Source organism: Theropithecus gelada, chromosome 6, assembly GCF_003255815.1.
Source record: "Theropithecus gelada isolate Dixy chromosome 6, Tgel_1.0, whole genome shotgun sequence".
Classification (NCBI taxonomy): Eukaryota; Metazoa; Chordata; class Mammalia; order Primates; family Cercopithecidae; genus Theropithecus; species Theropithecus gelada.
Genome location: NC_037673.1, coordinates 51,682,498 through 51,754,586, shown reverse-complemented (window position 1 = coordinate 51,754,586; position 72,089 = coordinate 51,682,498). Strand labels below are relative to the sequence as shown.

At 40.9% G+C, this 72,089-nt stretch overlaps 1 pseudogene; it reads right to left on the bottom strand.

Moving 5' to 3' along the window:
- Nucleotides 1-22,280: 22,280 nt before the first annotated feature.
- On the bottom strand, nucleotides 22,281-23,799 carry LOC112626646 (annotated as a pseudogene).
- Nucleotides 23,800-72,089: the final 48,290 nt, after the last annotated feature.

Here is a 72,089-nt window from a genome sequence, read left to right as displayed (position 1 = left end):
TCCTGCCTGGTTCCTAGAGTGGATAGGACAGGGAACTGGAGGCCTGGGGCTGCCGTGACTGTGGCTTTGAGAGGAAAGGTGTGAGTTGCAGGCCAGCGAGATCTGAGAGGGCAGTGATTGCCACGTGGGGACAGATCGGGTGGTGATGAGCGAGGAGCCAGTGATCCAAGTGGTCAGTGTAGGGTGATAGGAAGCATTGCAGTCAGATGGACGTGGCTTCAATCAGGGTGCTGTCCTGTATTCTCAGAATTTGGGGAAGTTACTTCTCTGAGTCTTGATTTTTACCTCTGTAAAATGGAGATGATGATACAGAGAGGCTTAAATAAAATACTATGTAAGACTGCCTAGCAACCTGAGAACCACTCATTAAATACTCATTTCCATCCTTTCCTACTCATTACCCTCCTTTCCTCCCCATCTGTGCAATTACCTTGGGTAAGTGCCAGTGGATTAGAAATTCATTTAGGGAAAAGAATGTGGATAATGGAGATTTATTGAATAAAGATTTCCATAGCATATATTTTAGCATATATGCTGTTCTTCATCCATGGCGCCGATGGCATGACAAATATTGAATACCAAAGTCTTATTCAAATCTGCTTTGGTGTACTTGGAAGAATATTTTCTTGAGTAGCCAGATGCATTATATGAATTTAGGTTTTTTCTTAGCTCCTTGGGTGATTCAGGCTATTGCCTTGAACAATCTTGGCAAGTTTCATCAAGGTGGGAAGCCACCTTTGTCTAGTGAAAAAATACTGTCTAGATAGAAATATCTTTAGCATACACCCCCAGTGTATCTCTGTAAATCATCTATCAGTGCTACCAAAACTAGACCACTCAGCACTAGACTCAATCAATGGTTCAATAGTTCAATAATTTCTCATTGTTTGACTACTTTATTGTCAAATCTCCTTAGCATATTATTGCCTTACCTTGTAACAAGGCTGGTGGAGAACTTGTCCAGGAAGAGAATCACCAGCACCGCTTGTTCCTTTGCATTACTAGTCCTTACATTATTTGTATATAGCTTTAGCTAGTGGTTTGTTTGGAGGAATTTTGTAAGTTCCTGATCGTATTTGTCAAGACTTGTTTAGTTACAGTGAGATGACGCAATTAGTAGACCCAGTTTTCCAGGCAAACCTGCCCGTGGTGTGTACTGAATGTAGGCAGAGAGAGAGGGCATCGCAGTCAAGCTTTCTGCATTGTAGAACCTCCACCCATCCCTTAGGAGACTTGTGCACTGAGCAGATGAAACTCACACTCAACAGGTGAGGCTGTCTCATGCCAGTTGAGACAGGATGTCAATCAGTCCGTAAATTAAAGATGAAAAAAATTTTCAGTTCTTACTTGTTTTTAGATATAGCAACCCCAGAAGTCCTAACATTTTCTTTCAGTTCCAAAGTAAATAACTTGGCATCTCACTTTACCATTTCTTCTCCAAAGCTGTGGTGCCCAAACCCAAATGTTTTCAGGAGCCAGTGAGTCATAGTGAGCCAAGCAGCCTCTAGTGTGGCAGGAGGTGACACAGAGTGGTGGGTACCCTGTGGTTGAAGCATCCACACCCCATACATAGTTGCTATGTTGTGGGAACTAATGAGTCCCAAGGTGCCCTGACCATCTGATTTTTCTAGAGAAGCCAAAAAGTCCAGGTTTTACTTTAACATCTCCTGGTTTTAACTTTTTTCTTTTTAAATAGGGCTGTACAGGACATACAAGTCACCATAAAACCCTCACGGCCTTTGCTCCAGAGGCCCTTATGCTACTGCCTTATTGACCTCTGTATTCCCAGGACATAGTCCAGTAACCTACAAATAATAGATGCTCATTAAATACGAGTGACTGAAGGATAGAATGCCCCTGGGGAGTGTGATAGGCAGAAAACCAGCTCCCCAAATATGTTCATGTCCTAATCTCTGAATATGTGAATATATTGATTTATATGGCAAAAGGGACTTTGAAGATATGATTATATTTGTGAAATGAGGAGATGATCCTGGGTTATTTGAATGGGACCTGAATATCACAGAGGTCTTTTAAGAGGGAGACAGGACAGTCAGAGTTGGAGGAGGAGATGGAAAGCTGAGGTTGGAGAGGTGTGATTGCTGGCTGGGACCACAAGCCAAGGGCAGCAGGTAGCCTCTAGAAGCTGGAAAAGGAAGAAAATAGATTCTCCCCTAGAGCCTCTAGAAGGAAGACAGCCCTGCACACACCTCGATTTTAGCTCAATGGGACCTCTTTTAGATTCCAACCTCCAGAACTTGTAAGATAATAAATTTATGTTGGTTTAAGCCACTCAATTTGTGGCAATTTGTTATAGCAGCAACAGGAAACGTATACAGGGAGTTTGTGTCTTAGTAAAAGAGATAATTCAACGGCCGTATAATCTTACAGAGGCATGAGATGGCGATGCCATCAGAGAGGAATAAGGGGCTGGAAGAGCCACCAATGTTAGGCCAGGGGCTTTAGGGAAGGTTCTGTCCCTGTGGGGAGCAAGCCTGGCTACAGCACTGACTCCCATGCCTGTGACTGGGGCCTGGCAAACTCCCACGCTAGCTGGGCAACGAACACAGGAACACATAATTGCCACACATGGGCATACAGGATAGGACATAGGTTTTGCGACACCTAAGAGAGAGTTGTCAGCTCAACTGGGGTAGACTGGGCACCAGGACTGCCTCACTGCAGAATTCCAGCGGGTGCTACTTACATCAGAGACTCCGGGAATAGCTTCTTCTCACAATCTGAATGGCCATGCATAGTGGACATGGGGTCCTGAGGAATGCCCTGTTGAGAGGAAGTAAGGGCAGGGTACCTGCTGTTTTTCTTTTTGTTACTTAAGATCTCAGTACAAAATAGTTTCAGGAAAGCTAATATTTAGAGAATGAATGAATAGATGAGAGACTGGTGGGTTGTGTTCTGCAAAGCAAGAAGTCTAGGGCTATAGATTGCTTTGGCTGTACCTGGAAACCCAAGATTTGCATCTTCACTGTGGGCCTGGGCCTAGCACACTCTCCTCTGCCTTCCTCCAAAAGTGTCAGCAGAGGGATGTGGCACCAGAGCTTTCCCCTCACTCCAGCCCTCTGAATATCTGATCACCTGCCTGTCCTGTAGCCATGGAGCAAATATCTTAGTGGGCCTGAGTTTTGTGGCAGAGACTTTTAGAATTTTGCCTGTTGGGGTTTGCTTTCAGTGAATAAAGGAGATTGAGCTTCCCAGGGCATGTTGGATGTTTGTGCTGAGTTCTTTTCCTTCCTTCCTTCCTTCCTTCCTTCCTTCCTTCCTTCCTTCCTTCCTTCCTTCCTTCCTTCCTTCCTTCCTTTCTTTCNCTTCCTTCCTTCCTTCCTTCCTTCCTTCCTTCCTTCCTTCCTTCCTTTCTTTCTTTCCTCTCTCTCTCTCCTTCCTTCCTTCTTTCTTTTTGACAAGAGAAAAACAGGTTCATTTTGCCACCAGTACATTAGCACACTAACAAGTATAGGACTTAATATTCCAAAGGAATATACCCATGCTAGTGGGAGTCATTTACATTTAAATGTATATACCTATGTATCCATACCTCAGTCAAGATACAGAACATTTCCATCACCCTAGAAAGTTCTTTCCTTGCCTTTTTTTTTTTCTCAATTTTTGTTGTTGTTGTTGTTGTTGTTCTGCGACAGGGTCTCACTCTGTCACCCAGGCTGGAGTGCAGTGGCGTGATCTTGGCTCACTGCTGCACCCTCAACCTCCTGGCCTCAAGTGATCTTCCAGTGCTCAAGTGATCATCCCAGTTCTCCCCTCAAGGAGCTGGGACTATAGGCATGTGCCACCATGGCTGGCTAATTTTTTGTATTTTTTTGTACAGACTGGATTTTACCATGCACAGGCTGGTCTCAAACTCCTGAGCTCAAGCGATCTGCCTGCCTCGGCATCCCAAAGTACTGGGATTACAGGCCTGAGCCACCATGCCCAGCTCCTCCTTGCCTTTTCCAGTTAATCTTCTTCCCTCTAGAACAGCAACCACTGTCCTGATTATCTATCCCCATATAATCATATTAATTTTAATTTTTTAAATTATGAATTTCATCACTACCATGCTGGTCATAACTGCTATAAATCAATAGAAGCTGTTAATGTATTTTCATTGTTCAAATTTCATCTACTTCTCTGGATCCCAGATTAATTGATTTTTTTAAAGGTTACATCTGCTTGTTAATCTGCAGGTCTAGCTCATAGCCTCTTTGACAAATAGAAGGTATACTAACACAAATGTCATACATGATTAGGTAATATAAGTAACCTGGTCTTTCAGAATACTATTGAATGATATTAAGCTACTTAAAAATTAATTCCCAGAATCCCAACCCTTATATTTCCATGGCGAGTAACATGCATTATCTCAGGGGAGAGTGGCATTTTCAGTTTAGAGATGAGAAAATGATTCAACAACTAACTGACTTATACAAAATTCCCCTTACCATAATCAGTGGTGCCAGTACTAGATTTTTATTATTTTGCTCATTCCACTATCCTAAGCTGCATGTACGCAAGGAAAGAGGCAACTTGTATTCCAGAAATTCAAATTCCTTATCTCTTCTCTGAAAATTCATAGGTTACCCATTCTTTCCATCGTCAGCATAGTGTTGAGCACTGTGAAACCCTGTGATATTGCAGTGTCCGGAGCCTTCTTGCTTCTCACTCCAGCTAAACAAGAAAACACCAAATTGTCAGATTTGGATGGCTTTACTTCATTGTACTTCTCTTTGAAGTCTCTTGGGTTCATCTGTAGAACTTCACCTACCTCATCCAATGGTATATTGATAGACCTCGGGATTTTTCCATACTCCAGAATTTCCCATGTCTCTCTAACATCAATTAATGTAATATTTTTAGAATTCAATAGGTTTTTTAAGTTCCTTATAAGTGATGTCTTTATAAATAGCAGTATAAAAATTGTGGCAATTTCCATTTATTAACCTCAGACCTCAGAGTGCAGCCTCCAGAGTCCAGAGGACAGCCCTGTGCATGGTCCCAAGCAGCAGCCAGGACACCACCATGCCCTGCTAATTTTTTATATTTTTGGTAGAGATGGGGTTTCACCATGTTGGCCAGGCTGGTCTTGAACTCCTGACCTCAGGTGATCTGCCTGCCTTGGCCTCCCAAAGTGCTGGTATTACAGGCATGAGCCATCACGTCCTGCTGAGATTCTTAAGGATAAATTTGTAATGCAAAGTGTGGTGTTTGTTTCCAAGTGAAGTCACTAATCTCAGATGACACAACATAAGTAAGAGTTGCTTTATTAGTGCAAGACCTCCTCTTAAGACCTCATCTTAGGACTTTGTGTAATGCAAATAATTTATCACAGAAGTTTTTTTTTAATTTTAATTTTGAAAATAAGTTATAATTATATCTGCAGAATATATTTGGAAGAATAGCAGTACATAAAGAGGCACAATTAAAAAATTAGTGAAAATATAATATGAAAAGGTAATTCTAATTTTCCGTAAAAGGAGATCTAAAATCTTTTTTGAAATACTTTCTAATCAGTTTCCATCCTACGCTAGTTTTGAACTCGCATAGCTATGAGACTGATTGATCTTTCTAAAACCCCAAACTGATCTGTCTCTCTTCAACTGAAAGTAATTTAATGCTTGCCTATTGTTTTCAGAATAAGGTTCAACCTCCTTAACATGTTCATAAGGCCCTCCCTGTCCATGGGGATCCAGTTGGTGAGTCATTCACTTGCTCCCCAGAAGTTCATTGAGAATTTCTTGTCACATATGCATCAACAAAACAATACAGAATGAAACCAAAGCTTCTCCTCCCAGGTTCCCTGTCTCCACTTAGTAAGTGGATACTAAGCCCAAAACCTAGAAATCAATCTGAATTGTCCCTTTGTCCTCTCCCTTCTCCCTACCCTGACAGTCCTATCTAAATATTTCTTGAACCCACCCTTTCTCCTCCCTTTCCCTAGACCCAGCTACTTGCTGAGAGTCTGCGTTTCAGCCAATCATCTCCTAAACTGCAATCTGATCATGCATTTCCCTATTTGTTCCCTATCTAGCGCTCTTTGCAGATGTAGTCTGACTTTTTAAACTTACTTTCCAAGACCATCATTTATTTAGTGAGTACTGTTTGCCAGACACTTGTTCTAGGCACTGAGAATTAGGCAGTGATCAAGACTAACAAAAGCTTCTGGCCTCAGAATCTTACATTTTATTTGGGGTGGTGTGGTCTTGGGGCTGGATAATAACCAAGAAAGCAAATACAGAAGGTAATTAGAGATTATGATAAGGGCCTTGAAAGGAGTAGCCAGCCACTGACCTGTGTGCATTTGCATGTATGTGTGTGAGGGCACTTTAAACAGAGTGGCCAGAGAAGGCCTTTCAGAAGGACAAGGTGGGGTTTGTTCTCTGATGTTTGCCCCGTGACCCCTCACATCCCTCAGCCTCCACCCTGGCTGTCCTCTCCTCACATTGCCCTCAGCCAGACTGGACCTTCAGGTGCTTGTGTTCACCTCTCTCCCTTCTCTCCTGTCTTCCTGTCTACTCCATCACTCAGGTCTTTCCAGAAGCCATTGCCTGAAACCCCCTGACTCCACACCTCCCTTGATTAGGCCCTGTGCTTTTGTTGTGTGTTTCTCAATTAATAAGCAACTGTAATAACTTGATTAGCAGTCTCTCATGCTCACCATTGAATCCTCAGTACTAAATAAGATGCTTGGTATCACTTGTGGACAGAATAACCCATGCATAGGATCAGCCACTTCAATCTGCCCCTTTCCAAGTGAAGCCACTAATCTCACTTTATAGATTAGGGATAGAGAGAGACACTTTATAGTTGGATTGCTCCCTCCCTCATATCGCAGGTGACCCAGGAGGTACTTCTGATGGACCAACTTTCTAATATCACTTGGGTGCACACTCTTCTTTCCAAGTGGCTTTCTTCTCTGGTAGGCTACAGGCCTCTTTGTTTTATTGATTCTGCATCTTCAACTCCTGGCAATACCTGGCACATAGTAGGCACTCTATAAATAGTAAGCCAAACAACAAAAGCACAAAACCAAAATAAAACAAAAAACCAGAGAGATGTAGTTTGGAAGAAGGAATGGGAATCACTTCTAAGGAGGATATAATGAATAAAATAATCACCCTCCTGGGAGAAATTGCAGAGCAAACTAAATGTTTTATATATTTTACCAGTGGAAGACTCTGGCTCCCACTTAGCCATTTCATCATTTCTTTAAGCACGCAAAACCAGGAGGTTATCTGATTATTGCTCAACTTTGTTTCGCTAATGCTGAAACCACACTTTTTCTTCGCTGAAGGTAGGGATCACGTTTCTTTTACCAGGGGCCAATTTCACTCATGTTTCTATTTGCTCTTTATTATTATTTTGAGACACTTATTAGGGGCTGCAAAAGATAGGATCTACTTAGAGGTATGTGAGGACATGAATCGGCTTCAGGCTGTCAAACCAGGTTTTAACCTAGTTCCTTGCTTTTCTCCAGAGGCAATGGAAATTTCTGGCCACCAGCTGGGACTAGGATTGATTTAGTGCCAGGGAGGTGAAACGTGGGAAAATATAGGGATATTGTTTATTAATGTTACTTAGTCATTCTCAGTGGTAGCTTTTATAATTTAGAAAACATTTCCTGGTTTTGAAAACTTAACAATACAGCCTCTGAGTCTGTCAGAAATTGAGGTGGGGGCATTCAGTAATGGGGAGGCCTGGAGGATAAACTCAGCTAGCCAGTGGGTATGTAACTGCCATCTGTCAACTTTAATGACCTAGCTCTACATTCTAGTTCTATTAAGTTTAATTATTAATGCATATTTTAATGAGAGAAAAGGGTGCTTATGCATATTTGGGAGAGTCTGTAGGGATCATATTCATCTCTGTATTAACGTCCTGTCTTCATAAAAACACTGGATTGATAGTGGGGAAAGCTTGGTTTGTGTCCTAGCTCTGTTTCTAACCAACTGATGACTTTATGCAAGTCCCTAAGCTTTTCTAAGTCTGAGTTTACTCAACTATAGAGTAAGGGATCTACTAGGTCAGTATAGTTTGGTTCAATAAATGCTTGTTTACTGCTTGCCTGTTTTAGGTCAGTTTCCTTAGTGAGAAAGCCTGAGTGAGGGACTGTGGTGCTAGTAAATCACTGAATGATTTTTTCCCAGTAGAGAATGTAAGGAAGTGAGGGAAGCAGGATAAGGCAGGAGAAGATGCCAAGCGAAGATGTGGTTTCAGCTGATGTAACCTCAGCCTGATCCCAGAAGGGAATCTGGAATATGAATGGCAATGCAGAGTTCTACATATTTTATAGCTCAGTTCCAATCAATCTTTGGCTGTGGATTGCTCTCCAGGGTAGGGGATGTGATTTCACTGGAGTTTTTGGATAAGACAGTTCAGCAACTGAAGGATGGGTGCACCAGCCTGTTAAAAGGGATCGAAATGGGACACCAACAGAAACTATGACACTACCTGTGTGCCAGGCACTGTGCTAGGTACTGAAGAGATGAGATATAAAAGGTATGGTCCCTGATCTTAGAAAACTTACAGAATAGTGCAGGAGAGAGATGCATAAATAAGAAATTTCAATGCAACTTGGTAGGTTCTAGGATAAAGACATGCACAGAGGAGCAAAGAGGGGAGTAGATATTGCAGGCTAGATTCCCCAAAAATTTGCTTGGAGCTTGACTACTCTGATGATTAATTCCTGGGTCTGAGTCTCAGCTTATTTGCCCTCCTGCTGTAGGAGATGAGAAGGACTTTGCTAAAAGGAAGGTCTTCTGGCTTTCATACTTAGTTTGTAATTGTCAACTAATCTTTCCCAGCTTTTCCTTATCTTTTCCAAAGCTTCATTCAAGCTTGGCAATAGGCACCCAATTCCATTGTCTTCATACTTACTCTGTATTTGCCTTGTTTTGAATACCTCAGTATTTCAGAGCCAGGCCTAATATATTCCTTTCTGCTCTTACACCAAGACAGCTCACCACCAGTGAAGTCTGCAGTCATTGCCAGGGCTCTCTGTGGTTCACCTACCACCAGTGACAGCGTCGTAATTACCATTTGAGTAGTGGTGGTCCAGCTCCAAATCTTATCTTAGCATCTGCTTTTTCAGACCACTTCCAGTACCAGTTGTCACAAGTTGGGCTTCTGGGGAGGCAGAATCTGAAATGGAACTTAGCAAGCAGGAGGTTTATTAGAGAAAGCTTGTAGGATCAACTCCTGTGGAAGGGAAAGCAGCATTCTGGGGTAGATGGAGGAGTTGAATTGCAATTTCATCTCAGTTTAAGCCTCAGCTACCTCTCTTGAGAGTTGTGAAGAGGGAATGACTGTTCAGAGCTTTCCAGAGTTGGGGTGAGAGAACACTGAGCTTTTTATAACCCATGTCAGATCTCTGGGTCACCCCAGGAAGCAGATATGGCCTTGGGAAAGGCAACTTTCTTCACCAGGATCAGTCCCTGAAAAGAGATAATAATATAAAGTGGAATAGTCATTGCCTAATACATTTACTAACATACTTCTTTTGTTATTTTCCCCTTAGCATCTTTTTATGGTGAAAGCTATGTGGAGTTCAACATCATAGAACTTTCCTCTGAGCTATCTCTTCAATTAAAATTTCATATCAGCAAACCACAGGGTTTACTTTTTCTTGCAGCTCGGACAAATGACTATTGTATAATATAACTTAAATCAGGAACCTTACGGGTATGATTTTAAATCTTTAAAATACATATAAGCATAGAATTACTGGAAAGAAAAGCAGTGAGAGAGAAAGAGAACAAAATAGCTACATCTATTGATTGCTGTTATTTCACTAGAATAAAATGATGGGCCATTTGTATAGGTTGGGATCTTCTCCAGTTTTACTAGCATGTCTTAAATATTTCAACTTTAAAATTTTCTGAGTTTAGTATGTAATCTATAAGCATGGGAAGAGTTTTCATGCCCAAATTTCTCTCTTCTTTTTCTTTTGTGAAAGGCCCCATTTTCTCAATAAAACAGTATGAAATGAAAAGTGAGATGGGATTGATTAATTATGATTCTTTCTTTTTCAGGTGAGAGTAAATTTGGGTACAAGTGAACAAATGCTCCTTTCTGAGCAGAGATTTCATATGGATGACTTTATTTGGCATTTCGTGGAACTGCGCTATGTTAAGCATAATATTTCCTTTGTTATTGACAAACGTTATGACACAACTGGCCAAATGGCAGCTGGTGGGATGCGTAATTTGAGTTTTCAACATGGAATCTACGTAGGAGGCCACAGGGCACTCGATGTACCTTATCTGGATGGAAAGCTCCCCAATTTTCGAGGATGTATGAAAGATGTGGTATTTAACCAGAGGGAGATCCTTACATCCCTTAGATCTTACCCTGGTTTTAAGAAGGTTTATGAGGTGTCACTAGGATGCAATGATGAGTTTTTTTGCAGGGGAGGATGAAGCCATCAATTTCTTTAGCTCCAGATTCTCTGTCACTTTTCCAGAATGGAGAGTGCAAGGACAAGGGCTATTGGAATTTACTTTGCAAACTGTAACTCAGCAAGCCTTGCTTTCATTTCAGTTGGGTAAGGAAGGAGATTTTCTTGCTTTGAAAATAGATGAACGTCTATTGAAGCCTTATGTAGAAAGGCTTAAAGTAAAACTCAGCTTTCTTCTTTTAGTTTTGTCAGTGACAACAAGAGGCATATTATTCAATTCAAATTCACAGGGGAGTATCTGGACCTAACAGTAGATGAAAAAAAGGTAAGGAAGTCACTGCCTTTGCAAAGCAAACCATTTGTATCTGAAGGAGCCCTTTTTTTTTTTTTTTTTTTTTTTTTTTTTTTTTTTTTTTTTTTTTTGAGACTGAGTCTGGCTCTGTCGCCCAGGCTGGAGTGCGGTGGCCGGATCTCAGCTCACTGCAAGCTCCGCCTCCCAGGTTCACGCCATTCTCCTGCCTCAGCCTCCCGAGTAGCTGGGACCACAGGCGCCCGCCACTTCGCCCGGCTAGTTTTTTGTATTTTTTAGTAGAGACGGGGTTTCACCGTGTTAGCCAGGATGGTCTCGATCTCCTGACCTCGTGATCCGCCCGTCTCGGCCTCCCAAAGTGCTGGGATTACAGGCTTGAGCCACCGCGCCCGGCCTGAAGGAGCCCTTTTTGTGGGAGGTCTTGATAACCAAATGTGGGAAGAAGTAAAGAGGTTAGAACTTGCCTCTGTGCCTGGGAAATTTGCTCGAGGAACATCTTTCAAAGGGTGCTTAAGAAGCTTGGAAGCCAATTCAGAAAAGAGAGCATTAAGGGATGCCCTTGTTTTCAAAGGTATTTCTGCTGGTGTAAAACTGAGAGTGTTGACAACACAAATCCTTCCATAACAGCGATAGAAAATCTGCTTCAGTCAGAAGTTTTCCTTTCCACTGTCGTCCGTGAGGTCATCAAGCCTTTTCTTCAAGATGAGAGCAGCGATTTCTTGGTTTTGAGTAACTTGGGGGTCCAAGAAGGTGGACCTTACTGGAGCAAAGGCACATGAAGCTGCATGTGAAATTTAAGGATTTGAGTATCCATCATTCTCAAATACTATTTAAAATACAGGAAAGGCCTATACATGGGTTCCTTCCATTAGATGTGCCACCTGAGCAAGAAATGGAGATGGCTTTTACCATGTTAGACTTATGGCAAGGAAAAGTTTGGTATGTCCACGAAGGTTCAGAAGAACCTATGGATTATTTTACATTTTTGGTTTCTTCCAATAGCAAGAAAGAAATGCCATTATATCTGCAAGAACGTGTTCCACATATGTTTAACATTATTGTCATTCCAGTCAACGATCCCCCGTACCTTAAGGTACCAGAAGGAAACTTGCTTCTTCTATTTGAGAACTCTAAGAAACAACTGACCCGAAGTATGACAGACATGTCAGACTCTGACACAGATTCTTTGAGTCTTAGTATTTCAGTTCTTGGCAACTTCAATTCAGATGCTGGGTTTTTAGAAAATGCAAATGATCCCGGGAAAGCCATTAATCATTTTACACATGAAGATTTAAGAGATGGCAACATTTTCTACGTGCACAGGGGTCATCAAAACTCTCAGATTGTTCTGAGAGCAAGTGATGAAGAGCTGGTTAGTAATAGAGCAGTGTTGCGAATCATGGCTGTTCCTTGGGACTTTGCAGTGGCCAATAGAATTGGTGTGGTCATAGAACAGGGTGGCACTCCTCTGATTACACGGAGTAACTTGTCAGTGGAGGTTAATGGTGAATGGCATGAGATGGAGACCTGCTCTGACATCACTCAGTATGGCCAGATCCAGCGGCGAGGGTCAAGTGGGAAATTGAGACAAGTTAGTTCCTTTTCTCAGCATTCTGTTGATCAGAGTCAGGTCCGGTACTGTAGTACATTCAAAGAATTGCAGCTAGAATTACGTATCACTTTAAATTTAAAGTTAACATAGAAGGAAAAGTTGGTGAAAAGCTGATATTTCCAGTTACAGCACAATGGCTAAAGTTTATCCTTCTGAAAAATGTTCCTCTAGAGATCAGTCAACTAAACAAGCACATATTGAATTCTGATCATTTGCAGGCTGCAACAGAGGGTGTGGAAGTAGCTGAGAGGGAACTACTTTTTAAGTTACTGATCCCATCTAAGAAAGGAGAATTGCTACTTGGCAATAACGTTCTAAAAACAAACTCAATCTTCAGCCAAAAAAATATTACAGACTTTAAGATAAGTTGCGAACCTCAGGAAAAGCCAAGGGAAGACTCACAGGATACTTTTAGGTTTTTGGTTGTTGCAAAATAGATAGAATCAAAAGATTATACTTTCAGAATCAGCTTTAAAGCAGATAAGACATACATTATTTTAACAGATTATTTTTAAAAGAAGGAGAAGGGAAATTAATTTAAAAATCAGAACTGTTTGTTCACATTTTGGGCAATCAGATCTTCCAATATAAAATCTCCAAAGGCCCTCAACATGCGAAGCTGAAACTGCTTAGCTTGTCTGATTCTCTGGAAATAAATAACAATATCACTATGTTCACAAATCAAGACAAAGTGAGTGAACAGCTGATGTATGTTCAAGATGACTCTGAAACTGAAGGTGATGAGTAGTTCTTTGTTGTGGCCTCCACCAAAGGACCAGGGGAACAGTCAGGGATCTTGACTCAGAGCATTCATCTACGGAAATAAAAGTCACCGTTTCTATTTGGTTAAAGAATGATGAGAAACCAGTATGCATGAGAGATAAAGTCTTTCATGTTGTGCAGAATGACCAGCACTTATTGACCCTGGCAGATCTCTGTTGCCATGACCCTGACTTAGATTTTGACGATGGGCAGTTGCTGTACACCCGGCGGGGCATCCCAAATGGGGATTTGGTGTGAGCCAGCGACCCCACTCATAAACTCTACCAGTTCAGGCAAGAGGACCTGTGGGAAGGGCACGTGCTTTTCGGGCATCAGGGTGCAGACTCGGCCCGCTTTGTGCTGTTTGTGACAGATGGTGTCCACTACACATCGTCTGTTCCTGAGGTCAGTGTGTCAGACCCTTATGTCCAGATAGCCAACAACACGGGGCTGTTCATACAGAGAAGAAAAGATGGCAGCCTCACAGCGGCCGACTTAAGTATCACCACAAACCAAGATGTCAGAACAGACCACAAGATTGAATTCTACATTGTGCAGGCCCCAAAGCACGGCAGGATCCTGGTCAATCATTCTGTTTCCCACTCACTTTCTCAGGATGACTTGATGACGTGTGATTGATAGGTACGATGGTAGTGGCAACTTTGATGTATTCAACCTGACAGTGAAAGTTAAAGCCACATGCTTAGAGGTGGGAGTGGGAGTCTGTGTTCAAGTGTGTGGAAGGTCACCCACATCACACACAGGTTCTGCACATCAAGACTCTTGTAGTTGAAGAAAGAAAAGCAGTAAAACTGAATACCGGAAGGCTCCAGGTAGGTAATTATCCTATCCATAACACCAAGAATTCTCATTCTCACAGGCGCTAATAATCTGCTTCTGAAAGCTATTTTTGTGATGATTTCTCCCCTGGTATTAGGAGTGAATTTTTAAAAATATAGATGCTGTTGAGAAGAAAACTTGGAAGGTTTCATGATTTGATGCTATCAATTTTCCTACAGTTGGAAATGGAATGTAAGCAATGCTCAGGTTTATTTTAAAGCTGGGCTCACGTGTGCATACGTGTGCATGTATACGTTTAGTACAGTAAAAACTTGGACTAAGGAAGAGAGGTATATATTATGGTAAATTAAGAGATCTTTTATTCATTATTCATAGCAACACTGCCAATACTTCATTTGATTTGAGTTTTATTTATGATGTGCTGAAGCACAGTATAAAAACTTGGAGTAATTTAACAAATGTAAGAAACATTCCTAAGATAGCTGCAAACACTATGTTACATAGTTTTTTAGTTCTGAATGTGGCTTTGTTTAGTATCCTGAAAATCATGGTTAAAACTAGCCTAGACCAGTGGAATGTCAGAGGTGAGACCAAAAGTCACCTGGTTTCCTGGGGCTCCTACTGGAAACTTCCAGCAGGCACAGCCATGCTGATCAGAGTTAGGAAGGGGTGTACTTCTTTTGGGTAATGTTGTATAGGATGTGGGATGTGTAAGCTGTGATTTATAACAACTGGCCACAAATGCAGGCTATTCTGAATCTACCCTCAGGACTGCAAACAAGTTTACTTTTTTGCTAGATGCAGCCAATAAAATTAATTAAAAATGAATTCAAATCAGAATGAGTTAAACAGTGAGTTTTGAATAAGAGTTTGAATAGTGAGTTTTGAGTAAGAACTAGCTTTTTTATTCTTTTTCAAAAGCTTATACTTAAGTTTCACCACAAGGGGGCATATACAGCCCAATGACTACACATCAGTTATAATCAGATTTGAGATGGAGTTTGCTGAATAAAAAAAAAAGTATTGAAAATGCTGAGCGAGTTAAAATGGGGGATGAAAACTTTCCTCTCAAGGTCTTACAAGTTTACTGACCCAACTGCTGCTTCTTCTATCTTCTTTCACCTCAACCTTCGAGTCCTGGGGTTTTTGCTGCTGTGAATGACACTTGGTTGATACATTAGTAGCTACTCAAGTGTTGCTGACCATTACTTTTTTTGTGAGCAGGGCTGATATTAAAAATATTGGCATGGGCACCAAAATAGACTCAGGTTTAAACTGTGTATCAACCCTAAGTACAACTTAAGCCAATTGTGGACGTTAATATAAGACAATGTGGTTATCAACAGTCTTGACTTTTGCATTTATTAGTTTTTTTTGTGTGTGTGTGTCTAGATATTGTGTGTGTGAACTCAAGGCTGGGCATGAAGATAATATTCCTTCAGAGGCAGTGTTCATAGTCGAAACTCCACCAATGCATCGATACCTCCAAAAATTTATACCAGAAGAAGGCAGCTTGGGTGCAGATGAAAAGTCCCCTTTGACTTTTACACAACCGGATGTGGAGGATGGCAATATCCTTTATGTGCAGACAACCCCCAACCAAGAACAGGACTGTTTTTCCCTGAATGTGATGAATGGTTTCCAAGTTGTGAGCAGAGTCGAAATCTTGGTCGATATCACGCCTAAGTGGATTCTTCCGCAGGTGCAGAATTTCACAGTTCAAGAAGGTGGCTCCAGAGCACTTCTAGAAGACTACCTCAAAATTCCAAGCAAAATATTTTGAGGGACTTGACTGTGAATTTGTTCTGCTTGAACCACCAAAATACAGTGATGTCAAAAGTTCTAATTTTCCAAGAGGAAAGCTAATGAAATTTATCGGGAAACAGGTAATAACTCTCAGTTTATGTAATTGGGAATGTTGGGTAGGAGAAAAAATGGCTATTTATTATTTAGATTCATGGGAATGATGGGACCTTGCAGGGTGTCTAGTCGACCTCCCACCAGATGCTAGAAGCCCTTCCACAGTATCCCTATAGAGAGGTCATTCAGCCAGTGCTTAAACATCTTCAGTGATGGGGAACTTACTATTTGCTGAGATGAGCCCTTCCAATGTAAACACGCTCCAATTTTTAGATAGTTATTTAGGCTGAGCTGAAATCTGCCATTTAAAAACTTTTTCTCCTAGGTCCTGGCTCTAGTACCCCAGATTTATTCTGTACCAGAGGTACGTCTGGTACAGAATAAAACATTCACCTCCTAGATTCATTCATAGTATGATTCTCTTAGAATGATACTATTCTGGTACAGAATAAATCATACACATCCTTTCATGAAAGCTTTTTAAGTATTTGAAAGAAAAGGTTATCAGATTTCCTTGAATTTTATCTTTCTGAGGTTAAACATCCCTAGCTTTCTAGCTTTTGCTTCTATGCCATGGGTTTCCTGCACTATCCTGGTTGCCCAGTTCTAGATGAGTGCCACGTTGTCACTGTCCCTCTCAGCAATGTCGGGGTAATGCCCAGGTATTTAACACAAGTATGCTTTAATCATTGGTGGATTTTTTTATTCATTCATTTTCTCACTCAACCAACAGATGCTTACATGGTACATTTTCCATATCACACCCTATGATGAACATAAGCTCTGGATGGTTAAAATGGTCCAGTCCCTGCAATCAGGGATCTGGGCACAATTGCCAACTTGGCATCCAATCAGCATAAAATAACCAAGGACAACTGCAGGCTGCTGTCATGTTTCTTTGCTTTGGGTTAGAATGGTCTTATTGTCAGACTGTACTTTCTTATCATGAATAAAAGAATGATTTCCATTACTTTCTTTTTAAATGCTGAAAAGTAACTTGCAGGTCCCCATCATTTCCTTTATAAGACCCTAGGAATATACACTCTCCAAGTTGGAAAACATTAACAACCACCTACCATTTTAGAGTGTCTTTGTCTAGTCAGCTAAGAACACATGTTTGATGCTTCATTTTGCTTCTAAGAATTTCAACGCATCCATTGATTTGAATCAATTTACTAAACATCCTGTTCGAGTTACTGTGTGCAGTTACCATGGTCAGTGAAACATATTCCTCACCCTCAGGAAATACTGCTGAGCAATCAAGGGCACCAGGTTTAATATAAGGTGCACTTTTCTTGCCTCTCACATTGCATTTTCACAGTGGTGCGGTGGGAATAAAGATGCTAACTGAAGCGCATAGGGGAACCTTCACAGAGGAAATACTGTTTCAGCTAGACTTTGAGGAGAGAGTGAAAGAGCAGGGAGATAACAGAGGAGGAAACAAAGAAAAGCAGGGCAAGCAAAGGGAACAGCATGGCCAACGGCATTCTAGGTGGATGGGGAGTTGTCCAGGAGGTGGAGGAGTGGCAGAGTGCACTTGGAGCTAGTCTGTGGAGGAGTCCTCCCCTTTGACCACAGGAGATGTAATCTGAATTACACGTCAAGGAGGCCAGACTTAACCAGGGGATTTGGGGAGCCCTGGGGAGAAGCAGAGAATACTGAGGGTTGGAAAAGACCTTAGACATCAGTGCTTCTCAGCGGGGGTCCTAGGGAGGGTGACACTTTAGTGACCTCATGCAGGTGGGGTCCCAGGGAAGGTGATGCTTTAGTGACCTTGTGCAGGTGTCTTTCAGTCATGGCTTCTCCCTCAAAGGCTGGACAAACCCATCTAAGACCATTTCAAACCTGCTCCGCTGTGAGTTGAATGGAATACTTCTCTAAAAGTAGTTTGTAAATTGTAGTCCTATCTTCTGAGCACTAAATTTTGGTCCGATCCTGGTCAATTCAATGATTAATTGTGCTTCGTAAGAGGCATGTATTTAAGAATGACAGGTTGAAATGTATGTGTCGAGATGCAGGTGTTCCCTATGCATCTGCTGTGACAACATGCTGTTTATGTTATCATGTAGCCTTGTTCACAGAGAAGAGTCAAAGTCACGGGTCCCTGCTTTTGAGGTGATCCCTTCACATTGTCTCTCCCTAGGTGACTCCTGGGGTCACCAAGTTTTGAGACACAGTCATTTCACTTACAGTGACTCTAACCTCTAAAAACTAGTGGCTGCAGCCTTTAGTGACTGGGAGAGGGAGATTCCCTGGCCATTCTTGCCCTTCATTCATTCAGCAAATAGTTTTTGAATATCTGTTTTGTGTCAGGGATGCCAGTTCTAGGTACTGGGGATAAATTGGTGAACTAACCAGGTGATAATCCCAGCCCACAGGGAGCATTTTTCCTGATGAGGGAAAGAGAGAGGCAGGAAGAAACAATACATAAAATAAATACATGAAATAAATGGTATGTTGAATGATTTATGCTATGGAGAAAAATAAAGCAGGAAAGGGAGCTAGGAAGTGCTGGCACCTTTACTGAAGTGTGTGTGTGTATTGACATTCAGTTTCTAATAGAGTGGTGAAGGAAGGCACCGTTGAGAAAGCAGCATCTGAGCAGACCCCGGAGGAGGTGATGGATAGGTAAGCTAAGTGTATATGCGAAAAACATTCAGGCAGAACAAGAGCCAGAGCAACAGCTTTGCATGAGGAGCACACCTGGTGTGTCCAAGGAGCAGCAAGTCACCCAGTGTGGCTGGCGCTGCAGGCATTGTGGGGAGCACAGCAGATGAGCCTGCAGATCAGGTGTGGGAGGGCCCGAGGCTTCACCTTTGACCCGGAGTAAGGAGTGAGAGGGGAGCACTGGGGGATGAGAAGATGTGAGCAGAGGAGCATCAAGTATGTCCCCGAACAGAGTTGGTGACAGGAGACCAAATACTTTTGAATCTCTCAAGATTTTCCATTAGTTTGTTTTATCCTTTAATTTCAGGCCAGCGGATATTATTCTGGTTTTAGAAGTCTAGGGAAAGACAAATCCCCAACATACCCTCTCTTTGCCTTCAGATTAATATTATTAAATGGCATGTCATTTTGGGAAGTGCCACTCCATTAAGGAAATGATGTATTTTTCCAGGAGAAATACTCTGAACATGACTGGTATTCAAAGGTTACATTCCTATAGTGCATTAAAACTTCTCCTACCTTCTGCTCAGAGCCATCTTCCATGTTTGTTTTCGAATAGCTTAAGACAGCATGTTCCAGGAGCACACTCACAGGCCATGATCTGGAATTCCTCTGCCCACAGAACTCCAAAGAAATTCTCATAGCACCTGTGTATGAGTGGACACAACTTTCTCTTGAGACCCTTCATGAACTTTTCAACTCGTGTCCGAAACACCTCTGAAAGATCAAAAGACTTTGCTCAGAGGAAGTACGCCACAGGAATGGGCGAAGTTGAACTGTTAAAAATTTTGGCTGTATTTTATCAAAATAAACACAATCCCACATACTTTTTCAGAAGTTCTGCTACTCTTGGGGTTTGGAAGTTCTCTGCTGTATGTTTGGGTCACAGACTCACTGCAGCTAAGTTCCCTTTTAGTTTTATAATCCTCTTGGTCTCTGATTTTGATTCTGTGCTCTTCAATATTTCCATCCGAGTTTTAAAGACATGAAAGGCATTTTGATCAAAGTTGTGGTTATGACAAATCCAAGAGGAATAACTAATTCTCTGGAGGATGATTTCAGAGCAAACATTAAAAGGATGAAATCTGACCAGTCTGGGCAATGTGGTGAAACCTCCTCTTTACCAAAAATACAAAAAATTCCCTGGGCATGGTAGTGCGTGCCTGTCTTCCCAACTGCTTGGGAGGCTGAGGTGGGAGGAGCGCTTAAGCCCAAGAGGTGAAGGTTGCAGTGACCTGAGATCATGCCACTGCACTCCAGCCTGGGTGACAGAGTAAGACCCCATCTCAAAAAAAAAAAAAAAAAAAAGATAAAATATAACAGAAGTAAAAGTAAATGTTTGTATTTGGATTATTATAGAGAGGGAAATCTGTGTTGTTAGAGTAACTTGATTTCGGTGTAATTCATGACAGTCTGTCCACAGTGGGTGTATGTTAGCTAGTTATGCATAGCATCCTTTATTAGTTGCACAAAAACCTATTGTATTCTCAAGGAGAAGGAGCAGGATTATAGGAGTATAACCTCAGAAGGAAGTATAACCTCACATACAAAGAACAGTTAAAGGAGCAATGCATATTTAGTTTAGAAAAGAGAAATTTGGGCAAACTTAATAGTTGCTCTGGTCCATATGTCTCTAAAGGAGAAATCCAACCAATGGATGAATAGAAGTTTCAGAGCTGAAATTTAACAGTTTGAATTGTCAAACAAAGCAATTAGCAACCTCAAAAATTAGTCACTCACAACACACTTTCATGTTAGAAGTAGCACTTTTACTTCACATCTTCTGATGATCAGTCCAGCATTCTCTGTGCTACACCACATTGCTCAATCGCTTTGTTCCTCCTTAATCTTTTTTTTTTTTTTTTTTTTGAGGATGCACAGGAAACATTCAATAAATTCAAGAGGAATTCAGCCTCACAAATTAGGAAATATTGAGAAATCATTCATCATGTAAAAACTGGATATAAAAAGAAACCTTTCCTTTGGAGATAGCCTCTTCAAAAAATAAAAAAATAAAAACCTACAGCCAAGCCGATAAAATGGAGCACATATCTCAGCAGAATTGCAGACAGTTATGCTGGTATTACTACTTTTAGTTGGTGTTTTGCTGGACCTTGAAATCAGTCCAGTAAAGCAAGAAAAAATATATATAGAGAGATAAAACCTAACAACTAAAGTGGAAAAATAAGAGCCATTATTTACAGATTATGTGATTGCCTATGTTAAAAGGGAAAAGAATAATATTAAGTACTTTGGACTGAACAATAACTCCCAAAATTCGTATGTTGAAGTTCCAAATCCCAGTGTGACTGTATGTAAAAATAGGATCTTTAGGAAGTATCATGAAATTATGTTGAGAGATGGCAGGGAGGAGACAGAGAGAGGAGAGAGGAAAGAGGAGAGAGAGAGGAGAGAGAGAAAGAGAGAGAGACAGACTGACCAACCTATTTGTTGGTCTCCATCATGTAAAGACATGAGGAAGTGGGCATTTACATACCGGGAAGAGAGCTCTCACCGGAAGTTGACCATGCTGGCACTCTGATCTCAGACTTCCAGCCTCCAGAAATATGAGCATATAAATTTCTGTTTTTAACCTCATTTATTTAAAATTAAATGAATTTGTAAGCCATTTGGTCTGTGGTATTTTGTTATGGTGGCCTGAGCTCATTAAGGCAGATTTCGGTACTGAGAAGTGAGGTATTGTAATTAAAAACAAAGAAACAAAAAGCTAAAAATGTGAAGCAGCTTTGAAACTGACAAATGAGTAGAGGCTGGAAAAATTCTGATGTGCAAGCTAGAAATAAGGTTGTTAAGGGTGATTCTGGTGAGGTGTCATTGGGGAATGAGGAACATGCTATTGGGAAATGAAGAAAAGACAACCCTTGATATGAAGTGGTGAAGAACTTGGCAGAACAGTATTCTAGCATTTTGTGGAAGGTAGAGCTTGACAGAGATAAAATTAGGTATGTATCACTAAGACCTGTAATTAAAGTGTTAAAGTACACAGGAAATTTCATTCTTCCTGACTGCTTACAGGAAAATGCAAAAGAGGAGACTTGAATTGCAGAAGAAATTGTTGAGGAAAATGGAACCAGAGCTTGGAGATTTGGAAAATTCTCAGCCTATCCATACTGCAAAAATTAGAAAACTTGTGCTGAAGAGAATCCTGAAAGTGTGGCTGAACAATGATCTGATAAAGAGATCATGAATGAGATTCATAGACTATATCAGCCATCTTAACAGAAATGAGGAGAGAGACTGGATTATACTAGAAGACACACTGCCACTGAGACTGTGCCACCTAAAATAGGCATACAAGGCAGAACAAGCAAGGCCGTCACAGTTCTTAGATTTTATAAGAAGGGGACACAGAAATAATCGGCTGTGAAAGTTTACTGGCAGTTATGGATGCTTTCATTCCTGCCATGCTCTGCAGGATCTGAGGGAACAGAAGAGACCTTTGGAGGAGCATCTTTTAACAATCCACCTCTGGGGCTTACATCATCTTGGCTCCTGGTAAATTTTGACATGAATGTGCCACACTGGCAGCTACTAACCAACAGGGGCTGGGACCAGTCTGCGTGATTTATCTCATACAGAACTTGTTAATGCTATGATCTTAGGAATCTAATCACCAAGGTGAGGCAGCCTGCAGTACCGACCTTACCATCCATGACCCTTCTTCACAGGTGCCCAGACTCAGGCAACCATGAAGGAGTTGTATTCAGAACCTGTAGGTTTAATTTCAGACCCTCAGGCTGGCATCTAAGACAAATCCATGAGCCGTTAAACCTCAAGGCATTTAGGACAAATCTGATAATCTTTGGTGTTATTGCCAGTAATTAAAGATGGCAACCGATGGGCTAAATGATAACACTCATACCCTTACATTCATAGGGTTTCTCTGCAGTGTGAATTCTTTCATGTCTACTTAGGTGTGAGGAAACAGCAAATGCTTTCCCACATTCTTTACATATGAAGGGTTTCTTTCCATTATGAGTTCACAGGTGAACATTAAGGCGTAAGGAATACAGAAATGCTTTGCCACATATCTTGCATACAAAGGGCTTTTCTCCACTATGGATTTTAAAATGTTTACTGTGACGGGAAGAAGTAATGAAGGTCTTCCCACATTCACATTCAACACATTCATAAGGCTTCTCTCCTGTGTGAATTCTTGTATGTTGAATAAGGCTTGTGGGCATAGTGAAGGCTTTCCCACATTCCTTATACTGATAGGATTTCTTTCTACTGTGACTTCATATGTGTGTAGAAAGGCCCGAGTACCGAGCGAAGGCTTGGCCACATTCCTTACATTCATAGGGTTTTATTCCAGTGTGGGTTCTTACAGGTTCAATAAAGTTGATTTGATCTAGTGAAGGCTTTCCCACAGTATGTACACTTGTTGGTTTTATTCCAGTGTGAATTTGAATGTGATTATTAAGGCATGAGGAATTTCTAAAGGATCTTCCACATTCTTTACGTTCAAAGGACTTCTCTCCTTTATGAGTTTTCACATGTGTATAAAGTTGAGAAAAATTAGTGAAGGATTTCCCACATTTCTTAGTCTTTTTGGATTTCTTTCCTGTATGAACTGTTACACACTGCTTTAGGTGTGAGGAAGCTGTGATGGCTCTCCCACATCCTGAAATTCACAGTTTCTCACCAGTGTGGATTTCTGTGTGATTATCAAGGCTCACAAAATACTTAAAGTCTTTTCCACATTCCTTGCATTTGTAGGATTGTCTTGCATTGAGAATTTCAAGATGTACAGTAAAGCCTGCAGTTAGAGCAAAGATTTTTCCACATGTATTTAATTTGGAAAGTTCCTGTCCAATAGAAGCTTCCTTGTGCACACTGAGGACATCTTTTCCATAACAATTACCCTGAGAAGTGTTCCCTTCATTCTGAGCTCTCACGTGTGTCTTAAGGCAAAACTGTTCACTGAAGACCTCTCCACAATTCTTACAGTCACAGAGTTTCCATCCACTGTAGGCTCTTGTCATTCATATCCCATTGAATATTTGATTCTTCAAAAAACCCTGCTGAAGTGATGACCATTTGGTTCTAGGATGTATTTCCCTTTCTGACAACCATTTGCCAGGTAGTCCACCACCATCCTTTCTACCTTTGTCTTTTCTTCAAAAGGGCAGATTGGTTCCCCAGAAAAAAACCCATGGGACAAATCAGTGGCTGCCATCCTCTGAAGCTGATGGTGCAATGTGCTTCAGTGCTCCCTTCCTTGATGCCAAGATCGCCTCTGGGCAGCCTATGAATCTAGGTGGATAGAGGCAATCTCCATTCCTCTTTGTACAGGGTTATTTGCGGTCCACAGCTGGGGTGGACTCCACCATCATAAAGGCAAAACCACACTGACCAAGTGGAGCCAGTGCTGGAAAAGCTGTTCCTCCTTAATCTTATTTCTAGGATGCAGTATCATTTCAGAAAATCTATACCATCCATCACAGTTTGCACTCTGATTATCAGACTGAAACTTCACAGGATGAGGATGTGCTTTTGTGTTTTAGAGAGACTTTACAAATTGGGATTTCTTTTATTACCATTTGTTCGTATTTTTAAGTCACATTTCAGCAAACTGGTGATTTTGTGGTTTGTTACAGGTGGAAAATAAATTGATTTACTATGTTCATGATGACAGCGAGAAGCTTCATGACAATTCACCATCTTTGCAAATAGCTCAGAGCTTGGAAAACAGTCTTCCCCAAACTCTTTTTGTGACTGTTGAATCTGTAAATGATGACGCTCCGGTGGTAACAGCCAATAACATCCTTCAGGTAAGTGCTACCTGCTTTTGACTTATCGTAAGACCCTGAGGGCTACCAATTTGATTTTCATTTATATTATTTCTAATGATAAATAGTAAGATGTATGACTGTATATATAGTTGACAAGTTCCCACCGGTTTTAAATAAATATTACTTATTACTTGGGTGTTCTGCTGGGTACTATTGGGAGACGAGAAGGAATCACAATGAGTTACCTTCATATTCTGTTTCATAAGCAGCACCACCCTGAGGCATGGCTGTTTCAAGGCAGGTGAGGGAGGTGCATGCATGTGGGCAGCCTCTGCCAGGCTGGCAGCATCGTGGTTAAGCGAACGGCTCTGTAGTGGATGGATAGATCTGGGGATGAGCCCTGGCTCCCCAGTATTAGCTACGTGACCTTGGGCAAGTTACTTAGTCTGCTAATTTGCTCTCATATGAGTGGGGGGAAATGGAGGCAGAGCTGTGCAGATTAAATGATAAAATGATGTGAAGCTCTCATGCAGTGCTTGATGCATGGTTAAGGCTAAATGATAACTCTTATTACTAAAAAAAATGCTCCAAGGCCATATCAGTTTTTGGGTAAAATAAGGCCACTACTGAGTCATGGGACAGTATTTTTCTGGTTCTGGGAGCCTCAGTCTCCCTTTGCTGTCAGATGATCCCCCAGGGCTACTTCCCAAGTGCTCACAGTAAGTACCTCTTGGTTGTGCAAGGTGTCTGCCATTTTACACCTCTCCTGAGCAGGAGCCCTGAGGTGATAGCTGCTGCTGTGGCTTTTGTTGCCCACACAGAGAGGATGATGTGCTGGAAGCCTCCTGACACCAGTGGCTCCATTCCCTGCCACAGCAGCACTACCTGCTACACCAGCACCACCAGCATTGAAGCTGGCAAACCCTTCCATGCCAATTTACACTCAAGTATCCAAAAACTTCCATTTAATAGATTTTCGTGGTTTTCATGTACCCTTTCTTGCTGTCTCTTCTTCTAAGAACCTGTGCATGAATCCATAAGACTGGCTTGAAGAAAAACTGTAACTAATACAATAAGTGCTCAAAAAGTAAGTATTTGCTGTAATTATGTGCCAGGTACTTCTCTAAGGGCTTAAGCCAGCTGAGATATGTGCTACCATTTGTCTTGTTGGACAGATGAGGGAACTGCATGACCGCTGAACAACAGGCTGAGAATGGAAGGACAGCATGGAAGCCTGATGGCTCCTACATGCCTTTGTCCATGATCTCCAGCAGTGCCTAACGCAGAGTAATCAGGAAATATTTGTTGAAGGAATGAATGAATGGAGATATAAACCATCAATTCCCCCAGCACTGGTCCATGTTTTCTAGACCAGGTTTCTATCTTGACTCTCTTCCTTTAGTGTGACTGTGTTTCTGGGAGAAGCCTTAGCCTCTCACACAAATGAGCCCATAGTGGGCTCATTCATCAAGTATGTCAAGACATGGGAATTTGAATGTGTTCAACTTGAAATTTGGTTGAGATGAATGTTCCCACATACATATTTGGCAATTTCAGCCTTGTTTATACTGCTCATGAGGGTCAATAGTTAATAATAGATTATTTAGAAGGTCAGAGGAAGTTGTATGGTCAGAGGTGCAGAAAAGGTGGATGTGAGAAAGATTTTATGGTTCTGTCTGGCAATGGTGCCTCCCTTTGGGTGATGGAGAGCTTGAATATGTGGTGGGGCTTTTTTGTTATCACATTGACTGGAAGATGCTACTGTATTTAATGCCTGAGGGCCAAGGATGCATACTATTTTCAATGTATGGGCTAATCCTACAAAATGAAGAAATGACCCACCCGAAGCGTTGATAGTGTCCTGTTGAGAAACAGTCCAGGAAGAACTTGGGAATTACAGTACACAGGCCCCATCAGGCTTGCTGCCTGCTTGTTTGCATGGCCTACAAGCTGAGAATGGTTTTTATAGATGAACATTTGCAATCAATTTAATTATAGGAAACATTAACTTTGAAGCTCATGTAAGCAAAATGCTTTCCCTGAAAAAAGAATTCCATTCTTCTCAGTAGTAGGCGTCTATTACAAAAACAAATTACATTCAATTATTATTATTATTATTTTGAGATGGGGTCTTACTCTGTCAGACAGGCTGGAGTGCAGTGGCATGATCCCAGCTAACTGTAACCTCCACCTTTCAGACTCAAATGATCCTCCCACTTCAGCCTCCTGAGTAGCTGGGACCACAGGCACATGCCACCATGCCTAGCTAATTGTTTTTTATTATTTTTGATAGAGGTGGCCCAGTCTGGTCTCAACTCCTGAGTGCAAGTGATCCTCCTGCCCCAGCCTCCCAAAGTGCTGGAATTACAACTGTGAGCCGCCACACTTGGCTCAATTATTATTATTATCATTTGAATTTTATCGGTAAAAAATTTGTGAAAACACTTTTTTCTTGTTATGTAAGTACCCATAAAATATCCTCTGTTTTGTCTCATGGCCCCAAAAGCCTAAACTTAGTTCTGGTTTTTCATAGAAAATATTTGCCAGCCCACATATATACCATGGAATACTATGCATTCATTAAAAAAAATTAGTTAATGTCCTTTGCAGGGACATGGATGAAGCAGGAAGCCATCATTCTCGGAAAACTGACACAGGAACAGAAAACCAAACACTGCATGTTCTCACTCATAAGTGGGAGTTGAACAGTGAGAACACACGGACACAGGAAGGGGAACATCACACAGCAAGGCCTGTCGGGAGGTGGGAGCAAGGGGAAGGAGATCATTAGGACACATATCTAATGCCTGAGGGGCTTAAAACCTAGTCGACAGGTTGATGGGTACAGCAAACCACCATGGCACATGTATACCTATGTAACAAACCTGCATGCTCTGCACATGTATTCCAGAACTTAAAGTAAAAAAAAAAAAAAAAAAAGAAAAGAAAATATTTGCCAACCCTTGCTATAGACCAGCACTATCTGGTAGAACTTTGTGTGGTGATAAAATGTGGTATCTGTGCTTCCAATACAGTAGCCACCAGTCACATGCAGTTGGAAAGTAGTTGAAATAAGACTAGTATGATTAAGGAATGAAATTTTAAATTTTACATAATTTAAGTAGTTTACATTAAATTTAAATAGTCTCATCTACCTAGTGGCTACTGTATTGAACAGTAGCATTCTAAACAGTAAGGGATGGGGCAGATTCTGGTAGGCAGAGGCAAGAATGTGTTCAAAACTACATTTACAGGGCAGGGAGAAAACTAACCCACTAGAATCAAAGATCCATGTTTCACAGCATAGGCTGGAAATGAGGGCCTCGGATTCTAGGAAATGATTTGGATGATTTTGTAGCCATGGGAGAACATGCAGATATATTCTATCTGTGTGGAGTGGCTGAGGGAACATAGAGCTTCCAAAGCCACTTTACCCTCATAATGTTTTAAAAAAGAAAAGCATGATATTGTTTTCATCATTTGAGCAATTTTCTCCCTTTCCTTCAGACAGCCTTTCATCCTTTTCAGTGTGATCCCAGATTGACTTTTAAAGTACATCTGCATTTATCCTTCCTCCCTCTGTTTCCGAAGTTCATTACCATCATGGCTAAAGAATAAGAAACCAATGTAAGTCTCTGAGTGGCCATGTGGCTGGATTTAGTTTTGACAGTGTTGCCTAATAGCCACTGATGTATCAGGTTGGTGCCAAAGTAATTGCAGTTTTTGTCACTGAAAATAACGGCAAAAACCACAATCACTTTGGCACCAACATAATAGATCAACTGATCTAAAATAAACACATCTATGTATTGTATATTCTATACAATATTTTCATATGTATTTATAAATGTGTAATGCATATGCATATACCAATATGATATAATATTTTTTATGTATAATCTCTCTGTTAAAAAGAAGACCAAATGTTATCCCTAAACTTGTTTTACAGGTGAGTAAACTAGAACCCAGGGAGTAGTGTGCAGCCTAAGGTGCTGTAACTGGTTGGTTGTAGGGGTCTCCTGACTTCTAGTCTGAGAATTCTGTGACCCTGCTTTCTTTACTGTGCTTTTCTGGGGGGGGCTGTTGTGGAGGAGTTAAAAAATGGACCATTTTAACTAACAAAATAATGGTTAGGGCTAGTATTATTCTAACCCAATAGATCTCAAAGGTTATTTTCTAAGTGGCAAGGATGATCTAGACCACCAAGCTACAGATTGGCACAGCAGATGCACCATCTCTGGGTGGTGGTGATACAAACAGGAAAACAGTCTTTGGTGAGAGTGGTGGCCACATAGGTAACAGGGAGAGACAGAATGACAGCAGGGAGAATAGCGAAGAAATACGAAGCAGTAAACCATTGACCTTAATTTATAAAGCACCCTAGGGCCAATTAAAAGATTGTGCAGGCATAGCCAGGAACCCCCCAGAGGCTATGTAACTAGTGCACTTTACAGGGTTAAAAATTGTAAGGGTTTTTATGTGTTCAAAACAATTGGATCTAGAAATAGGCTTTTTAGTGCTTTTAGTTATCTTAGAGCTTGATTGATTATTCAGTCTTTATATTTTAAGTGAAAAATTAATAGTGTTTTTACCTTAAGAACTTGTCACATTATCGTTTGACTCCACAGTATGGCTCAGGTAATCTGGGATGGTCTGTTCCAGTTGGTCACAATTTAGGCTGCCCCACTGTTTTCAGCCATATCTCCCCACCCCACAGATTCATGTTGTAGTAATGCCTCCTGAACTCTCTCTGCAAAGTGATCTGGGAAATAGGTTGGCAGCTACAACGAGGAATTTTAGGTGTCAATTGTTATTAAATACAGTTATAGAAGTTTACATTTATTGTGTGCTTCCCCAGTACCAGGCCTCTTCCGTAACTGGCGTCATTTTCACAGCCCTCTAAGGAAACGTCTATGATTCATAACCTTACTTATACTGCAGGAACACTGAGGCACAGAGAGGTAAAAAGGAGGCGTGGACTTGATGCTAAGTCTGTTTGAACCTGACATTTTGCCCCCACATTCTGACACTTTTCCCTGCTCCTCTCGACTGACTCAAGCTCTTTCAATGCATCCAGTTGTCAGGGGGTGTCTTCATTAGCAAGAAAAAGAAAAGTACCACAGCTGCTGCGCCTCTTGCTTCTACTGAAGTGGCTTTTATGGGATAGAGCTGTAGCAGTTGTTATCAGCATGTATGGGTTTACCCGGGAGCCTCAGTAGAGGCTTTGGGCATTTGGCTACATGGTACAGAATTGCAGGATGAGAGAGACGCAAGAGAGGGAATAGGGAGGTTGAGATGTAGAAAGATACTGGAGAAGTGCTGGAGTTGACCAATGAAGGAGAAAACCAAAGGATAAGTAGTAAACTCTTAGGCCTCTTTAGGAATTGAAGCTCCATTTTGGGCTTGGCTTTCAGTTCCTAAGTCTCATATGATGCACCATCAGCTTAATATCAACTTTACGATATTAAATATACCTGTCAAATTAGGATGTTCAGAAACGTTAACACGTGAGAGGGAAAATATGTACCCTACACTTTGTCTCTGTCCTTCCTTGGAATTAGGGAGAAACAGTCTCCATCAGACACTGCAGGGTTGCTTCAAGGGTCTGCCCAGACCGCCTCTCTCCAACCTTGATATAAGGGTGTTTTCTCTCAAGGCAAAAAGAAAGACTAACTGTGGCCGAGGACTGTTTCCTTTATTCTTACCTTATTCCCTGGATAGTCTGGATCCAGTTCAGGAAGTGCATGACTTCCCAGTTTTTGAAGGATGTGTCATTCAGTGCTGGCTCTTTCTGAGTTTATTCATTTATTTATCAGTATAGAAAGTTGTTCCTTACCTTGAAGGTTTTGGATTAAAATTGGGAGAATGGAGTTTAGGGTTTGTAAACTGCTCATGTGAACTTCAGCAAAATATCTCTGGGCATTACTTGCCTTAATAGCAAAACCCCGGGGATGGGGTATTGTTTTACTTGGTGATCTCTCAATCCCTCCCAGTTCTAATGCCCTATGAGTCTATGGCTGTAAAGCTTGTTGATATTCTCTGGTTGAAGCTGGACTTAGACAGATGGAGAAGCAGTAGAGCCGTCATTTTACATTGGATAGACTCACTTTAGTCTAGACTAGGTGGAGGTTTTACATTTCAGATGAACCATTTCCCTTCTCTTTGACAAGCGTACAAATAGTTTTGGTTTTAAAGTCAGTGTGTCTAACGTCTCAAGGTGACTAGGTGCTACTGTGGGACACACTAACTAGCCATGTAAAGATGTAGAAGAAGTTTTGGGAGGACTTTCTTGATTTTTTCTTAAATGAAAGAAATCCAAGAATTTGTTTCTCGAATTCTAAGCAATGGTCATGGCGTGCTAAATGAAAGTCTTCCCAAACCAAGGTGTTTTAGCTTATTTGCCAAATAATTTTTTGTTTGTTTAAATTATGACTATTGTGAATAATGACTTTTGGGATTTTATTGATTTTTAGTCATGTGGTACACAATTTAGTTAGACGGCTTCCCTTTAAGTGTGGGTGTGTTACCTCCTCTGGGAAGGTAGCCTAGTTAGACTACGGCTCCCCAAGCTTCTAGATGTGATACTCTCAAAAGAGACCTTCTCTAACCACCCCAGAAGAAATAGCATCATGCCATCCTTTATCCCTGGACTCTTATTTATTATTATTTTTTTAGTGCCAACCACTCTCTGGTATTAAACAAATAAGCAAATCTGTTTTGTGTCTCCTCCCATAAATGTAAGCACCATTTGGAATGGGCTTTATCTGTCTTTTCCCTGTGGTGTCCTCAGTGCGTGGCATGGTATCTGGCACATTATGGAGGCTCAACAAATACTGAGTGCCTAATGCCTTCATGGAGCTTATGTTCAGTAGGGAAGACAATACAATTATTTTATAAATGGAATAAGATCTGCTCTACTCTTCAGTAAAGCACTTGAGGAGATAGAGAATGACTTCAATTAAAGAATACTGAGACTACAGAGATGGTAGTCAGGGAAGGTCTGTTCAAGGCGTGGAGGCTTGTGTGTGGGTGGCTTCGAAGATCTCCCCCACTGATTTGCAAGGACTCATAGGATTTAGCACACTCATGGCTAAGATTTATTACCATGAATAATGTGAAGCAAAATCAGCAAAGGGACCCAGCACATGAGGTGAAGTCCAGAGGAAACTGGGTCAAGCTCTAAGAGTCCTTATCCAGGAAAGTCACCTAGGATGCACTTAATCCCTCCAGCAACGAGTTGTCATGACACATGCAAAGTGTTGATACAGGGGAAGCTCATGAGATACTGAGTGCCCAGGATTTTTATTGGGAGCTGGTTAGGTACACACGCTCTGCTTAGTATGTACCCAAATCCTTGACCCCTAGAAGGAAACAGGTGTCCAGCATAAACCACATGATTTATACAAGCAGTTTAGACACAGCGAGCCTCCCTTATAATTTAGGGAAAGTTTTATATCAGCATGGGAAACTTTTTAATAGCTAAGTTCCCAGACACCAGTGCAGTGCCAACCTTGTGAGCAGGGCTTTCTCAGGACAGGCAGCCTTCAGCCTGTGAGTGAACTCTTTTCTGAGTAAAGATGGGAAGCTGGGGGAGGGTGATTAGACTGGGAAGTGAGGAGTTATAGGAATATTAGAAGGAAGAGCACTTGAGGCAGAAGAATGATCAAGGGCAAAGACAGTGAGTCTGGAGCGTGTTTGATGACATGCAAAGCTCATGTGACTGGAGCAGATGGAGGGAGGAGGAGAGTGAATAGATACCTCTCCATGGTGAGAGTTGATTTCTGGGCATAAGGACCCCCCAACGCCAGACAGTTTTGTTCCACAGGCCTTTCAGAGATAATGACAGAGAAGCAGGCCAGCACTTATTGAGCCCCTGCTAGGAGTCAGGCTCATTTCTAAAAGTATCACATAAGTGGTTAAATGATTTCTCATGTAATTCTCTCAACGACTCTTGAAATAAAACGAAGACTGCAACAGACTTGGGGCACAGAAAGGTTAAGTCACTTGACCAAAGTCATATGGTTAGAAGAGTGGGTGGGTCTTGTGGCCAGGTTGTCTTTGTCCAGAGCCCCCACTCTGCTATCTACAATGGGAATGCTCTGTAATAGCATTTTAAAACTGCAGGTTGCAACCTGTGGAGTGGGCTGTGAAATTAATTGAGTCAGAACCAATTTTTAAAAAAATTAAATAGAATGGGTAGTATCAGAATGTGTTGTGTATAATGAGGGTAAATATTGTTTTTGTGAAAATTTCACTTGATATATATAGAGTTTTAAACACACACACATACGAATATACATATGTATACTAAGTTGCTTTGTAAAATGTATTCTTTAGTTTTGGTATTAATGAAAAAACATTGTAAGCCACTGACCTAGCAAAGCTAGATTCTTTTACAGATATGAATCACATTTTTTTCATCGCTCCTCCTGTTTCTGGGCTAATCTGTCCTTTTATGGGATTGAGTCAAGTCCCAGAAGTTCATCAACTGGAACTACTATCCACCAGGACACTCGAAACTGTACTATAGGGTAATGCTAGAGTTGACACAGCCTATAACAACCCCCAAGTCCCACTTTATCAGGATACGTCACCGCATGTAAGAGGGCTCTGTGTTCTAGTTGGGAGTCAGATTGTTTCCCTCAGCTTTGAAGTCTCCTTGTGACTTCTCAAGGTCCCAGCCCTGCCTGCAGGTTAACCCTGCCTGCCCTTGACCCTGACCCTCTGCCTTGTTCATTTCAGCAGGAAAGGAGATTGGGATGGAAGTACCAGCGACACTGTCTGCAAATCTGGCAGATCCACTTTATATACTGCTGTTGTGGTCCAAAGTTATGAAGGAAGAAAAATAATACATTATGAAATTTTAAATATTCCAAGAAAAAGGGATGTAGATGAGGGTATATAATCACAGTGTTGCTTTCTTTGTGTCTATAGTATAATGTGAATGAAATTGCTGTCAGGATTTTAGAATGATGAAGTCTTGTGCACTGAAATTTTATGATATAATCACAATGGCTATTACCAATGTCAACATAATTTAGACTTGATGAATAAGAGCCAAGAGGCATCCAGGAATTGGCCTCGCTGATTTTGATAGCCTGTGTAGGCAATTGATGACATTTAAGACATCCTTTTAATTTCTGCCCCTCATTTTTTTATTGGAGTGTGGTTTCTCTTTTATCCACTAGAATGTATAATAACAATGGCAAATGAGCATAGAAACTTTCCTGAAAGACTGTGTGTATTGATCAATTGCAGACTGTTCTCATAAGTTGATAACCTTTAACATTATTAAATAATTTTCACACATCAGGTGTGTTTACTTTTTTTGTGAAAGCTAATAGATAAAGCGTATGCATTTTATCAAAATAGTAGAGCCACGAGGATGCAGTTTTCAATAACGTAGTTTCTCCAAAGTTATGGTTACGAGTTACTTCTTTCCAGGCAAAGTTTTAAACTTAGGAGAGTATTTCAGACAGTGACATTTCTTATTTCTGTATTTCAGAGCATATCAAACAGTAATAATAACAACCATTTACATGGTCCATTACATGATCCTAACAATAGTTATTACTTACATCATACTTACAATGCCTGGCATTGTTCTATGCACTTTACATTTACCCAGTGAATCTTCAACAACTCTCTGAGATATGATTTTTATTTTAAAGATGAGAAATTTGTAGGCTTTGACACTTCTCCAAGGTCCAAAGCAGAAGGGCTGCTGGTGGCAGCAAGTGGCAGAGCTAGAATGCGAGTTGGAGCTGGAACCACAGTGTTCTCCCACTTCTTCCTTCATAGTTAGCCAAGAAGCTCAAGGACCTGGTTAAGTACAGAAAGAAAGTATTGCTCTTATTCTAATTTTAAGGTGGAATTAAAGATCAAGAGGTTATTTGCCCAAAATAAGAAAATTAGTGGCGGAGTCTGGGGCAAAGGCAGTTATGCAAATGCAAATGTGATCAAGTCTTCAGATTCAATGCTGTTTCTCACTTTTCAAATAGCATGTTCTCAAGACATTCGGATTATCCTGCATGATGACTCACTCTCCCTACTTGTCATCTGGGCCTGGAGGAGGTGGCAAGAAAGTCTGTCTGCAGCCTAAGTGGGAGAAAGAGGTGGGAGCGTGGGGGCAGAGTTGCTGATAACATCTCAGACTCTGGGGGGAGTTCATAGCCAGCAATCTGAATGTTAACCTCTGTGTCCCACCATTTCAGACACACTTCTTTCTCCTGACGAAGTAAAACATTTCCTTAAGCCACGGGGCTTTCGGCTGGTCTCCAAGGTCATTCGATGGTACAAGAAATCATTTGTGTCCCAACAAACTGGAATTGGGAATTGGAGTTAGACCATCTTGGGTGAATCCTTTGCATTTTACTCTGAAATATATTCTACTGAGTATTTTTGTATTCAAATACGATCAGTGAATTTTGTGCATGCCTGATAAAACATGTTTTGTCCACAAGGGGGCTTCATTTTCCTATTTTTCAAGTTTCTCTTTCAGTAATACTATACATTTTGTTTTGTTGATTTTATACTGAAAATAGAACCATTTGCTTGCTTTTGAGAAATACTTGTCATCACTAAAGGAGCTTTGAGAGCTGGGCAGAGTAGAAGAATTAGGGCAGCAAAGTTTGAAATGCCAACTGAAGCTCTTGGGGGACCAACAGTGGGAGAGTGAATTCATGAGCATTTCACATCCCTCGTATGAAACTCAAAAAAGTCTGGGTTTTTTTTTTTTTTCTTGAGACGAAGTCTTGCTCTGTCACCCAGGCTGAAGTGCAGTGGCACGATCTCGGCTCACTGCAGCCTCTGCCTCCAAAGGTCTGGGCTTTTAAATATTAAGTTTACAACTAGGATTAAATGGGATCATAATTTGGTTTCTAAATGCCACTAACCTCCTCTTAAAGCTAAAGGTCAATTTAAAAATTATTATTCCAGGGTTGTGTTATTTTCTGATATTTATGCTTTGAACCATTCTTTTTTGGGCTTTGGATCACTTTAAAATCTGAATTCAAGTTGGGGGTCCTTGTTTTCCTTCTCCTCGTCTGCCTGAAGTTTCCGTTACCAAGCACTGGGCACTAAATCAGGCCTTACCTGAAGCAATGGGGTCATTAATTGAACTAAATTTGGTTTGAGTGGAAATGAGACCTGAGGTTACTAGATCTTGTTTTGAGTGGCAGGTTTTCCATTTGTTTTGGAAGATGGTATATTTCAGAGGTGAGCGGGAGGGAAAGCAGTGTTCCATAGCAGAGTAGCTACAGTGGAAAACATGCTTCGCCCAGCCTTGGTGTGCATGGCCTTGGAAAAAATGATTGTCTCTACAAGTCACGAGAAGAGAAATGGCAGCACATTTCCAAGTTAGCTGGAGCTCTAGAAGAAATGAGGATGAGATATGCGGATGGATTAAAAAATGTAAAAAGTGAAAAACCAGAATGAGTGGGCTGGGAATTTTGTTAAACGGTCCAACTTGTACATTTTATTATAGCCTTTCCGTGGGCTTAAATGAAGGCCAAAACCTTCTTATTTGAACGTTGTATTGATTTGCATTTCTGGTAGCTATTTAAAAGTTGATGTCCTTAGAACTTAGTGCTGCAAAATCTTCAGTGGGCATATTCCAATGTCAAGATATAGGCATGTCCATCAACAACACAATTATTAAACAGATAAACTATTCACCCCAAATTATGGAGGAATGCTGGGAGAGTAAACAACATCTGCAGTACCTGTTATAGAATAGCCTCAGTAACGGCAATAATCACACCCTAAGTGACTTTTTGGAAATAGTAAAAAATCACATCTGTCCTCAAAGCCAAATCTGATGAAGAAGATGGGCCACATAAAGCTAATATTTATTGAATGCTTACTATGTGCCCGGCAAAACAGTTCTAAGCACTTTTCATATATTAAGTCACTCAGTCTATGTAACAGAGCTATAATTTCTAGTTTACTGATGAGGAAATTAAGGCAGAGAGAGGTTAAAAAAATGTACCCAAGGTTATATAGCTAGTAAGCAACAAAGCAGTGACCCAAACCTAGGTAGTCTAACTGGACAGAAACTAAACCAAATATTCTTGAACAACCTGAAAATAATTTTAAAAGAATTTCAAGCAGTGATATTGTTATTGGAAAATGTTATTTTTCAACATAACTACTTTGAGGAGTTAAACATTGGTTTGGCGGTGTAAGTTCGTGTGTGTGTGTGTATGTGTGTGCACATGTGTATATATGTGGAGTATGTGGGTATTTATTTATGCACAATTACTTTATGGTCTCAGCTGTTAACTTTTAAGAAATTAAATGATAATTCACAAAGTATTTTTTTCCTGTGTTATTAGTAGTTGGTGTATTAGAAGGAACCAGAATGGATTGTCTTCCAGCCCCATTATGCCTGATATGAAAACATAGGAATCTTATATACTTTCTGAATTTCCTGTCTCAAATTCTGTTTAGTTATTAGATGATAGGTGGGCTTGGAGTAAGTTATTTCACCAACTGCTCATTCTACTGAGGGAAATGGTTCTCTTTAACTGGAGAGATCATCTATTAAGTCATTTAGGACTGATCTTTTTAATTATATTTTAAGTTCTAGGGTACATGTGCACAACGTGCAGGTTTGTACATGTGCCATGTTGGTGTGCTGCACCCATTAACTCATCATTTACATTAGGTATATCTCCAAATGCTATCCCTCCCTCCTACCTCCTCCCCACAATGGGACCCGGTGTGTGATGCTCCTCTTCCTGTGTCCAAGTGATCTCATTGTTCAATTCCCACCTATGAGTGAGAACATGTGGTATTTGGTTTTCTGTTCTTGCGATAGTTTGCTGAGAATGATGGTTTCCAGCTGCATCCATGTCCCTACAAAGGACATGGACTCATCCTTTTTTATGGCTGCATAGTATTCCATGGTGTATATGTGCCACATTTTCTTAATCCAGTCTGTCACTGATGGACATTGGATTGATTCCAAGTCTTTGCTATTGTGAATAGTGCCGCAATAAACATACGTGTGCATGTGTCTTTATAGCAGCATGACTTATAATCCTTTGGGTATATCCTCAGTAATGGGATGGCTGGGTCAAATGATATTTCTAGTTCTAGATCCTTGAGGAATGGCCACACTGTTTTCCACAATGGTTGAACTAGTTTACAGTCCCACCAACAGTGTAAAACTGTTCTTATTTCTCCACATCCTCTCCAGCACCTGTTGTTCCCTGACTTTTTAATGATCGCCACTCTAACAGGTGTGAGATGGTATCTCGTTGTGGTTTTGATTTGCATTTCTCTGATGGCCAGTGATGATGAGCATTTTTTCATGTGTCTGTTGGCGGTATGCGTGTCTTCTTTTGAGAAATGTCTGTTCATATCCTTTGCCCACTTTTTGATGGGGTTGTTTGTTTTTTTCTTGTAAATTTGTTTGAGTTCTTTGTAGGTTGTGGATATTAGCCCTTTCTCAGGTGAGTAGATTGCAAAAATTTTCTCCCATTCTGTAGGTTGCCTATTCACTCTGATGGTAGTTTCTTTTGCTGTGCAGAAACTCTTTAGTTTAATTAGATCCTGTTTGTCAATTCTGGCTTTTGTTGCCGTTGCTTTTGGTGTTTTAGACATGAAGTCCTTGCCTATGCCTATGTTAGGACTGAATTTTTAAACAAGTTATCAAAAAGCGTAGAAGATGATAAGGTTCTAGCCAGAGAATAAAGAATGACACATATGCTTGGGTATGTGCACATGGTGTTTCTGTGGGTAAGAAAAATATATATAAATACAAATACAGATAGAAATGTGAAAATTGAATTAGTGATAAAACTACTTGTCTTTAGTGTTAGTGAAGTATCCTGTGACTACATGATTAGAGAAACTCAAAACAGCTGAATTCCATCAAATGTGATTTGGTGTCCATATAAACATTTTAAACCCATGTTCAAAACTGAACTACTGATCTTACTCCCCAAATCTACTCTACATTCAGCTTTCCTGATCTCAACTGACGATAACCCTGTCCTCTTTTCTGAGGCCCAAGCCATAGAGTCATTATCACCACCTTTCCTTCTTTCACGCCTCACCACATTGAAATAGTCTGCTGGTTTTGTCTTCAACAGACACCCAGAATTTGGCCACTTCATACCACCTCTGCAACTTCTGGGGCCGCTCTCTTCTGTCATCATCCTTCTCTGGGATGATTGCAGTCACCTCCTAACTGGTCTCTCTGTCCCTACCTTGTCCCTCCCACAGTCTGTTCCTGACACAGAAGCTAAAGGATTCTGTGAAAACATGAGTCTGACCAGGTCACTCCTCACCTAAAACTCTATAATGATCCATCATTGCACTCAAGGAAAAGCCAGAGTTTTTACAGTAGTGTTCAAGACCCCAAACCATATGACAACTTCATTATGTTTCAACTCATCTCCTTTTACTCTTCATCTTGCTTATTCTGCTCCTTCCAACTGACTGATTTCCTAGTCCTCCAACAGGTGAGCCCTGCCTTTGGGCTGTTTCCTCTGCCTGGATGGTCCTCCCCTAGATATTTACGTATTCACTGGCTCCCTCTTCACCTCCTTCCAGTCTTTCCTTAAACTGAACCTCATACTTAACATTTGCCCACTCCTGAGGCCTCCCCTTATCTTGCTTTATGTTTTCTTTTTTCATAGTGCTATGACTTTTTTTGACACCTTATTTAATTCATTTCTTTATTATGCCATTGCTTCTTCTCTGTGTTCCTTTGTCCCTTCCCGCCGGAATGGAGGCGTTTGAGAACAGGACTCTTTTTTTGGTTACCGATGTACTGCAAACACCCAGAACATTGTCTGGAAGATGGTAAATGCTCGATAAATGCTTGATGAATCATTGAATTAAGATGTTTAGGCAATGTGAATAGATTTTAAATGTAATTGGAAAACAGGGACTATTACTCAGATACAATTGTAGATGTATGCTATCAGCACAGCAAACATTGCAAGGTCATAAGAACCAGATATCTGTCTTCTTGTAAGACAGGTAGGACAAATAGAATAAAAAAATATGCAGTGTATGTGGTTTTTATTTCCCCTCAACTATTTAAAAGCTAGTGAAATAATTTGTGTCTTACAGCAATGAATGGACATCCTTAAATAAATCCTATGAGGTAGGTTCTGAATTATCTGAGACCCCATATAGAGTATCCAGCATGTGTCATACACACAAAAGGTGCTTAGTCATCATCAATTTTTGGTGTTTTTCTACATTATACAAATGTACATGCACTTTACATAATGAAATTGGATCAATTATGAATATTATTTCTTTATTGAAACCTCATAAACCTCATAAATTAACTAAACACTACTTCATGCTTTGTATTTCATCTGGCATTTAATTATACATCTGTTTCAAATGAAGAAAGTTCATGCTTTAAAAACTCTGGTGAATTGCTTTGGATTTTAAATCTTTGTGCAAGAGGACAGGATGTCATTGTTATCCAGTTTACTAATGTGATGTGATTGACATTGGTCCTCAAAAGATCTGTGATTCACTTCTTTTTAAGGTGTGGATGAATTCTGTTCACTGAGACGACCGGTGGTGACCTCTGTGCAGAAGATGGGGACTCCTCTCCACAGGACCTGGCCTACTGGGTCACTCCACCCAGCAATGGGCATTTGGCTCTTAAGTCCTTTCCCAGCCAAAGCATTCAGAACTTCACCCAGGCACCAATCAATGAGGGCCAGCTAGTTTTTGTACATTCCGGTATGTTACAGAGAAAAACAATGTGAAACTAAAATGCACTTTAATCAGTGGTTAATGTGATGATCATATGACTGAAAACCACAGGCCATCTAGAAACTCTCCAGGCACTAGACTTTTTAAAAAAGTGACATGTTTTAATAAGGCTAATAATAGCAAACATTAGCATTCCTATAACTCTCATTTGATTTACTCAAATTGTCATGTAAGGTCTGTGCTCAAATATAAGCTTCTCTGAGAGCCTTTTCCTGAACACCACTAAAATAGAATCCCTTCTCTGCCACGTTCCATCCCTTTCCCAGAATACCTGACCTTATAGTATAGATTGAATTGGATATTTGTTTGTTATCTGTCTTTCCCTATAGATTATAAGGGCAGAAACTTTGTTTTGTTCATTGTTGTATCCTTAGCACCTAGCAGTGCTTAATAAAACATGGTAGGTGCTTAATAAACATTTGTTGAAAGAATGAAATAATATTGAACACCTATTACGTATCCAGTTATAAGTTCCAGATGTTAGGAATACATTAGTAAACACCACAAAGAGAAATTTGTTCAATGAATGAATATGTGAATGAATGAATGAATATAACTTTAATTCTAAGAGATCCTGACTTTGAAAGGCCTTTTCTTCTTCCTCCTGTTCATCAGTAAGTCAGTAGGCCAAATGACTGCTGTAAATCTGCTGAAGGTGACCCAGCCCCTCTGCAAGGGTGGCTTGGCTTTGTTTTCAGGCTGCCCTTGTCAGAGGAGAAGCAGGCCATTCCCAGTCTGCAGCACGAATGGGAGGGAGCATGAGCTAGGAGGGTTGGACGAGAAAGTTAAAAAGCCCTGTTTTCAGTTATTTCAAATTATCTTCTTTGAAAATATAGCAAAGAAAATAAAGGTAAAATATCCTCTAAATCCAAATGGAGTCATTTCCTGACTACCTTCACAGTTAATGCAAAGGCTCCCCAAAGAATCGGAAAAGAATTTACTATGCGAATGCTCTCACATAGTGGTTCTAAACCTGTAGCCTGGACTTGTGGAGGTTAGTTTCATTGCAGCAAGGTCCTAAATCTACCTACATATGTACCAAGGCTTAGTTTCTAGACTAAATGGTATTTTCCACATACAAGTTTCTATTTTTCAAATGTGTGAAGATGTGCTGGTTAAATAAAATACAGTTCCTCTGAAGAGGCACTGAATCGATAGGATGTTTCTGCCACTTATGTAGTGTTAGTATTATATAAGTATTGTTAGGTGAGGGCCTAGAAAGTTTTTCATTTTTATGAAAGGATTATCATATTTTCAAAATGGAGATGACTGCTCTAGAGAATTGCACAAAAGAAGTTTTGGTTTTCTAAAACTGTGAAATCCACAGTAGAAAGGAATTATTGACTAACTACCACCTGTCAGGCACCACAAGAGGTGCAGTTCTGCAATCCATGACTTTTCATCACATGAAGTCCTCTGGGCCATAGGGAGGAATGACTCCATTTTCGAGATAAAGAAACTGAGGCGGGTGGATCATGAGGTCAGAAGATCGAGACCATCCTGGCCAACATGGTAAAACCCCATATCTACTAAAATACAAAGAAAAAAAAAAAAAATTAACCGTGCATGGTGGTGGTTGCCTGTAGTCCCAGCTACTTGGGAGGCTGAGGCAGGGGAATCGCTTGAACACGGGAGGCAAAGGTTGCAGTGAGCCGAGACCATGCCACTGCACTCCAGCCTAGTGACAGAGCAAGACTCTGTGTCAAAAAAAAAAAAAAAAAGAAAAAGAAAAGAAACAAGCTCAGAAAGATTAAGTTTGTCACACCTTAAAGCTGGGCTTTCTCCACTAGCTGCCACCCACTGAAGGGTAGAGTAGGTAGAAGAACTGAAGTTACTATTTTCAATGAAGGATTAAAACAAAAATTAGCTTGCTGGATTGATTTATTTGTACACTACCAGGTCAATATTTACTTTTGGTGAGTGGAGAAAATAATTTCTCCTAGAAAAGTAGGAAAGAGAGTTAAAGGCAAGCTAAACGTGAAAGCCAATCCATTACATTTTCTAAATGGATATGGAGGCAACTAATAACCCTCAAAGTGGCTGCAGCCCAGCTGCAGATGAGGCTGTTGCTGAAACCAGCTGGTTCTCCCCTGGTGCATCTGTCCGTCATCAGCCCCAAACAAAGACTTGGGCTTAAGTAGTCTCTCTTAGCATTTTATATTTGCAAAGTGTTCCACCAGTAATTGAATTCATTATTCCACAACCTAAGTAGGTTGATAAAACCAATATGTGGGAGGCTAAGTGATTTATATAAGGTCACCCTTCTGGAAGGTCTATCAGGAAAAATCTGAGATTGTACAGTGGAAAATGCACAGGTCAACCTTGCTTTTTGTGTTTCCCTCCTTATATTTATTTGGTCATAGTCTGTCAGAGCATACCCGACACAAAATTCTATATTCGCTTTGATATCGTTCTTTTGATTCCATCTCCATTTTGTTTCTGGATTAATGAAGAGTTCAAAGTGCCTAATGGCAGAAAATGTTCTTTCCTTAATTGCATGTTTCATTAAAAACTTTTGAAGTGCTATTTCTAGAAAAACAAGCAAATGAAAAAGAACATTTGGTTGTAGACCCCTGTTATGAATCAGACAGACTCAGACTTCTCTCTCTCTCTTTCTTTTTTAAATGGTGACTTTTGAGTATACTGGGAATTTTTTTTAAGTCTGTAACCTTGTGTGTGTGTGTGTGTGTGTGTGTGTGTGTGTGGAATCAGAACTCTCAGGGTTTGCTTAGATAACAAGGACTTGAGAGCGTGTTATGCCACTGACCTACCTTTTATTAAATCATGTTTCTAGGGAGTACTTGTACAGAATTGCAGAGTCTGACGATGTCTCCTTTGTTCCCTGCCACGTGGTCCCTGAGGGTAACAAAGATACATTTCTACCCATTCCATGATGCAACGACCTGTGGGCCTCCAAATGTACTGTTGGGTGGACATTTTCAAGGGATGATGGGGATATGAACATTAGGCTGTCTGCATAGGAATCTTGCCTGGTGCTTTATGAGTCCCAGCATTCCTGGGAACTGGATCGATAAGGGATCCATCTCAATTTTAGCTTTGCACATAAGTTAATTTATAACTTTACTGATATCACTAATCCGTTGATAGGAGTGTGGGAGTAGAATTCTCTTCTTGTAGAAATTTCACAAGAGCAGGGCTGGGTCTTTCCCTTTTTTCTTTCCCTTCTTAGCAGAATATAGCCCGCTTGAGATAGTGAAATAATTAGAAGTGCAGGTAATTATTTTGTGTTTTTATAGTGTTTTATATTGTTTATCTATTGCACTGGGTTGCTATAAGGATTTAAATGAGAGTATATATAAAAGCAAATTTTGGTCCTCCCCATTTGGCAGATAAAAAACATGGAGTTAGCAAGATGGGGTGGTGTCTGTAGTCACAGGTACTTGGGAGGCTGACGCAGGAGGATCACTTGAGCCCAGGAGTTTGAGGCTGCAGTGAGCCATGATGGTGTCACTGCATTCCAGCCCGGATGGCAGCGCAAGACCTTGTCTCTAAAAAAAAAAAAAAAAAAAAAATCAAATAAAAACCATGGAGGCTTGGGAAGACTCAAGGTCATGTAACTAATAGGGATCCTAAGGCTCATGACTAAGTGAAAATTCCGACTCTAAATCCCGTTCTTGCATGGGGCCACTCCTCTGCTATATGTCTGGGCCGGTGTCCCAGGGCTGTCTCTGCTGGAGAATGTTGGTTTCCTGAGAATGGGGCCATCATGGTAGCTGTTTATTTTATCTCCTTCTCGATATTACTGGAGAATTTTGACATGCACAACCAGGAAATATGTATAACAATTTAATAAGCAGCAACGATTACGTAGAAATGTTGTGTTTTACTCACCTTCGTTAGGGAAATATTGCAAGCTGGCATTAGTCAACAATTTTTTTTTTGACTCACATTTATCCCCTACTAGTCAAACTTCCTCTACCAGCTTGTCCGACTTTGACTATTTCCCTTTTGCTTCCTTCTTGCACACAGCCTTAAAAAGTGGGCCTAGCTTGAGACTCATAGAATTTGCATGGTAAGCCAAAATAATTATAGTACTTAGTATGGTGAATGTTTTAAGGTTAATCATGACTTCTATGCCCTGACAAATTTGAAAATTATCTTTCAAGTTGGTTATTTTAAAGTAGAAAGGATTATAGTTCTAAATGAACATTTTTTTAATGAACTAAGAAAAAAAATTAGCCAAAGTATATTTTCATTTTGTTATATTTTATACGTATATAAATTGAAACACATTCTATTTATTTCTGTAAACTTTGCTCCCCAGAAAGGAGTTTTATAACCAGCCTTTCACCTTGAATGCTACCATTGATTTCGTTTGTTTATCTTTGGTGGTGGTGTGTTGGAATATACTGTGGCTTTAGGACCTGGTTTTTCTGCTTATCCAAATTGCACTTGGCTTTTTTTTTCAAAAAGTACTGGGGAGGGATTGACCTCGAGAGTTTTGTTTAGAATGGTCTAGAATATAGGCTTACATAGACCCAGAATTAAGCAGCCCTTCAGCCAAGGGTTTTCCTGGAAAAGTCTGTGACTTCAGTCTCTGGTCATGAGATAGAAGGAGCTACATCTCACCACCAGCTGTCTGTCCTCCATGGTAAGAACTAAAGGAGAAAAGAAAGGAGAGGGACTCACAGTGTGTTACTAAAGGGTTTAGAGCAGGGATTTGTAAACCTTTTAGTCAGTGGCTCTTGAAACACTGAATTGAATATTCTAAGATTTAGTGGGAGGTAACCAAGAACTATGAGAAAAGATTGTCAATCCTCAAGGAAGTAATTAAAGGCCTATTAATTGGTGAAATGAGAGCTCTACACTCAAGAGTACACTAACCATGTAAAACATATAGTAAGTGTCCAGTGAGTGGTACAGAATGGGCGAGCTGCAGGAATTTGGAGGAGGGAAATGTCCCATAGACTGCAAGGGTCAAAGGGAGCTTGTTGGCCAAGACAAGCCTCGAGCTGCCCCTTTAGAATGAGCAGCATTTTGGTGGGTGGCGTCCAGGAGGGGAGGGCACACCAGGGATGACAGCAAGACCACGAAGTGAAGACTCAAGGAAGGAAGGATGGGTTTGGAATGTGGGGAGGAGAATATGTCAGATTTCTTGAATGGTCAATTGCATTATTTCCTGACTCGGATGTCATTTCCTCCATTGAGTTCTAAGTAGAAGAGTATAGATGAGATAGCGTCAACTTAAAAATACTCACTTCTGAGTCAGCGAGACTTACACTTGACCCTCAAGGAATTTGCTTAACTATGCTAAGCCTTATCATCCCTTCATAGTGATGAGGAAACAAATGCATACTTCTTAGGGTTATGATATCTAAAAGAGAGGGTAGGGCTGTGTCTGTGCTGTGTCTTGGTATAGCTGTGCTCCTCACTGTAGGGTCTTTCATATATTAGGTACCTGATAGTGTTTACTGAAGAAATATCTAAGGCTTCCAAGCCTAGTGCCCATGAAAATCTGGCTATGGTTTTTCATGAAACAAACATGCTGGGATACAAGGATTTTGAGAAATCCTGTGTTTTTAAGGAGGATAAAACAGATTTCTTTACTCCATGACTTCTCAGAGACTTCAGAATGTAGATTTGCTTTTTCAAATCTCCATGAAGGGCATAGGGAGTGAAGTCTTGCCAGACAGATGTGGTTTCAGAGCCTCTTATGACCATACCCTTTATTGGGCAGTTATTCTATGGATATAGATTTTGGTAGGGCCTTAGAGAAATCATTTCCAAATTAAATGCCTGGAGCTCATTGATGAAAATATGAACTGCTTGGATGAAATATGGTGGGCAGGAGGGAAATGATGCTTGCCTTTCAGAGAGTTGGGCTGGGTCATCAGAGAAGCTTGTCAGGCAATTGCAGGGGTGAGCTAGTCTTGCTTACTGAATATGTTGAGTGACTGCTGAGTAGGAATTAAACCTAGATACCCTTCTGGCTTACATAGCTGGAGAACAGGATGAAGATTGATGTACTACAGCTGAGAGAAAAGCACTCTTGGCCTGGGACAGCTCTGGTGGCTCCTCTACTCCAAAAGGCTGAGATAAATGAAATAATATATATTTTAAAAAGGAGTCCTACTTGCCAAAGGCAACCCTGGACATGATGGAACAAGTGAATTATGAATTAGAGCCCTTTATAAGAAAGAAGGCACAGTGAGGAAAGGTTTCTAAGAAAAACTGAAGATGGACAAGTTGGATGTGGGGGTGACCAGAGACTACACACATCAGAGACATAATCCGTCTGAGAGGAAGGGGCATCCTACTTTGACAGGTGACAAAGGAAGGTCCCCGGTATGGCTTTATGTAGCATAGACTGAGGCCACAGAAACACTGCTCTTAGTATCCCTGGGGTGATCTCTGATTCTAGCCTCCCAGCTCCAGAAGCCAGAAGGTGGCAATGACTGCAAAAAAATGTCAGCAGCAAGAAGTGAAAGGAATGTAGGTGGCAGTTACCAGCATCATATGAGCATGTTGTGTAATAAACAAACTTGTGCCAAGACAGTCCTGAACTTGGCGCGGAACTGTGTTCCTGTGGCTGACTTGCCCAGGCACTCACCCCCAAGGAGCCCCAGGACCTAGTGTCCACCCCAAAGTTCTCAGACGTTTTAAATGGAGCCTCCAAATTGAAGGCTTAGGACAATCCTTGCAAGTTTGGAAATCTTGCAGATACAATGCTGGTGTCTCCTTGGACTTAGCTAGTGCCTAGTGTAGTTTGAGTACTACGGTTGGTGGCCCTTGCTCTCTAAGACTACAATGTCTGAGCAAAGAAAGCAAAACATGATGTCATTCAGGAAGCTTAATAATTGTTAGATAGTTAACTCAACTTCATAAACAATTTAGGAAGTGCCTTTTCAGAGGGCTACCCTGCGAAGGCCTAATGCTAAAACCTTTAGCAAAGGCTCAAACAAACGAGATGAGAGAAGATTCTGGGCTGGAAGAACCACGTGAGTCAATTTCAGACCTGCCATCCTGTAAGGTTGGAGATGTTCCCCAAATCATTGCAAAGTAAAGGGATATATACTCCAACTTTGTGCTCCTCTAAATGTGGTCCACGGGCCTTCCAGTCTGTAAACCGATAAGAATTGAAAGCAACAGGAAGTGTTTAGAAATTTGTATAGCAATTTGATGTTGCTGTGACATTTTTATTGTATTTTATAAAATTATTTGTCCATGGTGAATTAGGTAACACTGATCCTTCACCACAGAGCATTTGAACGTTCCCAAGCCTCTCTGGCTCTAACTTGAGTGTCCCCAAGTCTCTCTGGCCTTTGGTTACTAATGAGGTCACATTAGCACACAAACCCATGTGTCACTGGTTCTTTTCCCCATGGCATTCACATGGGCCCTTCACTCCCCACAATGTCCATGCATTTGTCAGGGTCCCCAGGAGATGTCTCACATTTGTTCAAGAGCCACCCTCTGCCCCTAGGTATCAGCAGATGGGCACTCCATTGAGCAACTGCAGCCACCATCAGGCCAGGACGCCTCTACCCACCCTCCAAGGGGAGAGTGCTATCTCCTGTGTTCTCAGCACTACGCAGTTTGCTTTCCCTTTCATGTACTGGGAGCTGAGCCTGGGGCCACACATGCTGGCATTGCCTTCTTTCTCTAGGGATCAGACACTAAGGCCTGGGCTGGAGGTAAGAAGCCTGTTTCATCTGGGGCCCTAGTAGCAAATTATGTCCACAGATAGATGCCTCAGGGATCACTAGCATCTTATAGCCCAGTTTCAAGTTACAGCTAGCCAGTGCCCCCTATTATAACCAAGTTATAACCAAGTGTTTTCCAGAGAGTTTTCAGGGATCTGTACAGATTGTTTTGTTAACTGGCAGCTTTTCTGTGCTTTATACTTATATACATGGTTTAGTCTTCACTTAGCTTCCGTGAAGCCCCTTTCATCTCATGACCTGAAAGCTGTGACCAATGATGTGGACAGTGCAGGAAACAGAACTTTAACTTTTCCAGTTGTAAGTTCCCCTAGACTCAGGAATTTGGTGAGACTGAACTCTGACAGCAGCACAGAGGAAGTTTCCGTTTTTACCCAATATCTGGTGAGTCCTGAGGTCTGTGCTGCTGAGCAGGGCTGAGCGTCTCTGCAAGGCGGGCCTCTCATTTGTCTGCATCCTGTTACACCAAGCAGGTGTGACCCTTTGCCCAGGCAATTACTCATTTCAGCTGTGCAGGTTTTAAAACTGGACAATCTGTAGGGAGCATATGAGGCATAATTGTTAGAAAACACTGAGAAAATTTAAACTATGTATTTAATAAATAAAAAGGGATCCCCTTATCGCTGAAGACTGACTTAAAATCCAAAGCATAGTTGCAGGAATAAGTCCTGCAGGATATATGTGTTTTCATTTCTATTTAATATGTAATATTATATACGTTATTTAATATAAGTGTGTCTCTATAAATATGTGTTTGTATAATCTGCATTTGAAGCCATTTGTTTTAAACTTCACTGGTGCTTACCACTACCACCACACATACTTTCTTATTTAACTGGCTAAGCCTTCAAACTTTTTTTTTTTTTTTTTTTTTGCATTCTAGCCAGGAATCTGACTGACCAGACATGTTTACTTATATGTGATTTTATTTTCTAAAAGTCTATGCTTCCAAATAGTCTTCTCGAATACAACTATTTCACTTGTTTGCCATTCAACTTTCTTTTTCCATTCTGAAACAGTATTTACATGCATCTGAGAACTGATTTGGCTATAGCTTTACACAACTAAGGGATAAAAAAAAATCCAAAGTTAAGCTTAGAGGAAATAGCAAGTGTAAACCATATGTCTGCCATTAACCTTCGAGCCATTTCTCTCCAGTATGATGTGGCAAAATTGAATTTGGCTTTCGCTTTGCAATTGCCTTTGTCTGGGAATCAGTTTAAGAGAACTGGTCATGATGCTAGTTAAAGCTCTGAATGTGATGCTGAAAAGGGAAGTATGAATTCTCTAGCTCACAGATGCACCCAGAAGAGGAAAAAAAAGGATTAGAATTAAAACTCCATTGTGTGGGGGAGCTGAAATGTGCCCAAGGACATCAAAACATGTCCAGAGTCAGTTTGCGTTTAGAATACGTACAAGAATGATAGCAGTCATATAAAGACGCTTTGGCTGTAGCCCTAGTTGGTTTTTTTTGTTTGTTTTTGTTTTTGTTTTTTGTTTTTTTTTTTAACTGAATACAATCATTGCAAGCATTATTTTCAACTGCTTTTGCAAATATATGGTATTTTAGATCAATATTATCCAAACAGTCGACACAGTAGCCAGGATCCTCTAGGTGATGCTGCAGTGACAAACAAATCTCAGCAGCTTACAATAACAAAAATATATTTCTCACTTACGTTGCCCATTTGTGTGGGCTGGCTATGCGTCTGCTCTATATGTCATCCTTATTCCAGCATCTGGGTTGAAGAAGCAGCCCTTCTCATGGGCATTGCTGTCCTTGCAGCAGGGGGGAGAAAGTGATGGTGGAACCAGAGCAGGCGATGTATTGTATTAAGGTTCAGGGCCACACAGGGGTGTCTAGGATGAAAGGCCCTTGGCTGCTGGTCCATGTGGAGATGGGAGAAGGCTTCTGTCTAGAAGCACAACCTGGGAAGTCCCATGAGTGAGGGGTGGAGACAGAGTTTTGCTCTCCTTCCCGAATAGACTGGGTGTCCAGCTTTTCTCACCACACACCCTTTCCTCTCCTACATGTGCACCTGTGACACCAGTGGCCTGGTCCAGTGCTTTCACTCAGAGGACAGATGAGAGATTGTTTTATCATGTACAACACATTAGAATGTTTATCAGGCTTTTTATGCAAGGCACACACTCCTGGATATGACAATTTCTTTCTCCTGAAAGGAACATCTAAGATAAATTTACAGTCTATAGAAATTCAGCACAGCAACCCACACTTTCTGCACCTTTGGCGTGTGTTGGGCAGACAGAACTTATAATTTAGGAATCAGGCACCCTGTTGCTGCTCTTTGATCTACAACTGACTACTTACTGACTGAGCACAAGTTCCTTGGCCTCTAAAGTCTGAAGATCTGGATTAGCTCTGTGACTTAGGGCAAATTACCTGTGCTTTAAACCTTAGTTTCCTCATCTGTAAAATGGGAAAAATAATAGCAATAATAATTGACAGCATTTTGAACATTCATCATGTACCAAGCACTGTTCTAAACCTTCTATTATATTACTATTATGTCCACTTACAGATTTAGATCCTAAAGTACAGGAAGGTTAAACAGCTCATCCACAGGTGCTCAGCTTATAAATAGCAGAGCCAGGATTCGAACCCAGGGCCTCTGACTCTAGGTCATACTCCTGTCAACTAAGCCATGCCTTCCTTCTAGTGTTTAAATGTGGAATAAGACAGATAATGGATGTATAGATAATAAATGCTTGACACATTTCCCCACATATAGCAAACACTAAATAAATGGTAGCTAAGGTATATGTTATTATCTTTTCATTCTTGGAAATGTGAGAAATTCCTTTCCTAATAGCTGAAAGTCGAGTTTCACAGGCGAAGGGAATTTTCTGGGACACTGTGCTTACCCTAATGTGCTACAGTAATTTAATGACTGGAAATGAGGCCGTTAGAGGAGAGTGACTTTTGTTCCACCTTGTAATCCACTTACTGTTTCCCTTTGGGTAGAGCCCCTGGTGTTCTCCAGTACATTTCCCTGAGTGACGATGAGAGAGGAGGGCTGAGAAAAATGTAATGGGGTCTCATGTGGGCATTGAACACTTCATTTTCTGGCATAGCAAAGGTTGGAGGAGCAATGAAGCCTGGGGCTGGGGGAGCTCCAGGAACCTCATCCCAGTGGGTCAGAGCAGCTGAGAGTGCTTTAGCTAAACTAAGGTGTTTTTACAAAAGATGTTTGGTTAAATTTCTGTGCACGTCATTGAAATACTCTGTCTCCCCTTCCACTTTAATAGTCATAAAGAACAACAATAATGTGGGGAGAAGAGGGATTGTGCAGAGAGAATTCTGTAAGGATATAAACCGAAATGCCAGCTCTGGCTCTTTCAGGGGAGTAAGTTATCTTGATGTTTCTGTGTGTGTGTGTGTGTGTGTGTGTGTGTGTGTGTGTTAGTTTCTGAGTATAAAAATAATACATGTATATTATAAGATAAGAAAACATTAAAACATTAAATTTATGTCGAGAAAGCACAGAACATCACCTGTAAGTACAGTACAATGGTTGTTAATCTGAAGGCATTCCAATTCTGGTTAGCTTGTGTGTTCAAAAATGCACATATTTATTTGTGACTTGGGAAGAGTAAAAACTTACTATTAATCTTCCTGGCTCTCCCTTCGCCAGATCCTGTCTCCTTTTTCTCATGCGAATAGAATGTGAATCTTTTCCTAAAGTCTACAGTTTTATGGCCTCTGTCAAGCAGGACCCTGGTCAACTCTCCGTCGTTTTATAATGGCTCAGATTTATTATCCAGCACCTCCAGAACATTTTGAGAAGGAAAAGAAACCTGGAGACTGGTTATGGAGTTGGTGAAGATGATCAAAACCTTTTCTCTGAAATGCTTAATGAAGACACCTATTAACACATACTATAATTAGTTCTCTTCAATCTCACTTATGAAAAAAAAAAAATACCCAGGAAACAATTTCAATTGTAAAATAAGTTCAGAACTATTTAGCTGAGTATAAATGATCAAATGGCTTTGATTACTATTTGGTTTCCTTGATAAGTTTTTCTAATTTCAAGAGTCAATTCCAGTCAATAACCTACTAAGTTGGGAGTGTTTCACGTAGTTGATGGTTGAGTGTGCTTTCACACCTTTACTTGAAAGCAGTAAATGTTCCCAGCTCTCTACTGCCCTTCACTGGGAGGTAAAACCACCATATTGTTTACAAGTAAAACTCGTGCTTGGTCACGCACGGTGGTTCAGGCCTATAATTCCAGTACTTTGGGAGACTGAGGCAGGAGGATTGCTTGAAGCCAGGAGTTTGAGACCAGCCTAGCTAAAGTTGTGAGACCTCCCCCAACCTCCACCCCCAGTCTCCATAAAAAATTTTTATAAACCAGGTTAGCTGGGTGTGGTGGGGCATGTCTGTAGTCCCAGCTACTGGGGAGGCAGAGGCAGGAGGATTGTTTGAGTCCAGGTGTTCTAGGTTATAGTAAGCTATGATCATGCCACTGTGCTCCAGCCCAGGCAATATATGGATGGATATAGCTTCCGAAAGAAATCTCCACTCTCTATTATACTTAAGATCATACTTTGGCAAAATAATTGTGAGGAAAATACTTGTTATGGCATAGTCCAAAAATACTTTCATATCCCAGAATAAATTTACTATTTTTCCAAACCAAACCATGTCAGCTTACCCAAGATAAGCAAGTAATATTTTTGCTCTTCACCATAAATTATATCTGCCTAAATGGGAAAAGCTAAACCACAGAAACTTTTGCCAAAATCTTGTATCCTGAAGAATTAAGTGTGCGAGTACACAGAGAAGGTAAATCATCAGATTTTAAAATTAAATAAAGCTTTTTACAAATTTAGAAAAATTATTGTTCATTTCAAAGAATGTATAAACAAAATAAAAATTAAATTCTGTGAGGCACTAATTTCTTCCAAATATAGCATGAAGCTAGCTGAATGATTTTATTTCCAGTGCTCGTTGAAATAATTTAGATTCATTAAAAAGCAAAGCGTTCCAGTTTGAGATGTGCGGTCCTGGCCGTTTTTCTTTTCCATAAAGCCAGCAATTTCATTTCAGCCATTGTACTGTTGTGGGTGGGAGATCATCCGTCTTTGTCTCTGCTTGCTGCTGCAGTGTGGACACAGGTGTCCGGGGCCACATTTAGAAAATGATACAATCAATTCTGGGTTATGACTTTTGTCTAATTACCTCTTCTCCCAGAATCTATATTTATTGTCCAAGAAAACACATTTTAAGAAATTGTGAGCACACTTCCCATAGGATAGAAATTAATTTATTACAAATTAATGGAGAGTACAATCAACTGAATGGATTATTAAACTTTGGTCCCTGAATATTCTGAGCAGGGAAGGATCAGGGTCTTGCTGTTAGTGATTACTCCTGCTCCCTACCTCCACTGCCGCTTTCTTGGGGTCTTTTCAGTAATAAACTTAATGACGACTAGACATAGAAGTTATTTCAGACATTTACCACTAGTTTTTGTTCTTTTGGGCTAATCTTGGCTTTGTCGTTACACTTTACTGAATTATGTGCTAGCATGTTTTCCCATATATAAACTGTGTATTTAATAAATAAAAAGGGATCCCCTTATCACTGAAGACTGACTTAAAATCCAAAGCATAGTTGCAGAAATAAGTCCTGCAGGATATATGTGTTTTCATTTATATTTAACATGTAATATTATATACGTTATTTAATATAAGTGTGTCTTTATAAGTATGTGTGTGTATAATCTGTATTCGAAGCCATTTGTTTTAAACTTCACTGATGATTTTGTATTATTGTATTATCATTTAATCACCTGTTCATTGTTCAAGCTGGAAATTGACTGATGGGTCCTGGCCCAATGGCTTTGAATAACCAAAAGTGTTTCTTTCTTTTAGAACTGTTGGCTCTTTCTTTCAAAAAGCAGATAGAACAAACTCCCATTTCTGTGAAAGTGATTTATCCTTTTTTCTTCCGTTCATTTCCTATGGTTGCTGTGATAAATCAGTACACATTTGGTGGCTTAAAAGAGCAGAAATTTATTCCCTCCCAGTTCCTGAGAACAGTCTGAACTCCATTTCACTGGACCAAAATCAAGATGTCAGCAGTGCTGTGCAACCTCTCAAGGCTCTGAGGGGGAGTTTTTTCCTTGCCTCTTTCCCAGCTTCTGATGGCTGCAGGCATTCCTTGGTGCATGGCCGCATCCCTCCCATCTCTGCCTTCGTGGTCACACTGCCTTCTCCTTTTTTGTCTAAGTCTCCCTCTGCCTCCCTCTTGTAAAGATTCATTTGACTGCAATTAGGGCCCACCTGGATAATCTAGGATGATCTTCCAATCTCAGGATCATTAACTTAATCACATTTGCAAGGTCTTTGCCATATAAGGGAACATTCATAGGTAGCTTTCAGAGATTAGAGCCTGATATCTTTGGGGGGCAATGTTTAGCTTACTACACTCACATATAACAAAAGTAAGACATCTCATACTGCCTTCTGCTGTTTCCTAATAGCAGTCTTTTATATGATCTCATTTGGTAGTTTTATTAAAGTTTATATACATATAATGGTACAAGGCATATGAGAATCTATGTTTAGGTCTATATAAATGTGAATTTGGACTTCTCTGACAGGTAGGGCTATAGATGGCTATCTTGCTGTGCTCCTCGAAAAGATTTTTATTCTAGTTGGTTTCTGGAGAGACTGACCCAGTTATGCAAGGGCATGAGCCACAACTCAGGATAGTTATTTGGGTTAGGTTTCAGTTGCCCATTTCTAGCTGCAGATTTCCAAGTACCACCATTTTGGAACCTAGGTTTTCTGAAATGCCTCTTCTACCCACTCCCACTAAGGGAAATTATTCCTGGGACTTAACTCAGCCCCACTTTATTTAGTCTGATTCCTGGGCCCTCTCTAAGCCTTGGCATCCTGGGCTGCCCGGGCTTCTGATCTCTTCTGGGAACCTTGAACCCTGTCTATCTGGCTGCTCTCTGTAGCCATGGTCATGTCAGTCCTGGTGGAAAAGAGAAAGGGCAAACAGAGAGGAGCTGTTCCTTGGTGCTCATCTTTCAGGAGTACAGCATCTTGGTGTCTTCAGAATGTTAGCTTTCAGGACTTTTTGGTTAATTTTCATGGGCCCTTGCAGACTTTACCCTCTTAAATGGTTTGACTTTCTGTAGTCTCTTTCCCCATGAATATCTGGCATAGAGATTTCTTTCTCCTTCTTCTTTTTTTGTGGCCAGTTCTTTTTCTCTTCTTCCTTCTGGCCAACTGCTGTCCTATCCAGAGACCTGAACCTTGGACAAAACCATTGTGTTGTGGAGAATTAAGCAAGTGGATTCCTGTCTCTATCTCTTCTTTGTCCTTCTCCCAGCTGACCTTGAGATAATTTGGTTACTCTTTTCTCCAGTGGGAATTTCAAAGCTACTTTTAAGCCCCACTGTGGGAAGGATCAATGGAAAGGACTCATGCTCTGGTTTTCTTATCAGATTCATGGGGAGCTGTATTTAGAGACACCCTTAGAATGAAGATATTCTCCAGAGTGTTCTAGCCTTGACTTTTGGTCAAGTTTGACAGTTCTGATCTCATTACCCCAGCTCTGTCCCCGTGTACTTCTGTGGACCTGTGGAATACCTTCAGGGAAAAAAAATTATATTCCACAGTTGACCCCCCTCCACCCAAGCATAGTATATCTGAGCTCCTGCTTCATCCCTGGGTTCATCCAAGGGCACTCATAGTGATCCTTAGCTCTCTGGCTCCAGGTTTTAAAAGCTTAGCCTTGAATAGGCAGGTATCTGTCAGTCACCTTGGGGCCCAAACAGGAATTGCCCTCAGGAAACCTCCTCTTTCTTTAATCCCGATGTCTTTACTCTTTAATAGAGTAATGAGAGTCTCTCCCTGATAAAAAATGGCAGTTGTGCCTGTAATCCCAGCATTTTGGGAGGCTAAGGTGGGTGGATTGCTTGAGTTTAGGAGTTCAAAACCAGCCTGGTCAATGTGGTGAAATCCTGTCTCTATCAAAAAATAAAAAAATTAGCTGGGTATAGTGGCACACACCTATAGTCCCAGCTACTCAGGATGCTGAGGTGGGAGGATGGCTTGAGTCTGGGAAGTGGAGGTTGCAGTGAGCTAAGGTCATGCCACTGCGCTCCAGCCTGGGTGACAGAGTGAGACCCTGTCTCAGGGGAAAAAAAAAAAAAAAAAAAAGGCAGTAGTATAGAAGAATGGTAATACAGCCTTTCTTTACCTTGCCATTTGTAATAAGTACAATACGTAAAATGAGCTATTTAGCTATTTATTTGAGTCATTACAAGTCTGGACAAGCCCTGGTCAATAGTGACTGTGTTTTTCCCAGGCCAGACCAAAAAATGGCACCTATCTGCCCTACTCATACTTGCAACTGACTTTCCACATTGCCAGGGTTCTTGGAGTTGGAGAGCTCTTACGAATTTCTTTGCTGCCTAGAATTTCATTGAATTTTCCATACTGTAGGCATGGCTCCTAGGTAGCCAAAAAAGCATGAACTCTGGAGTCATGCAGGGCTAGGTTCAAAACTAGGCTCTCCAACTTATTGTCTATGCATGAATTATAAATTATATAAAGTGACTCATAGAGCACCTGGAATTTGTGTTTAGGACTCAATAAAAGTTAGGTGTTGTCTATGTGTTTTTGTTAAATAAATAAGAAATATCCTTGATGGCCTTAATTCTGCTTCATGGTAAAAAATGTACATACTTTAGATTTGTATGACACTTTTAAAGTAGTTTATTTGTCCGTTTGGTAAATATTTTTAGAACAGTGAACAAATATCTATTTACAAAGCAACCAGAAGTAAGCTTTTGCAATGTGCCAAGATTTTAGCCTATAAATTCCTTCATTTTTATGGGAAAATATTTTGTTAGGCATATTTTAGAACTTTCTGATTGCTTAATATTCACATCCACGATTCAGTATAAAAAAGAGTATACTTAACCAGAATCCTCTGATGTTCCAGTAAGGAATTGGTTGGTGAGAACTTAGCTTTCTTGAAAGACCTAGAAATGCCCAGAGCCTGCATTTTTTTGAACACTGATATGCAACAGGCCAATTTAGTCAAATGCGTATCTATAAGTGAGGTATTATTCCATATTTTAATGCACAAATTGAGGCTCAGAGAGATTAAGTGACTTGCACAAAGGCCACAGAGCTGAAAATTGGTGGCATTTATACTTGAATTTAGGTCTGATCAATCCATGATTCAAAATCTACTCTACTCTTTGGCTTGCATTCTCATATTAACAAGTGCCCTTTTCTTCCTTGGAGGAAGAAAAGCAATAATTCAAGCCGTTGGAGCCAGAGGCCCCAGTTATTGCTACAGGAGAAAGCGCTGATCGACTAATCTGCAGATCTGGCTTCTGGTCCCAGCTCTGCTACCAACTAGTGTGCAATGAGGGTATGGGGGTAGATGTGGGGAGTCTTTCCTTAAATTTCCAATTTCTCTGAGCTTCTCAGCTGTAAACGTTAAAGCATCACAGAAAAGTCTGGCCTTCTTAGAACCAAATATCTCTCTTTAGTATCTAACAAATGGGTTTCTTTGTGGTTCCCTAGAAATCAAGGATATGAGATCCAGAAAGTTTAAATCTCAGAGATCTGAGGGATATTATAATATTGCCCCTTCAAATGAAAGCACTGTTAGCAGTGGAAGAGATCTGAGTCACCCCAAATTACTGGTGGTAAATCTATATGCATCTGCGGCAACTTTAGGCTTTGCCTCCTCAGAAGAAAGAATTTGACTGAGGGGCATAAAACAGAAAAAGAGACTGAGGCAAGTTCCAGAGCAGGAGTGGAAGTTTATTAAAAACATTTTAGAACAGACAGGAAAGAACCTTTGAAAGAGATTGAAGTGGGCACCTGAAGGTCAAAGAGAAAAAAGGGACATCTGCCTTGATTCTAGGGTTCTATAGGCTCGCCTCTTTCCCATGATTCTTCCCTTAGGGTGGGCTTCCTGAATGCACAGTACCTTTATTACCCTTGGGAACTGAACACATGCCTTGTGCTTAGGAAGTTGTATGCATGTCCTTCTGAGTCTTTCTTCCTTTTTCTGGTGGAGTGTGCCCTGAAGACCATACTTTGCCATTTTTGTCTCTTAATATGCATGCCCAGGAAGTTCCTTCTCCCTGGGATCTGCCTTTCATTAACGCTTTAACATTAACAGGTGTGGACCATCAGGAAATGGCCTCTCCCTGGTGCCGGCTGCCAATTTATCACTCTTAGAGAGGCAATGCAATAATTGCCGAGCCATCACCTGGCATTTCTAGTGGGTTGGGGGGAAAGCCCTCTCCTGTCCCACTAATGCCTAACTACCTGTAACAGCACTAGTCTGGGAAGTTGTAGGATTTGGAACCACATATCCACCTTTTCATAGGCAAGGCAGGATTACAGCCTTATTAAAGTCCTAGAGAAATGGCCCAGGTTAGAGGTGGCAGCTGGGTGGTGGTGGTGAGATGGGGCAGGTATGGGGACCAACTAGATCCTATATCTTGATCTTAAAATTACTTATTGATTTTCAAGTGCCCAAGGCATTTGTGAGTGGGTCTCCCTCCCGCATTCTGCATACTCTGAGTCATCAGAGAAGAGGGATTACTTGTCCCTTCTTAAAGTTGATGTAGTAAAACACCATGAAGTTTACTTTTTAAATTATCATGTTTTAAGTTTTTATTTGGAAATAGCTTCAGACTTACAGAATAATTGTAATAGAGTACAAAGAATTCCCATATACTATTCATCCATATTCCCCAAATGTTAGCATTTAACCACATTTGCTTTATCATTTTTCTCTTTACACACACAAACACATTTCTTCAGAGTTCGCAGACTCTGAGAACCAGTTGCTGCCATGCCCCTTTACCTCTAAATATTTCAGTGTGTTTTTCCTAAAACTAAGTCCATTCTCTTACAGAATCACGGTATAATTTTCAAACCCACGAAATTCACATTGCCACAGTACTATCATAATTTATAGACCTTATTTGTCCCATATCTTTATGTTACCAGAAAGGGATCACAATCCAGAGCAGTGGCAATGGCTGCTTGACTGAATATACATATAGTTATTTCTTGATCATATGCTAAATAAGGGGTGGATTATTCATGAGTTTTCTGGGAAAGGGGTGGAGAGTTCTCAGAACTGAGGGCCCCTCCCCTTTTTAGACTACATATAGTAACTTCAGACATTTCTGTGGCACTCGTAAACTGTCATGGCACTGGTGGGAGTGTCTTTTAGCATGCTAATGCATTATAATTAGCATAAAATGAGCAGTGAGGCCAACCAGAGGTCACTTTCATTGTCATCTTGGTTTTGGTGGGTTTTGGCCAGCTTCTTTACTACATCCTGTTTTATCAGCAAGGACTTTGTGACCTGTCTTGTGTCTTGTGCTGACCTCCTATCTCATCCTGTGGCTAAGAATGCCTGACCTCCTGGGAATGCAGCCCAGCGGGTCTCAGCTTTATTTTATACCCAATCCCTATTCAAGATGGAGTTACTCTGGTTTGAATGCCTTACATTTGGTCTCCTTCAATCTGGAATCATTCCTCAGTCACATTGCCTTTCATGACCTTGCCATTTCTTGCCAGGTACAGGACAGTTCTCTGTAGAATATCCCTTAGCCTGGTGTTTTACCCTGTTTCCTTATGATCAAATCTATTTAGGTTGTGCATTTAGGGCAGGAATACTGGAAGAGCTGCTGGGTTCTCAGAGCTTCCCATCAGAGGCCCTAAGGCTCACTTTGCCCAGGACTGAGGATGTTTACCTCTGTCACTTGGTCAGGTGTTGCTTTCATGTTTATCCACTTGAAGGTACCGTTTTCCCCTTTGTAATTAATAAATATCATGTGACGAGACACTTTGGAAAGATTTAAATAGCCTGTTTCTCATCACATTTTCACCCACTAGTTTTAGGATTCTTGCCTGAAATGTTTATTGCTGTAGAGGTTGCCAAATGGCGATTTTTCTCATTTTGTTTTTCCTACTATGTTTATTAGTTGAAATTCAACACCATTGGTTTTCTAACAACATTCCAGAAAGATTTCATCTGTTAAGGAGAAAATATCTGGGCTAAACTAAATCCATAAGAAATAAAAACCTCTCTTCTCTCCTCTCCCTAACCCCAGAGCCCAGGTATTCAGCTAAATGGCTTATCTATCCATATTTAATACCATGGAAATATGTAGAGCTGTTGGAAATTGTTTCTAAGGCCATTTTCTATTTTAAGTGACAAAATTCCTAATCCTCTCTTAGATCCTTCTCTCCTCAGGTTTACCCCACACATTTTCTCCTGAAGTCTTGGTCTCATTCTGCTTTTCCTGGCCTTCTCCTTAATACACACACACCCCTTGGAACCTGGCTCTTAAAGCTGCAGAAGGAAAAACTCTCTTCTGAACATCAAAGAGTCCATTCACCTGCAAACTTCTTTCAGGGCATGGCTGGCAAGTGCACATTCCACAGGCACCTTACTCCCTTTTATTTCTAGGTCAGCACTTTCAGTAACACCCTATCCAGTCTTAAAGTCCAGACACTCAAGATGCATCTAGTTAAATCCTCTCTGTCACTCTCCAGGGTAAAATTAGGCAATTAGTTATTCACACTTAATTTCATACTCTTGAAATGCCTTTTCAAAAATAGAACCTATAACAGACCTCTCCTCCACTAGGTTCCTGAAATACAAAGCTATGTCTAGGACTCTTCCCCAGTCTCTTCCCTCAGAACATTTCTGACTTTCATCTCAATTGTCTGTGAGCACCATTCCTTTCCTGGGACAACCACTCTCTGCACCGCGGACATCAGAGGATCCTTAGATTATTCTAACAACTTCTCATATATTTTTCAGGGAAGCTAATTTTCACTTATACCAAAGGACAAGATTGACCAGCTTCCAAGAAAATCTTTCCTCCTGGTTAATAGACAATGTTACTTTTCATCTTAGGAAATTGGATCTTTTTTGCTTTATAATATGATGCCTCTCTCAAGTAGACTAAAAAGCATCCTCTGGTCCAAAATTCATGGCACAGTCACCTGTTTCTGGGAGGGGAAATGCATTTATGACTAACCATAAATCTTTAGCTAGGAATTGAAATGCTAGGGCTGCCAAATAAAGCAGACTTTCTTTCCCAGGAACTGTTGAGGAACTGAGTCACTCATTAGTACCAGAAATTGCTATTTTTGGAGAAACTCCAGTTTCTCCTGAGTAACCTTGTTTCTCTATAAGGTAATGTTTAGAGATATTTTTCTTTCTTCTCCCCGCTTAAAATCCTCCGAAGACAGCATTTCCTTGCCTCAACCTTGAATGGGCTAAGAAAGAAAAAAGTCCTCACCAACAGTTTTTGGCTACTTTGGGACAGGGAGCTTATCTTCCATGGAAACTCACCAGACCAAAAGCCTTTCTAGAACTCGAGTTCAAGATATAGCCTCTGTATCAGCATTGAGCCACAGCAACATATATTCAGAGACCCAAACTTCTGTTAGTTACTCTTGAAATGCCTTTTAAAAAATAGAACCTATAACAGACCTCTGGAAATATAGCATTTCCAGATATTGATTGATGAGGTGGACTCAACTGCTCTGTAACTTACATGATAGTTTATCCTAGGCATATTTGAACTGGACATACAATACCTTGGCAAAACACACCTGTAAACTCAGAGTATTATAATAGCTAGCAGGTCAGAAAAAGAAGTGACCCATAGGAACTAAGGGCTGAATATTTTATCTGTAGCCTTCCCTTCTGTGATTAAAGTTTGGTACATAAAGGGAAAGAATCAAGCATTCATCCTGTCTTTCCTGTACCTCACTATAACCAAATAGCAGACAAAGGAAAGTTCTTTCTTATAAAAGACTTGCAGATAATAAAGAAGAAATGATAAAAGAGTATCAGTGTTTTGCCACTGCAACAATAATGGATTTAGGCAATGGTATCAATGACTCTTTAAATCTATTAGGTGACAGGCTAATGGGGAACCTTAAAATAGAAGGACTAACCTGCCAACATTTGAATCTGCCTGTCAATCTTAACATATCCAAGAGAGAGGCAACCTATTATTTTGCTTTGCAATGAGAAGCAAGAGAAAATATAAAATACAACCTGTAAAATATTCTTATCCAAAAGCTGAATCTGATTCCTATTAAGTCTCTAGATTTAACTACCAGCACATAGGAAATACAGAGGTGAGAGGAAATGCGAAACAACATCCCAGGAATGCAGTCAGCAAAATCCACAATGTGGGAAACTCTCAAGACAGACAGCCCAATTTCTTCAATAAACAAATTGCAGAAAAAAATCAGAGGAACCCATAGGTGAAAAGACACCTATGAGAAGCATCAAACAAATGTGATGTGGACTTAAGATCCTGACTCAACAGTGCAACTGGTGAAAAAAAAAAAAAAAAGACATGTACTAGATTACCAGATACATTTGAACATTTGGATATTTGAAAATACTGTTATTATTTGTAATATTTTGATGTGATTGTGGTATTATGGTTATGTTTTTAAGAGTCATCATTAACCAATATTTACTAAAGCATTTACAGGTGTGTCTTAGTTCATTTCTATTGCTTATAACAAAATATCTGAAACTGGGTAATTTATAAAGAAAAAGAATTTATTAGTTATGGAGGCTGAGAGGTTTAATGTTGAGGGCCCACATCTGGTGAGAGCCTTCTTGCTGGTGGGGACTCTGCAGAGTTCCAAGGAAGTGCAGGGCATCACATGATGAGGGAGCTGAGTGTGCTAGCTCAGGTCTTTCTTCCTCTTCGTATAAAGCCACCAGTCCGACTTACATGACAATCCATTAACCCATTAACCCATTAATCTATGAACGGGTTAATCCATTCATGAGAGCAGAGCCTTCATGACCAATCACCCCTTACAGGCCCACCTCTCAATATTGCCACAATGGGGACTAAGTTTCAACATGAGTTTTGGAGGGGACCAACATTCAGACATTTCATAGTAAGATGAAATTATATGATGCCTGTGATTTGATTAAAAATAATCTATGGGGCAGAAAAGTGGGTAGGAGTATATATGCAACAAGACTGGTTCTGAGTTGATTATTGTTGAAGCTTCTGGAAAGTTAAGTAGAAGTTTCTTATAAACTTTCTATAATATTATACAAATACCTTAGACATTAGTTGTCTCAAAATCAATGTGCTTTTCTTTCTCTGGTGAATAGATCATTTTTATAATAGAATCCCCTAGGTTGGAAAAATAAGGTACTACATTTTTAATGTTCCTGCATTTAGATGGGTATGTGCAATAATTTGAGCATGAGTAAAGTGAGCGCTCAAAGGACACGTATCGCTTCCAGTTAGGATATATGTCAATCCTTGTATCACCCCTGAAACCAGGAGCTAATTTATCTTACTGTTTGGTCAGGTCAGTGAAGGGCTGATATGATATCAGCACATAGACCGTGAGAACACTGGCTGGACTGTGGAAGACTCCTTTACATTTCTCGGCCTCCTCCCCACCAGCAGCCCTGGGACCTGAGGAGTTCTGTATTACTATTTCATGTGATATCACTAAGCCTGGTAAGCAGAGTTGTCTGCTTGCAAACACAGGTAATGCCGCCAAGATATGAGCAGTGCCTCATCTATAATTATTAAAGTAGGGAGAGTTTGGAAATAAATCTTTCCCTTTTTAATTGTCAATGCCATGATATAAACCTTTGAAATAAAGCTTAAAGAGTTATAAAACGTTTTTATTTCTTTACATGCCCTCTTTCTCCAGGTCTCTTCTATTTTATCTCAGAAGCTTAAATAGTTGTACTGGGGGAAGGATGGCAACTTAGCTTTAAAGAATTTTATTTGCACCTCCAACTGAAGACCTCACTGTGCCCATGACAGAAAACTGTTGATAGAAAATTAAAATGACAAATAGGGTAAGTTCTTAAAAGGAAAGGGGTATTGAAAACTGCATGTTTCCATGGCAAGAGAAAGTCCAGTAGTAGATAAGTTAGGAAATTAACATTTTATAAATGAATATAAAGATTTTAAAGCTCAGTTGCCTGAAATGTTGACTTAATTGTGTGTGAGTGTGTGTATTTAAAATGTATTTATTTAAGATGCCTTGAGTAGCAATGCTAATTCAAGTACTTGAGCAACCAAAGTGTTACAAATAATCCACTAGACAAATTTGAGGAAAAAAGAGCTTTACAGCTGTCATCTAAAAGTTCTAATGAAATGCCAATTTACTCTTTATTTTTTAACAGGAGCTTTTGTCAAGGAGGGAGACAAGGTTCTAATTGACCAATTTAAGTTAGATGCCTCCAACCTCTTATTCAAATTGCCTGAATCTCAGCGCTCTTCCTACGAAATCTGGTTCCAAGCGACATCTCTTCCTTACCATGGAACAATTATGGTTGGAGAAAGAAATATTACCAAAGGAAACCCAGTTCGTCTCAGTATATAATTAATAAATTTGGAATTACATACATTCATGATGACTCTGAATCACTGGCTGATAATTTTACCTTTGTGGTTTGGCCAAACCAAAAGAGCAAGTTCAATACCAAGCCGGAAGCTGACTTTGTTGAAGAAATGTTTAATATCACCATCTCTCCAGGTGACATTATTATAATGACCAGGCACCAGAATTAAAGACAAAGGGGCTTTGGTTGAAAGTTCTGCAGGGCAGTAGGTTGCCTGTGGGACCTGAACATCTGAAAGTGGAAGATCTGGACAGTCCGCCAGATGAAATCAGATCTATGATCATCTGTAATCTTAATAATGGCTTTTTGGCAATGGCTTACCTTCTGGACACACCTGTTCGCCATTTTGCATAAGCTGACATTGATAACTCTAAGGTGTGGTTCACACAGGATGGAAGCCCTTCCTCTGGAGTGTTCTACTTTAGTGTGACAGATGGTGCACACCGCCCCTATATAAGCTCTTGACCTGGATGTCATTCCCGTCTGCATCAGCATTGTGAACCTTACTGACCTACTTCTCCCACAAGGCCAGACAACCATCACCATCACCAATGCTCACCTGTCAGCCACGACCAGTGGGAGGAGCCCCCAAATCTCTTACAAGATAACATGGCCCCTCCAACATGGGCACCTGCTGATTGAAGACCAGGTGGCCGGCAATTTTGGACAGGAAGATTTTCATTCAGGAAGACTCTCTTATCACATGACAAATCTCACTGCCACACAAGACCAGCTACAGTTCTCACTGTTTACATCAGAAAGCAACCTGACAGGACAAACACTGAACATCAGAGAGCAGCCTTTACCGCAGGTTATGTCAGGCCTGAAAATTGCTGACAAAGTGGCTCATCAGCTGAGAAGAAGGGACCTAGATGCTACCGAGCTTGCTAATATGACTAACAGTGATCCCAAATTTGAAGTGATAGAGCCCCCTGTACATAGAAGACTGGGACGAAGAGGGGTTCGCAGCAGTGTGATGGAAGAGGCTACTGTATTCACTCAGAGGGACATTGACCAAGGGCAGCTGGTATTCCACCAACAGGCGTGGGGATGCTGAACGACTCCTTCACTTTCTTGCTCAGGGTAGATCATGTACAGTCAGTGATAGGTTATCTCCCCTTCACCATAGTGCCACCTGACCCCTCACTTTTGCAAACATTTACACCAGATGTTCCTTTATTTGTCACTGGAGACAACCTTGTAACCTCAGTTCTCTCTCAGGAGAAGCCTGTGTTTTCCTCAGGACTCACGGCACAGACAGAAACTTTAGTGAAACTGACCCAGACCAGATGGCAGAAAGCAGATCCCTGGGGACAGTACAGTGGTGAAGAGCTCAGTGTGGATGGAGAGTCTCTGCCATCAAGGTCATTTGGCCACCAGCCACCACTAATAGTCAGCCATTGGGCACCCACGCAGCCCAGAGAAAGCAGGTACCCTCTGATGGTCATCGTACCCTTGGCTGCCATGGCCTTCCTGCTGATAGTGGCTGCAGTGGTTTTGTCTGTCTGGCTGTTGAGCCACAGGTAGAAAAGGCAAAACCCCTTATCAAGCCCCAGACCAGCCTGGAACACACAACCGCAAGTCATAGGCCAGAAAGGAGCATAACGGTTCCCACTGTCACAGTGACACCCCTTCTACAAAGCTCCAGCAGCCCGCCAGTCTGTCTTTTCAGGGCCCCGCAGTGTGAACAAATGTATTCTCCAGTGGCTGAGCCAGTGGACAAATGTGCTGCTTGGGAGACATGAATGAACCTGGACCCCGACATGGTCAAACTCTGCCAACAAACCAACCCAACGCTGAAGCACAACCAGTACTGGGTGTAGATTGAGGGCTCACATTTCTTACTGACTACCTACCGTGTTCCAGGCACTGGGATAGGCATTGGGATATAAAGCAAATAAATGCTGATTGGATCAACTGAGAACAGCCAGGCCCTGCTAGTGATTCAATGTTCAATCCTAGCTCCATGGTTAAATGTTTGCTGGCTTGTTGATTGTGACTTGTACAACACTCATGGGCTTTCCACAACGGGCTCTTTGTGTCATCTTCTGGACCTGATTTTCTCAGTATCCATCAGTTGGTCAATATTTAAACCCTTTACTAAGGTGGTACACAACGTGTTAGCTCCACTGAGAATGACAGTATTAACTTGGGGCATAGAGTTAAAGGAGGAAAGCTTTGAATACTTTACACTGATAATTCCCTCTGAGTGAGTCAGCAGGAAGTGCAAGAACTATTTCAGCATGTAGAAGAAGTAATTTATCACATCAATGAGTATGTTTACGTAATGTTTTTCTGTAACGTCTTTTCCTCCTTGGAGTCTCTAGGTTTGATTTCCTAGTGCAGGAAATGCCTCAGTGCTCTAGGTAGTGCTGGGACAGTCTGGCCCCTTTTGAAATTATCTACTGAATACATTGTGTTTCATCAGGAGGCTTTGTCTATTCTAATTTATAAAATCAAGCCTAGAATAGAAATATTGTTTGAAGCCTTACGGGACAGAAAAGTTTGTTGAATATTTTTGTGATGCCTCAATTTGGCTTAACTTTACAATGAATTAAAATAATGGTCCAGGCCCAGTGGCTCATGCCTATAATCTCATCACTTTGGGAGGCCAAGGCGGGCAGATCGCTTAAACCCAGGAGTTTCAGACCAGCCTGGGCAACATGGTGAAACTCTATCTCTACAAAATAAGCAAGCAAACAAGCAAACAAAAAAATTAGCCAGGCATGGGGGCATGTGCCTGTAGTCCCAGCTACTCTGGAAGCTGAGGTGGATGGATCACTTGAACCTGGGAAATTTGGGCTGAAGTGAGCTGCGATATATGATACTGTCTCAAAAAGAAAATAAATAAATAATGTAGGCAGGGCGCGGTGCCTCACGCCTGTAATTCCAGCACTTTGCGGGGGCGAGGTGGGCGGATCACGAGGTCAGGAGATCGAGACCATCCTGGCTAACACGGTGAAACCCCGTCTCTACTAAAAATACAAAAAATTAGCTGGGCATGGTGGCCGGCACCTGTAGTCCCAGCTACAAGCAGGAGGCTGAGGCAGGAGAATGGCGTGAACCCAGGAGGCGGGGCTTGCAGTGAGCCCAGATCGCACCACTGCACTCCAGCCTGGGCCATGGAGCAAAACTCCATCTCAAACAAACAAACAAAAAAGTAATAATAACAAATTTGTATTTGCATTGTCTAATTGAACCTACCATTGGCCAACTGAAGCTTCAGTTTCTGTAACTGTAAAATGAAGATATTAGTACTTGTATTAGGAATGCTTTGGGCTGCAAAGTTGCAAGACATCTTCTATCAGTGGTTTAGGTTGGAGACTGGCAAGCTTTTTCTGTAAAGAGTCACGTAGTAAATATTTTAGGCTTTGTAGGCCATTTGTATATATATTTATATATATATTCTCTCACACATTCTTCTTGCTTTGTTTCTTTTTAACAACCTTTTAAAAATGTAAAAGTAATTCTTAGTTATTGGATTTGGCCCACATACCATAGTTTGCCAATCACTGATGTAGGTAATAGATGTGCTGAATTATCTCAAGTAATGAACATGCTAGGGGTGGGCATTCTAAGACTGGTTTGGTAGTTCAAGAATGGCACCAAGGACTGAGCTCTTCTGTGACTTCTGCTCTACCTTCCTTAGGCTGTTGACATTTCATTCTTTTATTTAATTTCTTGCAATTGTAAGATGTTTGCTGAGGAAGATTTTGATCTTTCAAATCAGTGTTTTATATCTCCTTTTCATGTTTAATGATTCTTCTTGAAGCCAGAGGCCAGTTTCTCTCAATAGAGGTGGGAAGGCTGTGATGGGAGTGTGTGTAAGAGGAGACATGCCACCCAGAGGACATTTGGCAATGGCTAGGGACATTTGTGGTTTTCAAAGCTGATGGGGGAAGGATACTTCTTGCATCTAGTGGGTGGAAGCCAAGGAGGCTGCCGAACATACAAAAATGCACAGAACAGCTCTCACAACAAAGAATTATCAGGTTGCAAATGCCAACAGTGCAGAGATTGAGAAACCCTGTTTAAGTCACAATGAAGAGTTTTCCTGTATACCCAATGAAGGATATACTTATTACCAAGTCTAGCAAAAAGTGTATTCTAAAAACTTCATGATATAGTGGAAATCTCACAGTATATTTGAAACTCTGATTGGCTAGTGGTATACATGAACATTTAAAAAAGAGGATGTATTAAAAACCAAGCAAAACTTGGCAGCAAGCTCATTTCTTCATATTACTTGTCTAAGGAAAATATTTTGCCTTGTGTTAACAGGTGGAACACATCAGGAGAGTAAAAATGAGACAGAAAATTCACAAAGGTAAAGATGAGGTCAAAGTGTCCCCAAAAGTCTGATGCCTCTAATATGTTTCATATGGAAAAGGTTTTGTTCTCACTCCATCTCTTTTCTGTTCTTCTGAGTCGCACTTTCCTCCCAACTCAATTTTAACTGCTCTTTAGGAAAACACACTTCACAATCTACAGAATAAATGAAATCATAGCATGTTTGGGCCTAGAGATGACTACCCATGCCTTAGATACTTGGATCTAATGTCATGGACAACTGTTGCTGAAGAACATTTCTCTACTCTTCTTCCAAAAGTGTTTTTATCCAGTGTGTCTGTACTTCCAAATTGTGTAGTCCTTTTCAAGTGTTTTGTTTAAAAGGAGGAGGAATGAGAGGCTTAACCCAAGCTTGGCTTGGTCATTATACAACTCAGAATCGTTCTTAGGCCTGTTTTAATCCAGGCACTTAGAAGGAGTAGGATGGCAGTGTGTACCTGAATCTGCACATGCAAGGGAGGCCGAGGAGCATCTCTGAATCCAGTAAGTGGGTTTTGTTCCCCATCGGCTGGGCAGGGAGAATGCCTGCTCTTTGTGGAGAAGCCAGACATACTTGGTTCAGTGAGCATGTGGGCCTCTTCCTTACTTCAGCCACAATGTCTCTGGAGCTAGGATTACCAGCCTGGTGAAACAAAACAGTCTGGCTTCCTCTCCTCTTTTTCCTCTTAATTTTGCAACTGCACACATAAAATTGGCGTCCATATTGGAAGGAGATACACACAGATATTTAAAACTAATAATCCATGTTATTGTTTGTGAGTATGCCTGCTGGAGCCAGAATATCAGTGTGAGATCCAGATGTCAAACCTCAGTGATTAATCAGGTAATTAACAGAGTTTGGAAAGTTTTCTTCTAGAGGCTCTGGAATATTCTACTGATTTACAGATGGGTTCAATTAAAAGGAAATAATGCTTACCATTTGGTGCTGGCTCAAAGTGTGAAAGAAATATTTTTGGCAAAACTTCATTTAACATTGAAAATTGAAGTTTTAGAAAATTGAAAAATCAGACCGAAATGGCTTCTCCCATATGCAGAGGCATAACGGAATAGTTTCGACTCTTTATCATAATGGAGTCACTGCTAAGAAATGACTGGTGAATAAATAAGTGTATAGCAGAGATTAATATCAGAAGACTGGCAGGATTTTGCTTACGAGAGGGTATACTCTGGGCTAGGCTGGGAGTGGACAGTCTCTCTCTCTCTTTTTTTTTTTAACCTCCTGCAAACATTTTTTTCGTATTAAGAGGTCTTGGCAGATTCCAACCTTTAGTGGTCCCTTCTCAAACATCTAGGTACCTTTCCTTATAGTCCTGCATTAATTAGGTGAGGTGAGGGTGAAACAGAAGCTGGCTTTACTCTCTGGTTCTTCAGATTTCTGGAGCTGAAGTGGACACATTTGGAGTGTAGATGGAAGGTGATGGTATATATCAGGTGATGGTACATATCGGGTGATGGATCCTGAATTTTAGATGGGACTGAGCTATCCACTCCTGCATCTTTCAGAGGCATCATAATTAATAATGAAGTTAGCCCTGCGTGAGGAGAGGCACGAGGATGAGAGAGGGCTGGGAGCCCACTGTTTTGCCCGCTGAATGATGGATCTTTTGCTTATGATACACAAAAACACCATTGACTATTTCACAGAGACCAGGATGAGGCTGCCTTCTCATAGAGATCTACAAACATTTATTAGGCACCTCATGTATGTGAAATGCTAGATCCTCTGCTTGGTCTGAAGATGCAAGATGCTATCTTGCAAGGGTCTTTTTGGTCTGCTTCTTCTGGTACACCCTTCTAGAGTGACACAAAAAGTGCCAGGACAGATGAGGGTATGGGAGAAAGAGGACAAAGACAGGCAGAGCTTAGGACAGGGCTTTGTGTTTTCACTTGGAATGCTCATGAGTGAGTGTTGCCCATCCCGAGGGGAGGCAAGAGTTGGAGCACAATGGCCCACTGTGGTGTGTCCCCCACCCTCCATGTTTCTCAGCCCAGCTTTGCACTCCCTGTCCCTTGGTGTGCCCCAGGCCTAGTGACGTTCCAGAGTGGTTAAATAATTGACTCTTGGTCTGTTTTGGATCCTGGCCCTCTATTTCCTAGCAATGTGACTTATTCAATTTCTCTGAACTTAGTTTCATCAGTCAAAAACATGGGGATAATGATATTAGTACCTACCTCTCTGGGTTTTGTTAGAATTTAGTGACATAATCACCTGAAGTTAGTAGAATAATAATAATAATGCAGTATTTTCAATGCATCAGGCACTATACTAACTACTATAAAAGAATTTTCCTAGGGTTTTAATGCGCTGTAAAAGAACGAATCTATGAAGTCTCTGAATAAACCAGAGGCTCATATTCTACGCAAAGTAGTATATTACTGGTAGTGGAATTTCAGGTGAACGATTTAGGAGAGATGAGGTGTGTTTAGGAAGGGAACTTCCCAAATGCTCAAACTCTACGTGGCATGCAGGGCCGTTTCCTTGGAGACTGGTAAGAAAATGGATGGAGGAAACAGCATGACAGGAACATTTGCAAGGGGCAGACTCAAGCTGAGAGAGATTGAGAGCTCTTTACCTTGCAGAGGGGGTTGAACCACTGATAAAATATCCTGCCCTATTCGCTTCCTGTTCAAGCAGGTATCACATCTGCACAACCCTGTCCTGGATGGGAAACCGTTACCTGCTCTTCCCTCCTCCCAACCTGGTTGTTCTCAGGCTTTCGTCAATTGATCATTTCTTTTTTAATTCCAGAATTAACAAACGACTGTCACTTAAAAAAATTAATATCCCTAGCAAAATTTAAAGTATCCAACTATCACCATAAGTCCATGTTTAAAGTAAGGGCAGAATCTTAGAACAAAGAACTTTATGGTGGGAAGAACAGATTTTTATGAAAAATTCTCTTTGTCCAGATTTGACTTTGGCCTGGGAAAACCTCAGGACACACCAGCAGGGTCAGGAATTCACCTCTGGAGGCCATGCTTATGGGTGCTTTGATTAGAGCAGAGGCAGAAGCTGGGGCAGAGGGGAACTCAGGCTCCTCAATGTTGGTGCTCTTTAGAAGGTGTGGCCAGGTGTCCCTGGTACATGTGTACATATGCGGTAGGGGAGGAGTGGCAGTGGGAGTGAGGGGCAAATTTGCTACTTAAGAGTCCAGAGAATAGCAGTTCCATGGATGTGCAACCTGTGCAGCCATAGAGGGCCCGTCCTGAGAGGGCTTTGGTTTTGGTCGAATGCTCTGTGTCACATCTTGAAATTAGAATAATTTTTTAACAAGAGGCCTCACATTTTCATTTCTCACTGGGCCCCACACATTATGCAGATGTTTCTGAGTCCTCATAGAATTTAGTTGATAGTTGCATCAGACACCTCTTCAGCACAGTTTAGAATTCTCTCAACTTTGCATCTGGCTCCAACCGTAGTCGTGGCTACAAGTTCCAAGCATGTTTGCAGCCATGAGTGTGCACTGTGCCCTGCGCTACCCACCCGAGGGCTCCTCTCTCTCCACTACATGACGGTGGGAACTTATGCTTGCACCACCCAGAAGTATGGCTCTGGTCCAGTGGAAAACTGGAGCCTATAGATAAATGCTTCCTCGTTTCATCTCCTAAGTGAACGGTTCTGAAATTCATTCTCTGAGACTTCTCAGAACATCCTGAAGATTGAGCACA